The 60,948-nt window shown below is 39.5% G+C and overlaps 1 protein-coding gene across 1 annotated transcript; it reads right to left on the reverse strand.

The window, feature by feature from the left end:
• Positions 1-27,678: 27,678 nt before the first annotated feature.
• SLC30A4 (solute carrier family 30 member 4) lies at positions 27,679-56,774 on the reverse strand. The gene is made up of 8 exons (XM_082845276.1): positions 56,643-56,774; positions 56,028-56,532; positions 47,932-48,078; positions 35,234-35,387; positions 33,565-33,766; positions 32,744-32,849; positions 31,825-31,959; positions 27,679-31,208 (listed from the first exon to the last, which is right to left on the reverse strand). Exons 2-8 carry the CDS (start codon positions 56,416-56,418, stop codon positions 31,054-31,056), a joined length of 1,290 nt encoding a protein of 429 aa, XP_082701402.1. The 5' UTR covers positions 56,419-56,532; positions 56,643-56,774; the 3' UTR covers positions 27,679-31,053.
• Positions 56,775-60,948: the final 4,174 nt, after the last annotated feature.

A 60,948-nucleotide genomic window follows, 5' to 3' on the forward strand; every position in this document is an offset into this window, starting at 1 on the left:
GGTCTGGGAGGCAGGGTGAGGGAGGAGGAGGGGTGTAGGGTGATGGAGAGGCTCCTCTGAGCTGTGACAGTTGTTGGACCTATGAGGCCTTCTAGGTTTGGCATCTGCCTGAGATGGGAGCCCGTGGAGAGCAGCAGGTTTGGAGGACTAGGTGAAAAGTTGGGTGCCTGTGGGACATCCAGCTCCAGATTGGGGTGTCTCCAGCAATAGAAGATTCTGGAAGCCTTAGGGGTGAATGTATGGCAGGATATGGGGAGGAGGGCTGGGATGCCCTGGAGAGAAGAACTTTTAAGTAGGGGGCCTGAGGGCCGAGGACTGAGGGAGTCAGTAGGGATGGAGAAGCACTAGGGGCTCCTACCTCAGGACTGTGAGCCTGTGACTTCTCTGTTCCCTCCAGCCTTGTTCTTACCATCCCATTATAACAGCCCGGAACAGGCATCAGCACTGCAGAGCCTTCGGTGAAACCCAGCTCCACAGGGCTCAACTTCTGTGTGTTCTGGGCTCACCTCCCTGTTTTTTTTTTGTTTGTTTGTTTGTTTTTTGCGGTACGCGGGCCTCTCACTGCTGTGGCCTCTCCCGTTGCGGAGCACAGGCTCCGGACGCGCAGGCTCAGCGGCCATGGCTTACGGGCCCAGCCGCTCCGCGGCATGTGGGACCTTCCCGGACCGGGGCACGAACCCATGTGCCCTGCATCGGCAGGCGGACTCTCAACCACTGCGCCACCAGGGAAGCCCCTCCCCTCCCTTTTGTGGTCGCAAGAATGCTACATTCTGTGTTTCCCCTTTGTCTTCACAAGGCCCGCCTCCTGGACATTACACTTTCCTCCACTCAGTGGCTTATCTAATTTCTGCTTGTCACCCTCCTCGTGCTCTTGGCTTTCCTCCCCTGAGTTCCTCCAGATAGTCCTGCCCACCCCCCAGTGAGCCAGGCTCTCCACCGCTGTGTCCTGGGGGAACCAAGGGCGTTTTCCAGTTTCTATCTGCTTCCTCCCCTTCCCTCCTCCCTCACCTGCCTGAGAAAAGGTCCTGCACTGGCAGCAGTGGGTGGAAAACCCAGGGCCAGCTCCCCTCCGAGCCACTGCACATCCAGGTCCCCCAGCTGCAGCAGGGCTCTGGCCAACGTATTACAGGCACTGGGGGCGGAAAGCCCTGATAGGTCACATTTCCTGATTTCTGCAGTGTAAATATTCCCACCGTGACCGATTTCAAGCTACCAACAGGATGTCACTGAATACAGAATTGGGAAGAGATGGGCAGTAGTACACTGTCACATAATATTTCCAGCAAGCAAACACAATAGGCATAGACAGCCTCAAAAGCAAATATAATTACAAAATGCAGTAAAATAGGAAGTTTTGAGTATTTGCTGCTTCTTAAAAATATAACTTATTCTCTTGTAAGATTTGTAATTTAATTGTTAAAATAATGGCTGTTTTAACAACTGCTTTGCAAAATTCCTGGAAACTTAACAATTGGCTCTTGCAAGCAGTACAAACCAGCTCCAGCAAACCACTGAGTGCCACCTGGGCCAGGAGAAAAGAGGGGGATTCCAAGCCCCAAACTTCAGTGCACTCTCGCCTGGCATCCTCTCCCTGCCCAGGCCATGTGGGTGTCAGTGTGGGTGGCATGTGACAGGTACCAAGCCTCTGAATTCCCAGTTAAAGTCAGACCCAGGAGGAGCAGAGCTGGGCCCTGGGCACCTCTCCCACCCACAGATGTGTGCTTTCTGTGCCCGCCCAGGCCTCAGCCTCTGGACACCCACCCTGGCAGCCCCCAGAGCCAGGAAGTTCGAGTGGCCCAATTTCCTTCACCCTGAAAAGTGTGAAATCCTGTGAGGTTTGGAACTTCCATATTTCTCAGAAAGCAAGCTTGCCCAATCACCGGCAATGAAGAAAACGAAAGAAGACAAAGCCTCTCTTTCTGAGCCTCTCTTTATATCCATGGGCTGCAAGGCAGGTCATGCTGGGTCTGAACAGATGTGGGACAGAGAGAGCTTCGGGGGTGCAACTCAACCTTCGGGCATTTCTGAACAGTGAGAATGAAAACCACCAGAGACATGTTCTAAGTGGGCCAGTCTTTGTCCCCCTTTGTGGGGACATCAGACGTGGTGACCCACTGTGGTGGAAACCTTGTGTTGGCTACTGCAGGAAGTCAGCTGAATCTCTGGTTTGATGTTCCTGTGTTCTTGCCAATCACCATTGTGAAAGTTGGAGAAAAGGGATCACCTTCTCACCACACCCCAAATATGCCTCGGTCCTCGGTTTATGTCTTCCCGTAACTAAAGGTGCCTTCCCCTTGCTCATAATCACAGCCCACCACAAGCCAACCCATTGCACCCGCCCCCTCCAGCTCTTGGAGTTGCACCTCTATTTGTAGCGTTTCCACATTCTCCCTTGGGGTCTTCCTTTGAGTGTAGGTTTATGTGCTCTGATTTCTAAGCTCAGGAAAGCCAGGACCTTGTCATTCACTCACTCGTTCATTACTTCATTCAGTGGGGAGCGGGCATAGGGAGGAGGGAGGAGGACGGAAAGTCTGTCCACCTCTGAGTGGGGCGCAGCTCAGGGAAGCCTGCACCCTGAGTGGAGGCGGAAGGAGGGGCAGAGGTAGGCAGGAACTGAGACCAAACCCCTGTTCCCCTCTCAGACCTTGTGCTAGTGGGTACCTGCCTTTTGTAAACAGTAAAACAGTGTCTAAATGCTAGGCGTGGCAGTTATTCGCTTTCTTCCGCCTGCAGGCTGCTCTCAGAAGGTGTTTCCATGGATTCCACTTGGTGCCCCACCCATCACCGGACAGCCTCGCCAGTCTTTCCTGCCTTGTGGTAAAGACCTTTTTATTCCTTTATTCAGAACAAAAAACATTAATGTGTTGTTCCCACCAAAAGACCCAGTTCCAGCTGTATTCCATCTAGCTGTATGATGGTTTAAAGTTTGATTTCTCATTCTTTAATACTTGCTAAATTTTGGGAAATTTAGTTGAAAGTCAGGCATAGCCGGTGGAAGGCTCAGGAGCAAGGCTAGGGCGCCATCTACTGGTAACTTCTAAGTATGACAAAATGGAACTTGCATTGAGCCTCTTGCACAGGTGAAAATGAGTTATTTTTTATTTTATTTTTTAAATTGAAGTATAGTTGATTTACAATGTTGTGTTGGAAATGAGTTGATTTAAAGGTTTAAAACGGAAAAGGTGTGTGCAACAACACATGCAAATAACAAAGAGTTTGTGCCAGAATCTGTAAATAACTCTTACAAGTTAATATAAAAAAACCTCAATAGAAAAATGAGCATAAGACTTAACGGGGCAATTTATAAAAGAGGATATCCAGTGCACGATGAATTTATGAAAGATGGTCGACTTTTCATTCTTGGAGACTCTTGGAAGAGGAAGAGAGGTGAAGGAGGGCCTAGATATAGGGGAAGCCTGAATACTTAGACCAAAAAAACCCCAACTTCCCAGGTAATTCAGATTTCAACCACGAGGGGGCGTACTTTCACTTTAATTTGCATCAGGGAAATGCAAATTGAAACCACAATGAGGTATCATCACCATTTACCCTCCAGAATGGCGAAAATTAAAAGACTAACAACGCCAAGCTGACAAAAATGTGGGGCAATGGGTATTCTCATACACTGCTATGGGGAGTGCAAACGGATACAATTTTGAAAAATTGTTCTGCATTATCTAAAAAAGTTGAACAATGGCTTACTCTGTAACCTAGCAACCTGACTCCTTGGTATACACCACAAAAAATGTGTGCCCATGTACACCAAGAGGCATACAGGATTGTTAACAGCATAACTGGTAATAGCCAAGAACTGGAAACAGTGCAAATGTCCATGAAAATAGGCTGGATAAATAAATCGTAGTATATTAATGCAATGGAATATCTAACAGCAAAACAAACAAAAGCAAATAAAAAACTGCAGCTACACACAGTAACAACATAAATGAATTTTACAAACATTATGTTGAGTAAAAGAAGTTAGAGATAAAACAATGCCTACTATGTGATAATGATTATATAAAAGTCAAACAGGCAAATCATTTTATAGTGTTAGGTGTCAGGATGATGGTGTGTGGAGGATGCAGGCAGAAGCTGCCTGCACCACTTGACCTGGTGGTTATATGGGTGTGTTCACATTGTGATCATTTATCTTTGATTTGAGCACTTAAAAAATACACTTAACACTTCAGTTATAAAAATAAAAAAGTGAAAGGTGGAAGGGTAGAGTGGGATTCCTAACCAGGAGAATATAGGCAAGAGTAGGGAAGGAAGGTATAAGAAACTCAGGAAAGGGGAAAAGCAGGTGCTGACTACAAAAAATCTCCAGGTAATTCAGATTCTTCCCACTGGGGGTCTGCCTCTCTGTCTTCCCCCCTGAGAATTCTTGCCCTATGCAAACATTTTGTTTGGGCTTTTTTTTTTCCTCTTGAATTATTTCCAGAGGGAAAATTTCCACGAGTAGAATAATTTGGTCAAAGGGTACAGCTATTTTAATGTTCTATAAACTTTGCCAGTTTGTCCTCCAGAAAGACAATACCAACCCATAGCAACTCAAGAATGCTTCAAAGTGTGTGTTTTCTAAAACAGAGTTTTAAGAGCTTCTTGATTTAACATTTGCAAAATGGTATGGGGGCTTCCCTGGTGGCACAGTGATTAAGAATCCGCCTGCCAATGCAGGGGACACGGGGTTCAAGCCCTGGTCCGGGAAGATCCCACATGCCACAGAGCAACTAAGCCCATGCACCACAACTACTGAGCCTGCGCTCTAGAGCCCGTGAGCCACAACTACTGAAGCCCCTGTGCCACAACTACTGAAGCCCACGTGCCACAACTACTGAAGCCCGTGGTCCTAGAGCCTGTGCTCTGAAACAAAGAGAAGCCTCCACGATGAGAAGCCCCTGCCCGTAACCAAGAGTAGCCCCCACTCGCCACAACTAGAGAAAGCCTGCGCTTAGCAATGAAGACCCAACACAGCCAAAGATAAATAAATAAATAAATAAATTTAAAAAAAAGGTACGGAAGTGGACTAATTTACATTTCCTTAATTATTAGCGAAACTAAGCATTTTCCTTTAAAATGCTGACAATAATTCCCTCTTATACACACTGCCTGGTCAGTGTGTTCTCTGCCTATTTAGGAGTTTGTATTCTTTATGGGTCTGTATTTAATCTTTTTTATGTTTTATTAGCAAATTTTTATCTGTCATAGTTGTCACAATTTCTCCAATTCTAATGGTTACTCTTAAACAAAAGAAAATGATAAAAATTTACTTGAATTCTTCTGTGGTTACACCTGTCCATTTTTTCCTCAAATTTTTTTTTATTACCTCAATAGTAAGTAATACATATGTCACCAGTGGAAGGGCGATTTCCTCGGTTCTTGCCCTCTCAAGGGAAAGAATTCAGTTGAGAGACATAGAGGAGCTTTAAGGAGTTTTAAGAGTTTTATTCAGCAAAAGTGAAAGTATACTCTTGAGAAAGGATGAGAGTGTGCTGTCTGGAAACCAGAAGCAGCACTGCAATGGGGTAGGGTTGGGTTTTTTAGATTGGTGGTCCCTCCCCGTGTCCTGCATCATTTGACTGACAAGTTGATTGACAGCTTTAGGTTATATAACTTTTCTCCCGGTGTGCAGGTGCTTACCCATAAGCACCCACTTGAAACCCATGGGGGGTGGAGGGGCAAAAACCGAAATGCTAATTTATTACAAATACGGCATAATGAACCCCTGGTTACCTTGAGGCACCTTTTAGGTCTTGGTGCGCCTGCACCAACCTGTGCTGGCAGTTTGTATCTTGTTTGGTCCTGATATAACTGGAAACCTAGCAGTGGTCCTTGGCGACAAGAGGGAGGATCTCTGGGTGTGTTCTGATACCAGTGTCCAGGTGGGGGAGGGAAAGATGACCCCTTCCAGGATGGGGTGTGGACCTGCTCATGTCTGACTAACTACCTAACATATATATATTTCTTCCTAAATTAAGATAAATTTCTTCTAAGCAGTGTTTCCCACGCCAGTTTCCTCTCTCTTTTTTTTTTTCTTTTTTTTTTTTTTGGCGGTACACAGGCCTCTCACTGTTGTGGCCTCTCCCATTGCGGAGCACAGGCTCCGGACGTGCAGGCTCAGCAGCCATGGCTCACGGGCCCAGCCGCTCCGTGGGATGTGGGATCTTCCCGGACCGGGGCACGAACCCGTGTCCCCTGCATTGGCAGGCGGACTCTCAACCACTGCGCCACCAGGGAAGCCCACCAGCTTCCTATCTCTTTGGGTGTTAATGCATTTTCTCAAGGGGTTCTATAGTCAAATAATATTGGAAAATAATGAATTAGACAAAAACTAAACAGCTCCGTTATTATAGTACTTATCAGATCATAAATATGGTACTTTATTCATTGAGCAAAATGTTTGTTGAGCACCTATTATGAGGCACTCTAGAGGCTGGGAATACAGCAGTGAACAACGAGACAAATGTATGTTGTGTATTTCCAGGAGAAGGACACAGTAGACGGATTTTCTCCAATGCATTTGAGCAACACTCTTTCTTACATCACCTATTAATCTTTTACATGATTCCACGGACTGTCCTGATCTAGAATTTTTGTGGCATGAAATGAAAGACGTGAATCAACTTTCATTTTTCCTAAGAGATTCATCCACATTACTTAGCAGAATTTGTTAAATGTGGTTCTTCTTTGTGTGGTTTTACTGTCCACTCACTGATTATAAATTTCCCATAATTTGGGGATTGTGGCATAATTATTTTGTTTCATTGGTTCATATTTCTGAACTGTGTATTTATGGTGAAGGAAATAACTGTATCCCAAAGAGGAGAAGAACTGTCACTTTTCCCACCTTTAATTGTTGCTAAGATGAAGTGGTGCCCTTGAGCCTCAGTTTCCCCAGGCATCTGCCAGCAAGAGCCTGGCATCTCTCAGCAGAAGCATGAGAGAAGAGGGTTATAAAGTCCCTGGAGCCTCCCCAGCCCATCTGTCCGCCAGGATGGAGGAGTATTTGGGGGTTGGAGGGGGTGAGGAGTGGGGGAGAAATTGATAGTTATTGAGTGCTTACTATGTGCCAGTCACATTGCATTTAAGGAATATTTAAGGAGGAGGTGAGGAAGCCAGAGGAAGCATCAGAGAGGTGAAAGGAGAAAGAAAGGGAATAAAGTTTTGGACAGAGAAGTTAATTATAGGGACTGTCCTGGCATGGACAAAAATTTTAAAAATGAAGTTAATCATAAACTCAGCCAGGGGGCTCAGTTACTTTGTTTCACACCCTGCCCAGGGGCTAAGGATGGTGCAGCATGACGCTGGTGTGCATGTGAGGCCACAGGGGCAGTCCAGGATTTTTGGAGCAAAGTTATGCTTTGGTGGAGAGTTGTGCAGATGCCTTCTGAGGCCCTTGAAAATCTGGTTTTTCTTATTCTAGAGCAGCACTGTGCAATAGCCTTTCTACCATGATGGAAAAGTTCTGTATCTTTGCTGTCCAATATGATAGCCAGCAGCCACATGAAGCTACTGAGTGCTTGCAATATGGTCAGAATGACTTAGGAACTGAATTTTAAATTTCACTGAATTTTTTTACTCTTGCTTTTTTTTGTTTTTTAAATTTTTGAATTTTATTTATTTTTTTATACAGCAGGTTCTTATTAGTCATCAATTTTATACACATCAGTGCATAAATCGCCCAATTCATCACCACCACCACCACCCGCCCCCTGCCGCTTTCCCCACTTGGTGTCCATACGTTTGTTCTCTACATCTGTGTCTCAATTTCTGCCCTGCAAACCAGTTCATCTGTACCATTTTTCTAGGTTCCACATATATGCGTTAATATATGATATTTGTTTTTCTCTTTCTGACATCCTTCACTCTGTATGACTGTCTCTAGATCCATCCACGTCTCCACAAATGACCCAATTTCGTTCCTTTTTATGGTTGAGTAATATTCCATTGTATGTATGTACCACATCTTCTTTATCCATTCGTCTGTTGATGGGCATTTAGGTTGCTTCCATGATCTGGCTATTGTAAATAGTGCTGCAATGAACATTGGAGTGCATGTGTCTTTCTGAATTATGGTTTTCTCTGGGTATATGGCCAGTAGTGGGATTGCTGGGTCATATGGTAGTTTTTTAAGGAACCTCCATACTGTTCTCCATAGTGGCTGTATCAATTTACATTCCCACCAACAGTGCAAGAGGGTTCCCTTTTCTCCACACCCTCTCCATCATTTGTTGTTTGTAGATTTTCTGATGATGCCCATTCTAACTGGTGTGAGGGGACACCTCATTGTAGTTTTGATTTGCATTTCTCTAATAATTAGTGATGTTGAGCAGCTTTTCATGTGCTTCTTGGCCATCTGTATGTCTTCTTTGGAGAAATGTCTATTTAGGTCCTGTGCCCATTTTTGGATTGGGTTGTTTTTTTTTTTAATATTGAGCTGCATGAGCTGATAATATATTTTGGAGATTAATCCTTTGTCAGTTGCTTCGTTTGCAAATATTTTCTCCCATTCTGAGGGTTGTCTTTTCTTCTTGTTTACGGTTTCCTTTGTTATGCAAAAGCTTTGAAGTTTCATTAGGTCCCATTTATTTATTTTTGTTTTTATTTCCATTACTCTAGGAGGTGGATTAAAAAAGATCTTGCTGTGATTTATGTCAAAGAGTGTTCTTCCTATGTTTTCCTCTAAGAGTTTTATAGTGTCCGGTCTTACATTTAGGTCTCTAATCCATTTTGAGTTTATTTTTGTGTATGGTGTTAGGAGTGTTCTAATTTCATTCTTTTACATGTAGCTGTCCAGTTTTCCCAGCACCACTTATTGAACAGGCTGTCTTTTCTCCATTGTATATCCTTGCCCCCTTTGTCATAGATTAGTTGACCATAGGTGCGTGGGTTTATCTCTGGGCTTTCTATCTTGTTCCACTGATCTATGTTTCTGTTTTTGTGCCAGTACCACATTGTCTTGATTACTATAGCTTTGTAGTATAGTCTGAAGTCAGGGAGTCTGATTCCTCCAACTCCATTTTTTTCCCTCAAGACTACTTTAGTTATTCGGGTCTTTTGAGTCTCCATCTAAATTTTAAGGTTTTTTGTTCTAGTTCCGTAAAAAATGCCATTGGTAATTTTATAGGGATTGCATTGAATCTGTAGATTGCTTTGGGTAGTAGAGTCATTTTCACAGTATTGATTTTTCCAATCCAAGAACATGGTATATCTCTCCATCTGTTGGTATCATCTTTAATTTCTTTCATCAGTGTCTTATAGTTTCCTGCATACAGGTCTTTTGTCTCCCTTTGTAGGTTTATTCCTAGGTATTTTATTCATTTTCTTGCAATGGTAAGTGGGAGTGTTTCCTTAATTTCTCTTTCAGATTTTTCATCATTAGTGTATAGGAATTCAAGAGATTTCTGTGCATTAATTTTGTATCCTGCTACTTTACCAAATTCATTGATTAGCTCTAGTAGTTTTCTGGTGGCATCCTTAGGATTCTCTATGTATAGTATCATGTCATCTGCAAACAGTGACACTTTTACTTCTTCTTTTCCAATTTGTATTCCTTTTATTTCTGTTTCTTCTCTGATTGCCCTGGCTAGGACTCCCAAAACTATGTTGAATAATAGTGGTGAGAGTGGACATCCTTGTATTGTTTCTGATCTTAGAGGAAATGCTTTCAGTTTTTCACCATTGAGAATGATGTTTGCTGTAGGTTTGTCATATATGGCCTTTATTATGTTGAGGTAAGTTCCCTCTATGCCCTTTATGGAGAGTTTTTATCATAAACGAGTGTTGAATTTTGTCAAAAGCTTTTTCTGCATCTCTTGAGATGATCATATGGTTTTTATTCTTCAATTTGTTAATATACTGTATCACATTGATTGATTTGCATATATTGAAGAATCCTTGCATCCCTGGGATAAATTCCACTTGATCATGGTGTATGATCCTTTTAATGTGTTGTTGGATTCCGTTTGCTAGTATTTTGTTGAGGATTTTTGCATCTATATTCATCAGTGATATTAGTCTATAATTTTCTTTTTTGTAGTATCTTTGTCTGCTTTTGGTATCAGGGTGATGGTGGCCTCATAGAATGAGTTTGGGAATGTTCCTTTCTCCGCAAGTTTTTGGAAGAGTTTGAGAAGGATGGGTGTTAGCTCTTCTCTAAATGTTTGATAGAATTCACCTGTGAAGCCAGCTGGTCCTGGACTTATGTTTGTTAGAAGATTTTTAATCACAGTTTCAATTTCATTACTTGTGATTGGTCTGTTCATATTTTCTATCCCTTCCTGGTTCAGTCTTGGAAGGCTATACCTTTCTAAGAATTTGTCCATTTCTTCCAGTTTGTCCATTTTATTAACATAGAGTTGCTTGTAGTAGTCTCTTAGGATGCTTTGTATTTCTGCAGTGTCTGTTGTAACTTCTCCTTTTTCATTTCTAATTTTATTGATTTGAGTCCCCTCTCTCTTTTTCTTGATGAGTCTGTCTAGTGGTTTATCAATTTTGTTTATCTTCTCAAAGAACCACCTTTTAGTTTTATTGATCTTTGCTATCATTTCTTTGTTTCTATTGCATTTATTTTTGCTCTGATCTTTATGATTTCTTTCCTTCTGCTGACTTTGGGTTTTGTTTGTTCTTCTTTCTCTAGTTCCTTTAGGTGTAAGGTTAGATTGTTTATTTGAGACGTTTCTTGAGGTAGGCTTGTATAGCTATAAACTTCCCTCTTAGAACTGCTTTTGCTGCATCCCATAGGTTTTGGATCGTCGTGTTATCATTGTCATTTGTCTCTAGGTATTTTTTGATTTCCTCTTTGATTTCTTCAGTGATCTCTTGGTTATTTAGTAGAGTATTGTTTAGCCTCCATGTGTTTGTGTTTTTCTACGTTTTTTCCCCTGTAATTCATTTCTAATCTCATAGCGTTGTGGTCAGAAAAGATGCTTGATATGATTTCAATCTTCTTAAATTTACTGAGGCTTGATTTGTGACCCAAGATGTGATCTATCGTGGAGAATGTTCTGTGCGCACTGGAGAAGAAAGTGTAATCTGCTGTTTTTGGATGGAATGTCCTATAAATATCATTTAAATCTATCTGGTCTATTGTGTCATTTAAAGCTTGTGTTTCCTTATTTATTTTCATTTTAGATGATCTGTCCATTGGTGTAAGTGAGATGTTAAAGTCCCCCGCTATTATTGTGTTGCTGTTGATTTCCTCTTTTATAGCTGTTAGTAGTTGCCTTATGTTGAGGTACTCCTATGTTGGGTGCATATATATTTATAATTGTTATATCTTCTTCTTGGATCGATCTCCTGATCGTTATGTAGTGTTCTTCCTTGTCTCTTGTAACATTCTTTATTTTAAAGTCTATTTTATCTGATATGAGTATTGCTACTCCAGCTTTCTTTTGATTTCCATTTGCATGGAATATCTTTTTCCATCCCCTCACTTTCAGTCTGTATGTGTCCCTAGGTCTGAAGTGGGTGTCTTGTAGACAGCATATAGATGGGTCTTGTTTTTGTATCCATTCAGCAAGCCTGTGTCTTTTGGTTGGAGCATTTAATTCATTCATGTTTAAGGTAATTATCGATATGTGTGTTCCTATGACCATTTTCTTAATTGTTTTGGGTTTGTTTTTGTAGGTCCTTTTCTTCTCTTGTGCTTTCCACTTAGAGAAGTTCCTTTAGCGTTTGTTGTAGAGCTGGTTTGGTGGTGCTAAATTCTCTTAGCTTTTGCTTGTCTGTAAAGCTTTTGATTTCTCCATCGAATCTGAATGAGATCCTTGCAGGGTAGAGTAATCTTGGTTGTAGCTTCTTCCCTTTCATCACTTTAAGTATATCATTCCACACCCTTCTGGCTTGTAGAGTTTCTGCTGAGAAATCAGCTGTTAACCTTATGGGAGTTCCCTGTATGTCATTTTTCTCTTGCTGCTTTCAATAATTTTTCTTTGTCTTTGATCTTTTGCAATTTGATTACTATGTGTGTTGGTGTGTTTCTCCTTGGGTTTATCCTGTATGGGACTTGCTGTTCTTCCTGGACTTGGGTGGCTATTTCCTTTGCCATGTTAGAGAAGTTTTCGACTATAATCTCTTCAAATATTTTCTCGGTTCCTTTCTCTCTCTCTTCTCCATCTGGGACCCTTATAATGCGAATGTTGTTGCGTTTAATGTTGTCCCAGAAGTCTCTTAGGCTGTCTTCATTTCTTTTCATTCTTTTTTCTTTATTCTGTTCTGCAGCAGTGAATTCCACCATTCTGTCTTCCAGGTCACTTATCCGTTCTTCTGCCTCAGTTATTCTGCTATTGATTCCTTCTAGTGTAGTTTTCATTTCAGTTATTGTATTGTTCATCTCTGTTTGTTTGTTCTTGTTTCTTCTAAGTCTTTGTTAAATATTTCTTGCATCTTCTCGATCTTTGCCTCCATTCTTTTCCCAAGGTCTTGGATCATCTTCACTATCATTATTCCGAATTGTTTTACTGGAAGGTTGCTCTTTGCCTCCATTCTTTTTCGGAGGTCCTGGATCATCTTCACTATCATTATTCTGAATTCTTTTTCTGGAAGGTTGTCTATCTCTACTTCATTTAGTTGTTTTTCTGGGATTTTATCTTGTTTCTTCAACTGGTACATAGCCCTCTGCCTTTTCATCTTGTCTATCTTTCTGTGAATGTGTTTTTTGTTCCACAGGCTGCAGGATCGTAGTTCTTGCTTCTGCTGTCTGCCCTCTGGTGGGTGAGGCTATCTAAGAGGTTTGTGCAAATTTCCTGATGGGAGGGACTGGTGGTGTGTAGAGCTGACTGTTGCTCTGGTGGGCAGAGCTCAGTAAAACTTTAATCCGTTTGACTGCTGATGGGTAGGGCCAGGTACCCTCCCTGTTGGTTGTTTGGCCTGAGGCAACCCAACACTGGAGCCTACCTGGGCTCTTTGGTGGAGCTAATGGCAGACTCTGGGAGGGCTCACACCAAGGAGTACCTCCCAGAACTTCTGCTGCCAGTATCCTTGTCCCCACGGTGAGCCACAGCCACCCCCGCCTCTGCAGGAGACCCTCCAACACTAGCAGGTAGGTTTGGTTCAGTCTCTCCTAGGGTTACTGCTCCTTCCCCTGGGTCCCAATGCACACACTACTTTGTGTGTGCCCTCCAAGTGTGGAGTCTCTGTTTCCCCCAGTCCTGTCGAAATGCTGCAGTCAAATCCCACTAGCCTTCAAAGTCTGATTCTCTAGGAATTCCTCCTCCTGTTGCTGGACCCTCAGGTTGGGAAGCCTGATGTGGGGCTCAGAACCTTCACTCCGGTGAGTGGACTTCTGTGGTATAAGTGTTCTCCAGTTTGTGAGTCACCCACCCAGCATTTATGAGATTTGATTTTACTGTGATTGCGCCCCTCCTACTGTCTCATTGTGGCTTCTCCTTTGTCTTTGGATGTGGGGTATCTTTTTTGGTGAGTTCCATTGTCGTCCTGTTGATGATTGTCCAGCAGCTAGTTGTGATTCTGGTGTTCTCACAAGAGGGAGTGAGAGGACGTCCTTGTACTCTGCCATCTTGGTTCAGGGCCTTTACTCTTGTTTTTGATAGAGATACAATTGACATACAATACCCTGCACATATTTAAAGGGTATAATTTAATAATATTTGTATATGTATATGCCTGTGAAACAGTCACCACCATCAAGATGGTAAACATATCCATCACCCCTAAAAGTTACCTTGTGTGCCTTTGTAATCCCTCCCCTTCATGCTTCCCTGTCCCCACCCATCCCCAGGCAACCACTGACCTACTTTCTGTCAGTATAGATTAGTTCAACTTTTATATAAATGGAATTATACAATATTTATTTTTGTCCACTTCTTTTGCTCAGCATAATTATTTTGAGACTCATCCACGTTGTTGTGTGTATGAATAGTTGATATACTTCTTGACTGCTCCTCCTTTGTTTCTGCGTCTCCTCCCTTCCCTGATTAGCAACTGTTTGAATTTTCCCTTTGGAACTCAGGGAAGATCAAGGAGGCTGAATGAAGCCTATTTCCTATAAACAAGAAACAGGGGACACAGAAAGGACCTGTACCCATGAGGGCCCCACAGGGTCCTGCTTGGTTTCAAGACTTCTGCTCCTTCTCTAAAATCTGAATTTAATTATTCATCATTTATTCAGCAAAGATCTTTTGAGATCGACTTTGTGCCACTCATCGTGCTGGACACTAAGGATGGGATGGGGCAAGATAGATGTGGACCCTGTCCTCAAGGCACTCACAGTCTAGTGGACTCAATTTGGTTGGGCTATGGGTGTATTCAACATTGAAGTCCACTGAGGAAGGGGAGGAAGAATCCAATGTGATGATCAAGTAGAGTAGTTCAGGTCTGTTTAGATGCTCTTAACTTGGCCCCAGGAAGGGTGTGGGGCTAGGGTGAGGGATGGAGGCCCTCCCTGTCTTACTGATGAAATAAGTCCTACTGTCCTACTATGAAAATAAGAACAAGAGACAGGGACAGTTGGTATGTTTGGAGGATGGGGGTATAGTTGCGAACTTGATGTTTCAGGTAGGGGGATGTGTTGTTGGGGGGAGAGATGAGGACACATGCTGTCCTAGTACTAATTGCGCTTGTCCGAGGGACATGGTGGGGCACAGTAGGGGGACTCCCCATAATCTGAGCTCTCATTCTGTCACTAGGACATGATATACACACATCTCTACTTGGGTCTCCCTCTAGAGAAAAACTATTTTTGGTCCATGAGTTAGAAGGTGTGTGTTTGTTGAACCAAGAGGCTTCCTAAAAACTTTTACATCCTTGTGTTCATGGCTTATCAGAGTCTGCTGTGGATACTTCCCCCAGAAGCAGCCCTAAGCACAGGATTTTTGTGGAAGGAAGAGGAAGGGGCTGAGATATGTCATCCTTGACCTGACGGTGTGATCTGTGCTGGGATGGTTATGAGTGACTTCCTTGTGAAGCAGATCCTGCACCTTAATTGCATATTTAAGTCTGTGACTTTGAACCTGTTTTTAGGGTGTCAGGAAAGCTTCTGTGGGGCCAAGGAAGATCGGGAAACCAAAATAGGAATAATGACAGCTGCAGCCTCCACTGAGTGAGCACGAAGCATTTGCATGCATCATCTCATTTAATTCTCACAACAGTCCTATGAGGTCAGGTAATATTATGACCACCACTTTACCAATGAAAAAACTGAGCCTGAAGAGGTCAAATAATTTACCTAAGGTCTCACTGAGTGAACCTGGATATAAAGTCAGGGTCAGTTTTGCCCCAGTTAGGAGAAGCTGGTATGTATGAAATGACCTGACATAAAACCTCTGATAACCGTTAGTTTCTTTCCATCTTTACATTGGTCCCTTGATGAGAGAATCTGCCTGAGTTAGACTAAGTTGATTATATGTGTCCAGCAGGGACACTTGCAACTTCTCAACCCCGGAGTTGGGAGTGGAAGAAAGAGATGGCATTTTAACTGAGCATCAAGCACCATGTAGACATTTTATGTACAGTGCTTTAGTTCATCCCTAAAGCAAGCCTGTGAGGCCCAGGGTGTTATCCTCTTGCACAGCTGAGACTTTTAGGCCCTTGCTAAGATCACATAGCTATTAAGTTCACAGAGCTGAATTTGAACTGACTGCAGGCTGGATCCAAACCCTCTCCTTTCCACTGCACCATGCTGTCTCTCCTTAGTGTCTCACCAACAAAGTATACAAGAGAAGAGGCAGTAAGAGCATAGCCCCTGGGGGTCTTTATTTGCAAAACGTGTTAGAAAGCCTCAGGCAATCCTGGGAGACATGGGGGCAGAGTTAAGGTAACCTGTCCATCCAGTTGGACAATCACTGAATGAAGCAGGTACGTTCCTGCTGTGCCCCTCTTCACCCACATCCATCCCACCCACACAGCTGCCCACAGAGGCAGGTTCTTGCTGTGGCCCAGGGCAGCCACCCGGGGCCCTCAGAGAGCATAGCACAATACTGTACTAGATAACCCATGAGGCCAGTCACAGCTCTAATCACATAAAGGGTAACAGCATGGACACTGGAGCCTGACCACCTGGATTTGAATCCCAGCTCAAGGTTACTAGTCAACCTTAGGCGAATTTCTTAACCTCTCTCTGCCTCAGCTTCCTCACCTGTAAAACTGGGGTTATGATAACTCATAGGACTATTTGGTAGGATTCTCAAAAACCTGAAAAGCTTTTAGAACTGTTAATTACTCCAAATGAAAAATCTTTTAGAACAATGCCTGGTGTGTACAGCGCTAAGCACTCAATCAATGTTTAAAAAATAATAAGTATTATTATTAAGTATAATATAATAATTATTATTAATAATAATAAGTATTATTAAGTATTAATAAGTATTGTTATTATTGGCTATGCCACGTGGCATGTGGGTCTTAGTTCCCCAGCCAGGGATCAAACCCCCGTCCCCTGCAGTGGAAGTACGGAGTGCCAGCCACTGGACCACCAGAGAAGTCCCCATTATTATTATTATTATTATTATTTAGAGAGCCAGACTGAGGCCCAGAAAAACAGAGTAACTTGTCCGATGAGACACACATAGCAAAGCTGGGATCAGAACCCACTCTCTGGCCTCTTAATCCAGAGCAGTTGTGTATACTTGGCTACACGCTTTAACGCTAAGATTATTGATTTAAAATCCATTGATATTTTGAAAGTAGCCTGAACTGTTCCCCCATGTTGAAAATAATCACTTTATTCATTCATCTTTCAAAAAGAAAGGGTCTTTTATAAAAACAAAGAAGCTGTCATCAAGAAGACTAGAACTGATAGGAACCCGCTCAGTCCTACCACTGGGCTCCAAGAGAAATCATCAGGCCCTGTAAGTGATAAAAACTGCAGGCTGTTAACACCAATTTAGTTGCAGTTAATTGCATACTTGTCTTGGGTGTTTCAGAAAAGTGTCTAACTTCTGTTGCAATCTTAAAAAGATAAAGAAAACCATAAATACTTGCATGGCTGCAGTATAATTACACATATCATAAGTAGAAAAAACCAATTTGTCATTGGGAGATGGCCAATCTGGAACATTTTTCCAGAAGAGTAATTTTACAATAGGGTTTCAGTTACATTACAGGGAAGAGGTTAGAGCATTGACAATGGGGGTTCTTAGGGCTCCTTAAAAATTTTCTGTGTATAAATAGATATTTAATGACTGTATAGTTTCCAACCATGGGAACATTCACCCAGCCCTCCTGTGTCTCTAACATTGGAAATTCAAAGAGCAGACCTAGGTTCCACCCCAGGGGGCTTGTGCGTTATCAGACAGTGGTGGCTCTCCAGGGTGACAGAGACAGAATTAGGGAAGTGAGCACAGAGGAGGGGCTCCTAATTCACTTAGGGAGGGCAAGGAAGGCTTCTTGGAGGAGGTGATGCCTGAGGAGAGTCTTTAAGGATGAGTTGGTTTCTGTGAGGTAAAGAAGTTGGGGAAAAGATCTTTCAGGTAAAGAAGGGGGCAAGAAAGCAGAGGATAAGAAAGTTTGTCTTGTTCTGGGAGCTGCAAGACTGGCAGTGCTCAATTAGTGTTTTTAAAAAAATAAAAGCACACTTGTGAAGAAATTAACTTGTAGATGATAGTTGACATTTGAGCTTTGTGTATTCTTAATACTTTATGTGGTTCATTTAATCCTCGTAAAAGTCACATTAGGTAGAGACAATTATTATCCCCATTTTGCAAATGGAGAAACTGAGGCATAGAGAAGTTTAGTAACTTTCCGCAGTTCTTAGGGTGAGAGAGCCAGGATGGAAATCTAGGCTGCCTGCCAGAGTCCCTGCCTCTGTGTGAGCTCACAATGAAAGCATCTATTTGGTTTGGAGCTACCTAGTAACTAACCCAGATATCAACTAGATTTTGTGCACTCCCAACCAAGATGAGATCAACTTTAACCCATAATTCCATGACTTGTGGGAAGTTCATTGTCTTCCTGGAAATTTCTATGAATTACCAGAGGCTTGTGTTTTCATTTGTTTTGTTTCCTGTGGGTTCACATTCTCTATGCAGCATTTCTGAGCTGTTTGTCTCTGTCCTGTCTTGGTGATGGCTGACTGGTGGGCACAGCCCCTTCTTAATTTAGCCTTCCTTCCCTCCCCCCAAACCATGCATGAATTGACTTAAGATTTGGGGGGCTGCTGTGACCAGTGGGTACCATGGTATGTTGACTGTAACATGGACTGCCCCCACCCCCCTCACAAACAAGACCAGGTGTGGACTGGGAAATGCAGTGTCCTGGCCTTAGAGGAGTGGCTGGCTACAGAGGGAAGGCCAGGAGGAGTCCAAGCCCTGTGGCTTGGATCCCAACCCTTCCCAGTCATGGCTGTGAGGGCTGAGGAATAAGGACAGGAAGGGCCAATGAAGGGAACATGCTGGGACCCTATTAAGTGCCATTCTCGTACCTCAAAAAACAAGAACTCAAGAAACAGAGTAAACTTTTGGCTACTTTTTTGCCAATCATGCATGAACTTATATAAGGTTGAATGTTCCTAAACTATTATACTTCTATTACTTTTATACATCTATTATTAAAACTTGGTTGTGATTGTAACTACATTAGTCTACATTGCATCCCTTTTGTACTACATGTTTACTAGTTACAACTATATTAAAGAGTTGTCTGTGGCTTCTATTCCTGCATTACTGCTCCACCTATAGGACTTCAGGCAAGTCACTTAACCTTTTCTGATCTCAGTTCCTTCATTTGCAAAATGAATATTATAATATTCTTCAAAGTACCATCACGAGGGTTAAATAATACATAAAAAGTGCACAGCGCAGTGTCTGAAGGGCAGTAAGGCAGTGTCTGAAGGGCAGTGTCTGAAGGGCTCAATACATGTTAGCAATTATTTCCCCCATTAACCAAAAGTTGACTGTGGTTTGGTATGGCTGATGCATGGGAAGTAGGATGGCAGTCATGGAGAGGATGGAACTGTGGGTGGAGAAGTCAGCAGTCACCAATTAGAAGGATTTTGTGTGTTTTTACCAAGAGGATGGGCTTTATCCTTCAGGCCAGTTTCTCAAGCCATCCCTAATGGGAGCGTGATCTATCTATAGGGGTGACCGTATGGCTCAACGTGCTCTCCAAAAACATAATATTGTTTAATTTCCTGTTTAATTTTAAAAATACGTAGGAGTTTCGTGTGCTATTCCGTAACATGTTCAGTGGTAGGGAGGTGACCTTCAAAGAGCAATTCTTAGTTGAATGCTTATAAAATCAGCATCTGGAAATAGTCTCAATCTACTCTAGAAAAAAAAAAATTTCCAACCAGTTGAACCAACTTTTTGAGATGTCCCGATTTCAATATCATTGTATCTTAAAGATGAGAATGCTTCTAAAACCAAATATATATCAATGGTTAAAACACTATAAATTCTGTAATACTTTGTCTCAGGGGATTTAAAAATATTCTGGGCTTTGGAAAATATTCTTATACAAAAAAGCAAAGAGAGGATGGAATAGGCTCATGTTCTAATAATACTGAAACTCTGGTCAAGCTGTAGCTGATTTAAAACCTGTTGGAACTAGGATTTGCCTTGTAGCCTTCACAGTTGAATATGATAATTAGTGAATGGAAGTCCAGGAAACTCTTATCTTCATCCCAGTTCTGAAGTTTGAGGCCAAACATTCAATGCAATCACTGTTCAGAGGTAAATATCGCTGTTACCTTTATGCTGTTAGCAAGTTTCTTCTGGAAAGGAAGTAGGGGAAAGGTGATAGAAGAAGGTGGGGACAGAGCCTCAATCCTAGGAAAGTCAAGGGAACAGAGGTGGTCTGTCTTGCTCTAGGGCTAGCCTTGTTTCATGAGGTCTCTAAAAGTTTCCTATTTAAAAAAATCCTACTCTCTTAACAAGAAATACCTCAATATATTTTGGAGAAAAACCTACCCATACTGTCAGCATTTTGTTAAAGTGAAAAAAAGTGTTAAAAAAAAAAAAATTGGTCCTGCGTGCTGTCTGCCACACACAGTGGGGTGTTTCTCCAGGACCTTGCTTCAGACAGGGTGAGATGACACCGACCTTGGAGCCAGGTTTGCTGGGTTTGTATCCCCGCCCCAACATTTAAGAGCTCTGTGGCTTTGGGCAACTCAGGTAGCATGAATCTCATCAGCACAGAGAGAAAGCTTCACTGAAAACTCATTGCAGAGCGGCAGGGGAAGCCGGATTCCACGACGGCAGCAGCAGGGTTCGTGGCAAGAATCACGGCTTTCAGGCCGCCCCCGGCTGTCTCGTCTTCCTGCAGCTTGTAGATCCTCAGGCTTAGGAGCTGTTTCAAGCACACAACCTTGAGAGAGTAAGGTGTTCTTGAGACCTTCTGTACCGAATCCGTGACTGAACCCAGTGAAGACCTCTATATAAACGTTTAAGATTCTGGCCGCACATGCTGAGACCTACGCTTTTAGCCACCAGCTGCTGGAGACAACCTCGTAGACAAAGTGCTACCAAGTCAGCCTGTTCTAGCTGAACAGCTATTGTAGACCCTCGTAATCTGACTTCATAATGGAGACCGCCACATTCACTGCTGTGTGGCTGACAAGGTCTTGGTGCTCCGGCGGGGTGTCAGGCCTGAGCCTCTGAGGTGGGAGAGCCAAGTTCAGGACACTGGACCAACAGAGACCTCCTGGCCCCATGTAATATCAATTGGAGAAAGCTCTCCCAGATATCTCCGTCTCAACGCTAAGACCCAGCTCCACTCCACAACCAGCAAGCTACAGTGCTGGACACCCCATGCCAAACAACTAGCAAGACAGGAACACAACCCCAACTCATTAGCAGAGAGGCTGCCTAAAACCATACTAAGTTCACAGACACCCCAAAACACACCACCAGACGTGGTCCTACCCACCAGAAAGACAAGATCCAGCCTCATCTGCCAGAACACAGGCAGCGGTCCCCTCCACCAGGAAGCCTACACTGAATCAACCTTACCCACTGGGGAATTGTAAATATTTATGCACCCAACATAGGAGCACCTCAATACATAAGGCAAATGCTAACAGCCATAAAAGGGGAAATCGAAAATAACACAATCATAGTAGGGGACTTTAACACCCCACTTTCACCAATGGACAGATCATCCAAAATGAAAATAAATAAGGAAACACAAGCTTTGAATGAAACAAGATGGACTTAATTGATATTTATAGGACATTCCATCCAAAAACGACAGAATACACTATCTTCTCAAGTGCTCACGGAACATTCTCCAGGACAGAGCATATCTTGGGTCACAAATCAAGCCTTGGTAAATTAAAGAAAATTGAAATCGTATCAAGTATCTTTTCCGACTACAACGCTATGAGACTAGATATCAATTACAGGAAAAAAAATCTGTAAAAAATACAAACACAGGGAGGCTAAACAATACACTAATAAATAATCAAGAGATCACTGAAGAAATCAAAGACAAAATCAAAAAATTCATAGAAACAAATGACAATGAAAATACGATGACCCCAAACCTATGGGATGCAGCAAAAGCAGCTCTACGAGGGAAGTTCATAGCAATACAATCCTACCTCAAGAAACAAGAAACATCTCAAATAAACAACCTAAACTTACACCTAAAGCAATCAGAGAAAGAACAAAAAAACCCCAAAGTTAGCAGAAGGAAAGAAATCATAAAGATCAGATCAGAAAGAAATGAAAAAGAAATGAAGGAAACAATAGCAAAGAACAATAAAACTAAAAGCTGGTTCTTTGAGAAGATAAACAAAATTGATAAACCATCAGCCAGACTCATCAAGAAGAAAAGGCAGAAGACTCAAATCCACAGAATTAGAAATGAAAAAGAAGTAACAACTGACACTGCATAAATACAAATGATCATGAGAGATTACTACGAGCACCTATATGCCAATAAAATGGACAACCTGGGAGAAATGGACAAATTCTTAGAAAATCACAAACTTCCGAGACTGAACCAGGAAGAAATAGAAAATATAAACAGACCAATCATAAGCACTGAAATTGAGACTGTGATTAAAAATCTTCCAGTAAACAAAAGCCCAGGACCAGATGGCTTCACAGGCGAATTCTATCAAGCATTTAGAGAAGAGCCAACACCTATCATTCTCAAACTCTTACAAAATACAGCAGAGGGAGGAACACTCCCAAACTCATTCTATGAGGCTACCATCACCCTGATACCAAAACCAGACAATGATGTTACAAAAAAAGAAAACTATAGGCCAATATCACTGATGAACATAGATGCAAGAATCCTCAACAAAATACTAGCAAACAGAATCCAGCAGCACATTAAAAGGATCATACATCATGATTAAGTGGGGTTTATCCCAGGAATGCAAGGATTCTTCAATATACACAAATAAATGAATGTCATACTCCGTATTAACAAACTGAAGGATAAAAACCATATGATAATCTCAATAGATGCAGAAAAATCTTTTGACAAAATTCAACACCCATTTATGAAAAAACTCTCCAGAGGGCAGGCATAGAGGGAACTTACCTTAACATAGTAAAGGCCATATATGACAAACCCACAGCAAACATCGTTCTCAATGGGAAATATTGAAACCATTTCCACTAAGATCAGGAACAAGACAAGGTTGCCTACTCTCACCACTATTATTCAACACAGTTTTGGAGGCTTTAGCCATAGCAATCAGAGACGAAAAAGAAATAAAAGGAATACACATCGGAAAAGAAGAAGTAAAACTGTCAGTTTGCAGACGACATGATACTCTACATAGAGAATCCTAAGGATGCCACCAGAAAACTACTAGAGCTAATCAATGAATTTGGTAAAGTTGCAGGATACAAAATTAATGCACAGAAATCTCTTGCATTCCTATACACTAATGATGAAAAATCTGAAAGAGAAATGAAGGAAACACTCCCACTTACCATTGCAACAAAATGAATAAAATACCTAGGAATAAACCTACCTATGGAGACAAAAGACCTGTATGCAGAAAACTATAAGACACTGATGAAAGAAATTAAAGATGATACAAACAGATGGAGAGATGTTCTTGGACTGGAAGAATCAACATTGTGAAAATGACTCTACTACCCAAAGCAATCTACAGATTCAGTGCAATCCCTATCAAACTAACAATGGCATTTTTCACAGAATTAGAACAAAAATATCACAATTTGTATGGAAACACAAAACCCCGAATAGCCAAAGCAATCTTGAGAAAGAAAAATGGAGCTGGCGGAATCAGAGATAAACTCATGCACATATGGTCACCTTAAATTTGATAAAGGAGCGAAGAATATACAATGGAGAAAAGACAGCATCTTGAATAAGTGGTGCTGGGAAAACGGGACAGCTACATGTAAAAGAATGAAATTAGAACACTCCCTAACACTGTACACAAAAATAAACTCATAATGGAATAAAGACCTAAATGTAAGGTCAGACACTATCAAACTCTTAGAGGAAAACATAGGCAGAGCACTCTATGACATAAATCACAGCAAGATCCTTTTTGACCCACCTCCTAGAGAAATGGAAATAAAAACAAAAATAAACAAATGGGACCTAATGAAACGTAAAAGCTTTTGCACAGTAAAGGAAACAATAAACAAGACAAATAGACAACCCTCAGAATGGGAGAAAATATTTGCAAACGAAGCAATTGACAAAGGATTAATCTCCAAAATATACAAGCAGCTCATGCAGCTCAATATCAAAACAACAAGCTACCCAATCCAAAACTGGGCAGAAGACCTAAATAGACATTTTTCCAAAGAAGATATACAGATTGCCAACAAACACATGAAAAGATGCTCAACATCACTAATCATTAGAGAAATGCAAATCAAAAGTACAATGAGGTATCACCTCACACTGGTCCGAATGGCCATCATCAAAAATCTACAAACAGTAAATGCTGGAGAGGGTGTGGAGAAAAGGGAACCTTCTTGCACTGCTGGTGGGAATATAAATTGATACAGCCACTATGGAGAACAGTATGGAGGTTCCTTAAAAAACTAAAAATAGAACTACCACATGACCCAGCAATCCCACTCCTGGGCATATACCCTGAGAAAACCATAATTCAAAAAGAGTCATGTACCAAAATGTTCATTGCAGCACTATTTACAATAGCCAGGACATGGAAGCAACCTAAGTGTCCATCGACAGATGATTGGATAAAGAAGATGTGACACATATATAGAATAGAATATTACTCAGCCATAAAAATAAATAAATTGAGTTATTTGTAGTGAGGTGAATGGACCTAGAGACTGTCATACAGAGTAAAGTAAGGCAGAAAGAGAAAAACAAATAATGTATGCTAACACATATATATGGAATCTAAAAATAAAATAATGGTTCTGAAGAACCTAGGGGCAGGACAGGAATAAAGACGTAGACATAGAGAGTGGACCTGAGGACACGGGGAGGGGGCAGGGTAAGCTGAGACGAAGTGAGAGAGTGGCATGGATATATATATATATATATATATATACACTACCAAATGTGAAATAGATAGCTAGTGGGAAGCAGCTGCATAGAACAGGGAGATTAGCTCGGTGCTTTGTGACCACCTAGAAGGGTGGGATAGGGAGGGAGGGAGGAAGACACAAGAGGTAGGGGATATGGGGATATGTGTATACGTATAGCTGATTCACTTTGTTATACAGCAGCAACAATGTAAAGCAATTATACTCCAATAAAGATGTTAAAAAATAATAAAAAATTAAAAAAGAAAAAACAAAAACAACCCACAACAACAACCCACAAACCAATGTGCAGAAACGGGCAAGTGAAACACAGACAATAGGAATTTAAAATCAAACCAGAATAAGTCTTTGAAAAGTCCAGGACAGGAGACATCGAAGCTATTTGGTAACTTACAAAGTATCATCTTCATGTTTATTGGATAATACCCACTGGCCAAACTTTACAGTTTACATTCTGTAAAAGTTACATGAGAGCCTTAAACCAGAGTGCTGCTTGAAAATGACATCTTTGGTTATATTTCACTGAACCTTATAATCTTAGGAGGTTTAAACATCTTAATCTTAAACACGATTCACATAGAGATGTCCTAAGGCTTCGTAATCCCTATTTATGCTTAGTTTATTTCACAGCTTATAGCAATTATAATAGATCATAGTTGGAACTGAATTATAATAAAAATGTTATTCTAATATATTAAATAAAGCTGAAAGGTTAGCATAAATGAGAGTTTGTATGGCTGGTAGCCCAGATTAGGATTTGTTTTAGCATCTGACATGGACCCCAAAATATAACACATCAAAAACAAATAGAGCTAGGTATATAATCACAAAGAATATGTAACATATCAGTATTTACTGGTATAACTTATCTAAAACTGTCTTTATTACTGTTTTCAAAAATAGTTGTCTTTTACTAGCTAGGTAACTGGAAAACTCTAAAGAACATACTCTTTTAAAAGACTGACAGCCAATTTTCAATTTACTTAGCAGATAAAATGTTTTTTGTTTGTGAACTCCCAGTTGGCACCAACTACATAAGGTATTCAACATATATACATGTTTATTTCCTTCATTTTTTTGTCATAACTTAAGTGAGAAATTTAAAAATTCAGGTGAATAAGCTTTACGTCGAAAAATAGTTTTTTAAGAAATACTTTACTTATTTATTTAGGCTGCGTGGGGTCTTAGTTGCGGCATGCATGTGGGATCTAATTTCCCGACCAGGGATCGAACCTGGGCCCCGTGCATTGGGAGCTCCGAGTCTTACCCACTGGACCACCGGGGAAGTCCCAAAGAATATTCTTAAATGATGCTGGTGATCATGGTGCTCTGGGTATAAAATGGCTTTGCTGCTGAACATTACATAGAACATATGGTACGTAGGTAATATTTGAAATCTTGCTACTCTTTCCCTATATTTCGGCCCCAAACTCCAAGGCGGATAAAGAAAAGAAAAAAGGTAAAGGGAGGAGAAGACCTTTTGGTGACTTGGGTAGCCGTCAGATCAACCAGTCACAGAAACTTCCAAGGGGGCTCTACAAGAGCTTGCTGCATCCATTTATGCTGTTATGGCCCTAAAATGGTACGATAGGGTACACCAGAGGCCAGCAAACTTTTTCTATAAAGGGACAGATAGTAAATATCTTATATTTGTCACAACTACTCAATTTTGCCACTGCAGCATGAGAGAGCAGCCATGGTTGAATGCGTGTGGATGGGTTCAGTGAGTTTATTTACAGACACTGAAATTTAAAGTTTACGTAATTTTCACCTCATGAAATATTATTATTCTGATTTTTTAACCATTAAAAAAATGAGAAAACCACCCTCAGCTCTTTGGGCCATACAAACAGGCTGGCAGACGGGCCTGTGAGGCGTGCCGCCGACCCCTGGTCTGCACCGTTGGAGGCTCCTCAGGTCGCAACGCTCACACTTCCCGATGGTCCTCACCAAACTCACTCCCGCTAGGGCCTCTTTCTTTCCTGTCTGCCACTGTTGCTGGGGCTGCAGGGACATTAAAAGTGATTGATATAAAAAGTAAAGGTTCTTCTAATCTCTCTTTTATCCTATCTGGAAGATGTTATTTCGTAAACATCTAAAAGGCATTACAATCAGAGATTATGCAACTAGATAGGGGGACTTCCCTGGTGGCGCAGTGGTTAAGAATCCGCCTGCCAAGGTAGGGGACACGGGATCGACCCCTGGTCTGGGAAGATCCCACATGCCGCGGAGCCACTAAGCCCGTGCGCCACAACTACTGAGCCTGCGAGCCACAGCTACTGAGCCCGCGTGCCAGAACTACTGAAGCCCGCATGCCTAGAGCCCATGCTCTGCAACAGAAGAAGCCACCACAATGAGAAGCCCGTGCACCAAAACAAAGAGTAGCCCCTACTCGCCCCAACTAGAGAAAGCCCACGTGCAGCAATGAAGACCCAACGCAGCCAAAAAATAAATTAATTAAAAATAAATAAATAAAACTAGATAGGTTAAAATCTATTTTCCAATGCTTTTCTTTCTAAGAAGATTATCTTTTAAGGCCTATTATGATTATTTATTCAATTTAAAAAGCCTAGAAATTTAAGGCAATGTACACTTTCATTTTTTAATAAACCACATGGCAAAACAATACTTTATTTAATAAATGTATAGGAAATTACAATTTGCAAATTGCAAATACAGTACATATACATATACTGTACTTCGATCTTAAATTACATGGACAAACTCCAGCTTCAAAATCTTTCTAAAATCAATCATTATGCAAAATACCTAGTTTCTGAAGGTGTATATGGAAAAGTATATACAATTTCTTAAACTGTGATATGGCTTACTTATTAACATACATTTATTTAGAGAAGCATAAGCTTTCCAAATATACATTATTTTTCAGGCGCAAAGCTGACATACTGGCACATTTCAATTTTGTGTTGCAGTTATTTCGTAATATACTTAATTGCAATATTTAAATTGACACTGTCACAGGTTTACCTGGGAAAGTCTCCATAATGTTTTCCAATCTTACCAAAACTCAGAAAATGTTTGTTGGTCCTCACCACATGACTGGAAGAACGGGTTAAACCTTTTGTAAGCAAGAATTCAATGACAGGCTGGCCCGAATGTGTAACCCAGTTGCACACACACAATTCAACACCGAGGAACTCTCACAATAATTCTTCTCTCCAATTTGCGTGCTCCTATCAACATCACAATATCCCTGGCTAGCGATCTGTTAACATAAATCTGAAGCCCTGTAAGAACGCCTTATTCATTACGGTGAACCAATTAATATAAACACATAAGAAGAAAATAAATTTAGCTAATTGTGCTTGTTTCAGAAGTGAATTCTTCTCTCTTCTAAAGTAGTAAGAGTGGTGGTTTGAGAAACACAACCCCGAGTCTTATCAGCAGTGATCTTGGCGTGCTGTTTGTTGTATAGTGCATCCACTTCTACCACACTTACTCTATAGAGCTCAGCATGCAGAGAAATCTGGATCAGGAACAACCAGCTGTTTAAAACAAGGTTCTTCCCTACCCAGAAACACATTTATAAGTGGTGCTTTGTCTCTGAAAGATGGTTTTTCCTCACATTAAAATGAAAGGGAAGCTCAAGTATCTGATCCTGCCTGAGTCTATTCTGGGAAAATTCTACTAAAGACAAACACTGTCGGTGAGGACACCTGGGTTCAAGAGACAGAACCAGAACATTGAGACTCCTAAGAGCAGAAAACTAGTTTTAGAAAAATGGGAACAAAGCACCCAAACTTGAAAACAGTAAAATAAGAAATCCAGTGATTTGGCAAATAATACTGATGGGAGCTGCAAGTTGTGAAAATCTGGGCTCACATTATACAAGAAATAGCTAATGGAAAATGTATGGAGGAATTACAAGCACTACTGGTTCTGCATTTCAAAGCCTTCTGAAATATGCCTTACTCAACTGCATTCCCACATTATATTTCTAAAGCAGCATGGTCATTAATGAAACAATAGGTTTTTTTTCCTAAAATAAATCAAAATGCTGCATCTGGCCAGAGCTGTGAAACACAGGTTATATACACAAGTAACTCTGATTATTTGCAAATGTTAACTGAAATACATTGCAATGAAGAACTGCCCAGTTTTTGTGTTGTGATGTTTTCCGTGCAATATTAACAATGCTTGGTATTTATCCAAACAGCCACTGCCTTTCCCAGGACAATGGAAAGCCCTTTCTGAGGGCTGGCTGAGGAGTGTAACTTAGTGCTGTAACTAAGCAGGTGAAGGACAGACCAGCTGTGCAGTTCCTGGTCGTATCTGCTAAGTTCACATCCCTCTCTGTGGGTCTTGTGAAGTTACAAAAAGTTAAATCTATCAATCCTCAAATCTTACAGACCCAGTGGAGTACAAGTACAAAGTCTATAGTCTTTGCTACAAAAAGCAAAGCACAGGAAACTTCATGTGTACCTCACTTTAAGGAGAACACTATAATTAAAATCTACAAAAGTTTTCAGTGTTTCTGCATTTTACAAGAGGATCCTTTCAATCCTCAAATGGATTTTAGACTGTTTCATCAAATAACTTTCCAAGGAATGGGTCATCATGAAAAGTCATATATAGCTATTTAAGATAAAGGAAAGTTTACAAGAAACAAGCTCCAAAGATATGAGGAACAATTAGCAAATATGGGGAAATTCATTAGCATAATTAGCATATATAACGCATATTCTTTTCGTTTCTCTTGCTAGGTACTCAAAGTCCATAAATACCCAGATGTCCACTGAAATGCCTCTCATTTATTCTTACTTGCCCTCTGTATTTTAATTTTATATTTATTTTGATTTAAACAGTTTATATGCTACTGAAATTTTTGAAAAATTCAAAGCATTATTTTAAATAGATTCACAGTAAGAATCCCATAAAGTGAATTTTCAATTCAATTCAACAGACACTGGGTTTTATTAGGAGCCATTAATCCTCATCAACCCTTTTATTGGATACCATCAACTCAATAAATTTTTAGGTAAATCTAGGTTTTATCTTAGGTTTATCACATAGTGAGTTTCTTGGTAGGAAGATGAAATCTGCTTCCTATTCTTCATTTATATCAGCAGTCAACTGCATGCCCACCTGGGATTTCAGTTCACAACTTGTCTAGTACACTCTACTCTGATTCTGAGGAGTCAAAGAACCATATCCATTCTTGGGGTAAGAAACTGTTCCTCTTGAAAATGGATTTCTAATGTGCATAAAGATAATCTCAAAACCAACAGTTGCAAAATGAAACATGAATATTCACAGCTGCCTCTTTAACACAACTGTTACCAATTAGTTGCATTTGCTCTGAAAACTTTTATGCTTAGCCTCCCTACAACACAGATTTCATGTCCATCCCCATTCCCCTGCTTTAAAAAACACACACACAAGGTCAAAAACCCTTGAAAATTTTGTTTTCTCAGAGTAATATCTTGCCCCAATCCCTCTGGGAGTTTCTGTTAAGGTATTATTATTGGAAAAACTTCAAAATTACATCCTAGGGTTTCTGGATTCCATGGAGAATCCCTAATTCATATCATCCAGCCAAAATTCTCTGGAGGAATGTGGTTAATCTACACATGAGAGGTGAAGGGCACACTGAACCTTAGCTTCCCAGAGTTTTACCCTGAAAGGGCTCACACAGATTAACTGGTATGGAAGCAGGAAGGAAGCAAGGTACCAAGCAAACTTTCTGTACAAAAGGTAAAGCAGTTCTTAAAAGGACAGAGGATCATTGTTTACCTTTTGCAGTCTCTTGCTGTTCTTAAAATAATTCCATGAACAACAGGTGATTTCGGGAAGACTTAAATCTGAAACTCCACACCCCATCCTCACTCCCATATTTTGTTTTAAATTATCATATAGTAATTTGAGTTTATGATTAACTTCTGCTATTCAGAATAATATTGAAAATATTTCCTAAACAATTTAATGACAGTGACCACAATATGTAAAGATTTGGTTCTGATAAGGTTACAAATAACCAAAAATGCTAACTTTGAGATTCAAAACCCTGTAACGTCTGGAAAAAATTGATTACAAATTGTTAACAGTAAGATTAAGACTTATTTGTGAAATCAAACATTTCTGAAACTCTAGGAATACATGCTTATTCCACTCTCTGGATAATTAGTAGTACTTTCTGAAATCTGCTGAGAAATAATTTTGGTAAAAAGAGAGCTGGGTGTCAAATTCCAGAAGCTGGGTTCAAGATTACATAATAAAAAAATTCAGTTTTCCAGCACTGGCTTGATATAAAATGGCCTTTAAAAAGGATTTTTAAATGCAAATACTGAATTCTTGATGCTTCCTTTAAGACATGTACTGTCATAATTAATGAAGTACGGTCTCGGATTGTCTTCTATGAGGTATCTGTAGAGTCATGTCTCATTCTGTAAACAGTGTTTTAGAAACATCTTCATCTGAAAATCATGGTGAAGTCTCATTTTGCCATTAAACAGAAAGTAGCACTGTCAGGCTAGAGTGACTGTTTTGAGAGACCGGTGCTTGATACTGACACAGCTGTCAGGGATTCCATTTCTCATTTAGGTGTGCATTTATTGCTCTTACATCTGTGACTGCAGGATAAATAAGGCGGTAGTCTCCAAAATGTATACAGTTAGGGACTGGAACTCTGACACTTTGCACAAGTTCTGTCCACTTCTTGCCTATAACTCTGAAGCTGAATAGTACATTTATACATGCCAAACGTGTTCAATAGTAAATGCTTTGCTTTGGACTGTACTTCCTCCCATTTAGATGAACTTCCAGGAACTGCAAGGTCAAGAAAATATCATTACTATTCATTGTATACAGTTACACATTAGTGAACAAGACAAAGGGCAAAAACAATCTTATTATACTGTGAACAGATTTTTATTAGTTTGATTTCTACCCTCTTGAAGCTATTCTGTTAGAGAAGTATTTCAGTTTACAAAGGCAGAATGACTTCTCATTATTCCAATCTCTCTATTCCACTCTTGGGTAGAGAAAAAATACTAGACATCAATTACAAGTCTTTCATCTTTTGTAGTTTTTAAAATAAACCATATACATGTATTATTTTGATAAAAAAATAAAAAGCTGTGAAATGATTTAAAGAAATAAAAACATAGAGTTTAGCTTTCCTTATATAGAAAAAACATGGTAAATATACTTTGTGCCTTTTATCTGAAGGGAAAAAATCAATTTGTAATATCTCATCAAAGAGATAGAAAATTATTGCTCTGCCAACAATAAATTGACCTGCAACTCACGTTCTGAAGAGCCTCACCCTTCCCTTAAAACATATCTTTCCATCAGAAAAGTCTTCCTATTTAATCATAAGCACAGATGTTTGATTCCAAAGATAGAAGTCCACCAACCCCAGCATTCACCGTCAGCAACATACTTAGCTGTATATGTACTGTGGCAGTAGGTTTTCCTGAAGTGAGAGACCAGATATTTAAATCTTCCACTGAATATACATCTTCTATTTTCATCAAAGCTTCTTTGATATAGTCTACATTCAAATGGCTTGGTACACCTATTCAGAATGTATCATTTATAAATAAAGGTTATTTTGAGAAAACATTTATATATTACTAATAGGACATTTTTTTTTAAAAAAGAAACCAAATGGCTTTACCAAATTCAGTTTAAATGAACACTTTAAAATATATTAAAACTTTAAGATAAACTATGCACACATATAGCAGGATATATACAAGAGGTTAATAAATACTTAGAAAATGTTCATTCTCACTAAAAAGAAATGTCACTCAAACCAGATGACTTCATCTAATAAACAAGCTAGGATAGACAAAAAAGAAAAACGAACATACACTAAAGATAAACCTACTTCTGAGAACTTATAGTTAAATGCTTATACTTAATATCAGTAAGGCAGGGATGCTGGAAATAGAATAGCAAGTTAAATGGGAATTACAGACTTAATAAATAAATTATTAAACATAACTGTATTAAGAATCATGAGCTGCATTCTTGTCCTAGGTCCACAGTTTATTAGCAGCATGACCTTAATGAAGTTATGTTACCTCGCTGAGCCTCAATTTTCTTGTTGGTAAATGGGAATAATAATGTCTGCCTTGCCTACTTTTCTTGGCTATTATAAGGATCAAATGGGTAATAGATGGGAGAGTGCATTGACTCTCACATGTTTTTTACATGTAAGGTGGTATTATAGACTAATAAGTATCAGTAAAGAGAAAGACATGGCTCCTACCCTGGAGTATTCCTGCCCCTCACCAACAGCCCCAATCTGATTTAGGGAAATAATAAACCCACAGTGGGGATACTAGAAATCTTACCTTCTAGTATTATAACTACTGTGTCCCATACGATTCGAAAGGTTGTAAAAGCCACAAGTAATGAAAACACATATGTACAGATGGGATCAGCAATCTTGTATTCTGGCTGAAAAATGACAGATCAAAATTGCGTGATTAAATACAGACAGTCATAAAACAGTCTGTAAAGCAAAGTAAGGCATACTCTGTCCCCTGTTCTTTAGCAGGACTGGAGCACATCTTTAAAACTTGGATAATGCCAATTGAGAAACGTCTTCACTCTTTCCTAGACTGTTTAAATGCCTTTCTTTGTGAAACCTATTGTATTTCCAGAAGTTTAGTCATTTGTTCCACTGTTTTCCTCTGTGCTTTCTCTAAATCTTCCACCCAGAACCATAGACTATCAGAGCTGGAAGGAGTTTTAGCAGCCATCCATCTGGTCTAAGCCCCTCATATTAAAGAGGAGGGAACTCAAGTTTAGAGTTGAGGGACCTGCTCAAGGTCAAAGCATTAAAGGCAGAGCCAAGACTAGAACTCAGATCTCTGGATTTCCAGAGCACTCCAGTGCACATTCCAGTACCTAGCAGTTGAGTGACAAGGCTTAGAATTGAGTTCTTCAGTGAAGGCACCACCAAAGCCAACAGATAAGTTACCCCGTGAGGTTGATACTATTGTGTTTGGTGCTAATAAAAGAGATATACTGATAGTTCAAGTATGCTTGCATAATGCAAAATGAATAGGACTGGCACAGGTGTCTAGTATACTGATAAGACAGTCACCTTTAGTTTTAATGTTGAAATTAAATATATATTTTAAAATAAAAATACTAGCAATCATGTTACCTTGAATCGTATGATGTATGCAGCTATTAGCACACCAACACTCTGTACCAGATCCCCCAAGGCATGTACAAATGCAGCTCTCACTGCCAAGCTATCCTGCCCATGGTTCTCTCCACATCTAGAACCTGTGGTAGGAGAATTTGAAGGCAGGGAGTGGGAATGGGCATGATGGTGACCAGATTGGTTCAATAGCAACCCCATTCTGTTAAAAATAAAAGAAAAGATTATTATTCTTCCTAATATTATTGACAGAAATATTTGTTACTAATCAGACACTAATGAGGCAACATGGAACTCATTCATTTAATAAATATTTGAGCACCTATTATGTATCAGGTACTGTTCTAGGTGTTGGGATCAAAACAGTGCTAAGTCAGACATATCCCTATCCCTATGGAACTTATGTTCTAGTAGAGAGGGCAGAGAATTAACAAATAAATACATAATGTACTGGTGGGCAACGCGAATGCTTTGAAGAAAAGTAAAGCATTGCAAGGAGGTGGAGAGTGATGGGGAGTGATCAGAAAAGGCCTCACTAAGATTCTGAGTAGAGACTCGAATGAAGTCCGGAAGCAAATGGTGGTGGAAGAGTGTTCTAGGCAGAAGGAACACCAGGGCGAAGGCCCTAAGATGAAAATGTGCTGTATGTGTATGTGCTTAAAAAAGCAAGACAGCCATGGTGGCTAGAATAAAGTGAGCAAGAGTGTTGGGAGATGAGTTGGAGGGGTGGCTATGGTAAAAACTTTTGATTTTATTCTAAGTATTAATGGAGGCCACTAGCACAGGGATTGGCAAACCATGGTCTGTAGACCATAGTTGGCTCACTGCCTGTTTTTATAAGTTTTTTTTTTTTTGTAAATAAAGTATTATTGGAACACAGCCATGCTCATTTGTTTACATACTGAATGTGGGTGCTTTTGTTCTGTAGCCGCAAAGTTAAGTAGCTGCCAAAGAGGCTGTATGGCTCTCAAAGCCTAAAATATTTATAATCTGACCCTTTACATAAAAAGTTTACTGACCCCTGGTCCAAATGATTAGGTATGTAACTTAAAGATTTTGTAGTTTTTAGGAAAAAAAGTTGGTAGTTACAAAAAAATCTTATTAAAATAAAAATATTATAAAAGTTAAAAAAAACTTTGTCCTACTTAAATTCCTGATTGTTAGGCAAACTTCAGTATACCTGAGCAAACCCATGAGAAATTTGTAATTTCAATAGTGTTTTATTAACATTTAGAAGAAAAATTAATGTACTACATAACTTTAAAATACATTAAAATATCACTGCAGGCTACTGAATGCATACATAATAGTCTCTAAGTTCACAGTACTTGAAAATATTAATGTGAAAAAAATATAGAGTATATGATACTATAATGGTGGATACATGTCATTATAAATTTGTCCAAACTCATAGAATGAGTTTAACACCAAGAGAGAACCTTCAAGTGAACTACGGACTCTGTGCTATAATGATGTGTCAGTGTAGGCTCATGGTTTGTAACAACTGTACCACTCTGGTGGGGGATATGATAACCGGGGAGGCTATGCATGTGGGGGGCGGGCAGGGTATATATGGGAAAGCTCTGTGCCTTCCGCACAAGTTTGCTTTGAATCTAAAACTGCTTTAAAAAATAAAGTCTATTAAAATTTTTTAAAAAATAGAGCTTACATCATATTAACTGCAACTCCAACAGCTGCGGTAATGAGCATTATATCTCCATTTATTTCATATTTCATATGGATAGTTCTTTGGACAGCTTCATATAGGAGGAATCCCATAAGTATATACACCAACAGCACACTAATCATAGCTGACAATACCTCTGGAGGGAAAAATATAAAAAATAAATACATTTGCAGAATGGTCATTATACTTTATATATACGAAATACTGTACAATCTCTTACTTATATCTTCTTTCCTCTAAGGAGATAAAAGCACTACATTATTTTTGTCATATTATTCTTCCTACTTAAAAAGTGATTAGTAGTTTGCTTTGCATCCTCCACTAATTCACTCCCACCACTCCCCGCCTTCTCCTCATCTCTTTAGGGTCAAATTATGTATATTTACAGACTATACACATGATAAAAAAAATGAAAAAACTGAGAATAAAATTTGTAACATACTTGACCACAGGCTAATTTCCCCATAGACGAGTATACTTACAAATCAATAAAAAAGTGAACAACCCATAAGAAAAATGGGTAAAGGACACAAATAGTAATACACAGAAAATAAACAGAAATGGCTAATTTATCAAAATCAATCATAATACAAGAAATTCAAGTAAGAATTCCTTTTTGCCCCTTACTAAATTGGCAAAGATTAAAAAGTTTGATAACAGCCATAGTTAGCAAAGATATACTGGTGGAAGTATAAAACAGAACTATCTTTTTGGAGGGCAGTTAGTAAAACTAATAAAATTTTAAAATGCATATATTCCTTATATTCTAAAAATCTATCCAGTAGAAACACATCCAAATGTATGCAAAGGTATCTACAAGGTTTTTTACTGTAGCTTTGTCTGTAGTATAAAAAAAGATCTGGAGACATCTTAAATGCCCACCAATGAGGAACTTAATGGATAAATTATGGTATATACATATAATGGGATACCATAGAGTCATATATATAAATATGTATTTTTAAAAAATTAAAGTATAGTTGATTTACAATATCATGTTAGTTTCAGGTGTACAGTAGAGTGATATATATATATTCCTCTTCAGATTCTCTTCCCTTATAGGCTATTATAAAATATTGAGTATAGTTCCCTGTGCTATACAGTAGGTCCTTGTTGGTTCATTTATATTTAAAAAAAAGAAAAAAAATCAGGCAAATTGATAATCACAAGAAAGACGAGAAAATGTTATACCTGAGAAGTGAGACTAAGAGTTTGGGGAATTTATTTTTCACTTTATTCCTTTTGGTAACGCTTGAAAAGTTTTAAGTTTTTACTATAAACACATTTACCTTTAGACTAAAGAAAAACAAACCCATATTTTAAGGCATGTATGAATGCACTTTGACTCAGGATTTCCTTTTCCAGGAGTGATATACACACTCTTGCCAACTGAGCTGCACATGTGCAAAATGAGGTATGTTATGAAGCTATTTATCAAACATTGTATATAATAGCAAACAAGTGAAAACAATTAAAAAAAGTGATTAGTAGGGGCCTTGTAACATGGAATACTATGCAGCTTGGAGAAAAACATTAGGCTGTTTATGTTCTGGTAAGGAGTCATCTTCAAAATAACAGTGTTATGTGAAAAAAGAAAAGTATACAACAGTATGGTATGTTAGCATTTGTGCAAAAAGAAGAAAGAGAATATATAAATAATGATCTGTACATGCAAACTCTGGAAGAATATACAAAATACTGATAAAAACTGATTATGAGGAAAATGGGTGGCTAGGAGACAGGGATGACTTTGCACTATATATGCTTTTATACCATGTGAGTTTTCTACCATGTGAGTATGAAGTAGAAATAATTTTATATCTTTTCAAAATAATAAAAATAGGGCAATGTACATTTTAAAATAATTATTATATAAAACTAGTGTTGACACTCAAAACAATAATAGCAAGAAAATACACAAATTTTTTTTCTTTAAAGAAACCAGATATTAAACTTTTAAGTGTTAAAAGTTAAAACAATCTGGAAAATTGTTATCTGGGTCAACTCATTGCTCAAAGGTTAAAGGCAGTTCAAGTATATTGGACTATGATCATTTTTATTCCACCTCATAAATTACAACACAGAAGAACTATCTAGCAGTAGAAAGTTTTTTCCCAAAGACATTTCATTAATGTAGCCAAAACCCTAATAAAATGCTGTGCATCAACAGGCACTGGAATAAGACAAAAAACATACAACTCCTATTCAAAACCATGATTCATGTATTCCTGATATACTAATTATCATACTTCATAGGAGACACAGGCTTGAAGAAGGCAGAGAAAAAAAACCCCAACTGAAATATACAAAGCTGTGGAGAGACTACCATATCAAGTCTAGACTCTAAGCCCCTAAGGATATAACCAAGTTACATTCCACATCACATTTACTGTAGCATTCAGCAGAAAGGCTGGCATGTAACATGTACTCATATATTTGTGGATGGATCTGTAGACTAAAGTTAGTTAGGCTGAGCAAGGGAAGAGAAAGGGGTATATATACAATTCAGAAGGTAAAGCTAAATATGAACAATAATTATTTACTAAATCCCCCAAAACAAGAATAGGTTAAAAGAAAAGAATTAAACCAAATAGGGACTTCCCTGGTGGTGCAGTGGTTAAGAATCCGCCTGCCAATGCAGGAGACACGGGTTGGAGCCCTGGTCGGGGAAGATCCCAAATGCCGCGGAGCGACTAAGCCCATGTGCCACAACTGCTGAGCCTGTGCTCTAGAGCCCGTGAACCACAACTACTGAGCCCACGTGCCACAACTACTGAGTCTGTGCGCCTAGAGCCTGTGCTCTGCAACAAAGAGAAACCACAGCAATGAGAAACCGGCACACCGCAACAAAGAGTAGCCCTCGCCTGCGGCAAATAGAGAAAGCCCGTGTGCAGTAACGAAGACACAACGCAGCCAAAAAAAACACATAAATAAATTAAAAAGAAAAAGAAGCCAAATATAAGACTGAAAACACATGGAATTTCTTGTCTTAAGTTATAACTGCTGATGGCAACATATACATATATAAATAATATAAAGAAAAGAAATAATTTAAAAATTTTGAACTATAAAATCTCATGTACTAACGGTAGGCTCCTCATTTTACTCATGAAGAAAGAGAACTTTAATTCTCTTTAATATTGGTATGTAAAAAATATCAATCCTTCTCAAACTCTTCTGAAAAAAAAAAAGAAGAGAACTCTAACCCTGTGTCAAGCTTGAAGCTAGCTAGCAGTTAGGACACCAAAGTTTTAAAGGTGCCTTAATCAAATTTTTAATATGAAATTATAAAGCAATATACTTCATAAAGATTAACAGCTATACAAGTTAATGACAGAGATGTGATTGCTTATGAAAATCTAAAACCAATAATTAAAAATTTCAAAACCCCTTGTAATTAGGTTGGCCATACTTTCCAGTTTTCCCAGATAGTTCCAAGTTATGCCTGTTGTCCTGGCATAATTGTTAAAAGTGTCCCATTTAACTCTCAAAAGTGTCCTAGTTTGGATGATAAGATATATTGTTACCCTAGTAGGTCTGCCAGATAACATAGCGGATGCCCAGTTAAATCTTCATTTCAGATAAACAACTAATTTTTTCTATATAAGTATGTCCCCTGCAATATTTCAGACATACTGTCATCCTGAGAGAGAGAGAGAGAGAGAGAGCAAGCTAAATCTGGCAACACCCACATCCCAGTGATAGTTTTCCTAAACACTGAAAATGATCTTTTTGTGAACCCTCAGATAAGGCAAAACCACATTCAAAATAAAGTAAAATGAAAGTCAAACTAAAGCATAAACAAAGCTCTTGACAAGGAGGATTCCCACCCTTTGAAGGCCCTAGGTCCCTGCAGCTGAAAACTCAGTTTTCCACCACACAGTTTTCACCCATGTAAGTAGCACAAAGGATCCTAATGCCTGCCCCTAGTTAAGAGTAATGGAATTCAACTGATTCCTAGAAATTCCCAAAATGACATATTAGGATATTGTTATTAAAGATATGCCTTATTCAGCAATTAATAGGAATATGCCTCATATCTAGTTTCCCTGGTGAAAAGCAAAGACATTCATCTGTTATTTTTTTATTCTAATGACCTGTCAAAATGTCTTCTAAACAGAATACTGATAAATGCAAAAGCAAAAAAAACTCAAAATTTTAAGTAGATTTTTAGGGCTGAGATTTATAATTGAGAAGTATAAGGCACAGTAATACCATATAGCTAAAATTCCTAATAGTAGTTGTGTGATCATTCTGATAAAATGAACAAAAAGCTCTTTCACTGTGAATAAATTAAACTTTGGTGAAATATCATGAGTAGAACTAATTAGTGTTTGAATTTTTTTCATAGTATTTTAAATATGATGGAATGCAGATAAATATAGGCAGGATTTTTTTTCTCCCACAACATTTAAGAGAGAAGGAAGCTTTCAATCAACAACCAAATTATAACTTGCTCCAGTCTTCTCATTCTTGCCCTGTTGCCCTGGGCTGGTATCTGGTCACACAACATACAGTAAAATTTTTCAAGATGAAAGGAGTGCACAACAGGTGGATTTTTCATTTTCTAAAGGAGACCCAGGAACTTTCATAAATGAAACACTGGATTTCTGTGAAAGTTACTACCCTATTCATTTTGGACAAACTTGACTAAATGGAAATTTAGCATAAATGAAAAACTCTTGAAATAGATTTTTATGGAAATTCTAGAAACCTATTATTATAGTAGTTCTAACATATTTTGCTATTTTATTCTACACACAAATAATTATATCACTCCACCTGGCTAAACTGTAGCATTGGAGGATGGAGTAAGATGAATGAATATGTGTTTTTTGTTATAACATCACTTGGGTTTTTTTTTTCAGCTGAAATCTAAACAAATGTTTATAGTCAATGATATAATAAAGACCAAAATATACCGTGAATTTCGCATACAGAGAATAAACAGTTTTGATTTGAATGGCTAATAAATAGTAAGAGCAAAAATTAAATGGGAGAAAACACAGATGATTATCAAGTTTTGATAGGATAAAATATGAAAAATGTTTATTGCACATTTTAACACATCTATAAATTGCCAAAACTAGAGGTTTTCAAGGTTCACATGAAGAATATTGAGTCCTTCTCTGACATCCTGTTATTCTCCATCATAGTACCTTATTCTTTCTCTTCACAGCATTTAATACAATTTATGATTATGTTGTGCTTATGTACATATTTACTGCCTGTCTCCCCACCTTATAACATTACTCATTCATTCAACAGGTAACTTTTGAGCACCTACTCAGTGTATGAGTAACAATCTGCTTCAACTATGTAAACCACACTCAACTCAAGCATATTTGCTTTTTAACGAGTGCTGCCTAGATGTACTGGCCTATCATAACTGTTATCTTTGCTAATGCTATGATGCCAATAATGTGTATTTCCCTTAAACTATATTACACTTGTCTTTCTGTTGCCTCATAGTGAACATCTAAAGTTCAGGTTTCAGAGGTCTATAAAAATGAATAGGGAAGGAAAGTGGAGACATAGTCTCTCTTCTACTTTCTTTTTGCTATTTCTCTTTTCTACATTCTTCTAAAAGCAGATAGGAAGGAGAAAAGAAGGAAATCAGTGGGCTGTACTGGATTTGCCTAGGACCTCCAAACTATTGATAGTATTTTAATTTCACCTCATCCACAGATGAGGATGCACTCAGGATAAAGACATCATGTAGGATTTCAGGGGCCCACTGTTGCCACCAGAATGCTAAGCTAAACTGCAAAGTTTGTCTTTGGATCCTCTCACCTCCTACTCTGAATCACCTCCTGTTTCCTGCCTTCATACCATTCCCTATAGCCCACACCCAAGGTGCCCAGTGTGCTTAAGTTGACTTTTGGCCATCCAGTGTTGACCACCTCACTCATGTCTTACTCCTGCCTCAGTAAAAATTCCCATTTCTAGCATGTACCTATTCTTTTCCTATAGATATTCATGTGATATGAAATAACTCTAAGATGTGACTATAACTAATAGGAATAACTCTTGTCAGGGGTGGGAGGAAGTTGTTAAAATGAATCACTAGGGAGAAGCATTGTGGGGCTTTTTTTTGCTGCATGTATGGGGGAAGAGATTTTTTAGCTGAATACTTTCTGTTCCTTTAGTAAGTATCAGGAGAAAAATAACAAACTACGTAGAACTAGCATTATAACCATATACCTACCTCAGGACAACCATCATCTAGTCAGATCTGCCAAGGTCTTTGTTCAGTAGAATGACACACTGCTACTAAAGATCCCTGCACTGCCACTTCATTATTAACCTAGGCTGATGATCTTATTACCAAAGTAAATCTTGCTTTTTATTTCAAATACAGACAACTCTGCTTACTACGGTCCTTTCACATGGTCACTATCTTTATCTAATCCATGTAGTCTCTTCAGCCCAAGAACTGGAATAGTCATATAAATAAAGTCAATTACACTCATAATCCACAGAGAAAGATAAAAGTAGAAAGCAAGCAAGGGATTGGGCTGTTCTCTTTAGAATAGCATGTCCCCTGAGACATAGGCTATTCTTCCTAAGGATTTGTGGGATTTCTCCTACAGTGTGGCTTCAAGAAGTTCTAAGTTTTAGTAGCTTCCAGAATAAGAAGACATACCCAAAGTCAAATAAATCCAGGCATTTAAAAATAACTCACATGTAGTTCCTACCCTGCTCTCCCTCTTCCCACAAAAGAGCTGCCATTGTAGCTCAGTGTAGTGTGATAAAGAAAGAAGAAAAAGAAAAACCTTGAATGATTTTACACAATCTCTGAGTTCACATGAAGGAAAGAAAGTACCAACAGAATGGACCTGACTCCTGGGACAGTGAGTTTGGCTTACCCCTCAAATCTAAAACTACCTTTCTCTCACCTTGACTGAATGATTTTTGCTAAAATAAATTTTGTTATATTGTCCCAAATGTTACCAAAGACCTGAGTTAAAAAGCACATCTTTAAAAATTGTTATTTAATCATCAGGGTGAATCATCTTATTCTCCTCCTACCTAGCTGAGACAGTTTTGCTAAGAGGATAAGAATTCCGATTAGGGGGAGGGGGGAAGGCAGGTAGTTTTGGAGCATGGAGCATTTTGAGAGATATAAAAAGTCTGGGTAAGATGATAAACCGGCAGGTAGAAGAGGGAAGGAAAAGAAGACTGGAACTAACTTTTACTGAGAATTTACTCTGTGCCAGGTACCATGTTAGGAACTTATACATTATCATCCGTATTTTACAGTAAAAACCCATACTTAGATTAAATCATTCTTCCAAAGGTCATACAGCTAGTAAAAGTGCAGATCTCAGATGTGAACCAAAGACAATTTAACCACAAAACTCTAAAAGAGGTTAAGTACCAAAACAAATAGGATCAGCCCCTGACTGAGATAAGGAAGAAGAAATTCCCTTCTGACTAGTTTCTTAATTGGTCCAAAGGACCTATAAGCCAGGCTATATAACCCAGCTATGTTACAGATCAAATAATTTTTTATAGTTTGTGAGCATAAACAGATTCAGAATTACAGATAAATGTTTTCAAGTCCCAAATATTTTTGTCCCAAAATTTCAAAAATACTCCTACTCCCAGTTTAGAAATTGGTTTAATTTAACCCAAACACAAATGATTTGTGGATCATGAGCTATACTAGATTATCTGTTTCAGTTTTCATAACCATATTTAATCAGCTTGAATACGCAACAATTTGATTAATGATATCTTATACAGCACTTATTAGTGCCAGACCCATGGAGTTTAATATTTTCTGTTCCTGTCCCTACTTAATTCATGGTCTAGAAGGAGACATTGTTTCAGAAAAATATCTATAAAAATGTGATAAATGCTATTAGGCATGTATAAAGTGTTATGAGAAAACAAAAAGAAAATTTAGGGTATGGTGCTACTATTATCTGACTCTCATTCACAGACACACACCTCCAGGATGCTGCCTTTGCATAAGAAAGTGTGGCAGGGAGCGGGATATGAACATATATATGTATTTCCTTATACTTTCAAAAGGAAATGCTGGAAGGACAGGCCAGAAACTAATTAAAATGATTGCTAATTAGGAGTGGGGCAGGAGGATGGGTTGGAGGGGACAGAATGAAAGCGAGGCTTCTCTGAGTAAATCTTTTCTTTTAAAAAATAATTTTTGACTTTTGTGACATGTTTTACAGATTTACAAAATAAATCAACAAAGAAAAAACCAACTCCTGTCCTACCACCCATGCCATTAAAACAAAGCAAATTCAACAACACAGTAATAAACCAGATGTTTCTTAGGGGGGATTCCTTCTGCAGTGTTCTTTAAGACCTGAATTCCCAAGTCTTGGTAGTAGAGGTCATAAGAGGCACACTATCTAAATGTGTCCAATGTAAACAAACCTTTCCCTACAGAACTTAGAGAGATTACTCGTGAGGTGGTGGAATTTTACAGCACACACGGACAGCCACTGCTTTGGTTTATAGCTTTATTCAATTCTACATACCTTTGTTGTCTTTTTAATCCTCCCCACATCATAAGTTTTTCTTCCATTACTTCAAAGAGCAGGATAAGTGAAATAAGTCTTATCTAGATATATCCTTATAAGCTTTTGTAATACAAAGAAGAAAAAGAAGATCCCAAAAAGGCCCTGCTAGTGTGAGGATGTGATTCCCTCCCTAGCTGTGGAAAATACCTGTCTATATCTTAACAATTCTCTTCCTTTTATTTTTTAGATGACTTAAAAAATTTTAGATAAAATTCAAATAACAAAATTCACCACTTTAACAATTTTGAAGTGGACAAATTCAGTGGCTTTTAGTATACGCACAGGCTGTGCAACAATTACCACTATCTAATTCCAGAACACACTCATCACCCCCAAAAAGAAACCCTGTACCCCTTAAGCAGTCACTCCCTTTTATTTTGTAAGTCTCTTTTTCTGAGATTCTAAATAATACAACTTTGGACCTCCCAGATTATTCTTTTATAGTTTTAAATTTTTTCTTCCTGTTTTTATTTTTTTGTTCTGTATTCTGGGAGACCTTTTTTTTTTAACTATTTAAAAAAATTTATTGAAGTATAGTTGATTTACAATGTTGTGTTAATTTCTTCTGTAGAGCAAAGTGACTCAGTTATACATATTTATATGTTCTTTTTCATATTCTTTTCCATTATGGTTTGTCAGGATATTGAACATAGTATAGAGTAGGACCTTGTTTATCCATCCTATATATAATAGTTTGCCTCTGCTAATCCCAAACTCCCATTCCATCGCTCCCCTACCCCTCCTCCCCCTTGGCAACCACAACTCTGTTCTCTATATCTGTAGGTGTGTTTTTGTTTCATGGATATGTTGATTTGTATCGTATTTTAGATTCCACATATAAGTGATATCATATGGTATTTGTCTTTCTGGGAGACTTTCTTTTTTTTAAAATAAATTTATTTATTTATTTATTTATGGCTGCGTTGGGTCTTTGTTGCTGTGGGTGGGCTTTCTCTAATTGCGTTGAGCAGGGGCTACTCTTCATTGTGGTGCGCGGGCTTCTTATTGCGGTGGCTTCTCTTGTTATGGAACACAGGCTCTAGGTGCATGGGCTTCAGTAGTTGTGGCTCATGGGCTCAGTAGTTGTGGCTCACGGGCTCTAGAGCACAGGCTCAGTAGTTGTGGCGTACGGGCTTAGTTGCTCCGTGGAACGTGGGATCTTCCTGGACCAGGGCTCGAGCCCGTGTCCCCTGCTGGCAGGTGAATTCTTAACCACTGTGCCATCAGGGAAGTCCGAGACTTTCTTGATTATATTTTCTAGTCCTTCTATTGAAAAAAACTTTCAAAAAATTTTAGTAATATTTCAATTTCAAAGAGCTTTTTCTGTATGTTTCTTTTTCAAAACATTTTACTGTTTTATTATTCTGGGTATATTAATAAGATAATTGAAAACATTTTCTTCTGTTTCCTAAGTCACCTCTCTTTCCTGTATGACAAATTTTTGTTTGTCTGTTTGTTTTTTTTTTAACTTTCTTTCATGCTGCTGGTTTTTCCCATTTTCTGAAAGATCCTTGGGTGTCCGTTCACATTTAGGGTAATAGGATAGGGAAACTGTCCTTTGCAAAAGGGAAATGCTGGAAGGATAAGCCATAACTATTTAAAATGGTTACTAATAAGGGGTGTAGAGCAGGGAAGACTAAGACAAGTGTATTACTTTAGTGTGGGGAGCCAAACTATAAGGCTGGAGAACCCTGAATTCTAGTATGAAAACGAATTATTTTGGAGCATCAACATTCACACTAAAAGCCTCAGCTTTCTCCAAACATTTGATTCAATTTCCTTCTGGAAGAACTATGTGGTGTTTACATGGGGGAAAATGCGGACCGCCTGAGTGGAGGTGGCGGTGGGAGGAAGGTAGGGACACAGTGGACTAGTGGGAGCAGTCTCTCATTTGCAGTCATTCAATTAGTCTTGTTTTCAGCCCCAATTCTCACTTCTGCCATCTCTGTCCCTGAGTCTTCTTTGGAGTTCTGTTGGGCTGGTCCAGTTCTACCCTAGTGTTCTCTAGGCTGTCGCTTCTTGGCTTGTTTCTTTCTTCAACCCACTCCCATCTACTTTCCAACTTCCAGAAATTTCTGAAAATGTCTTGTTGATTGGTGACTCAACCATTTGCTTCTCTGTGTTGATTTGGTACCTTTTATTTCAATGGACTCTCAAATGCTGACCTCTAGTCCACCATCTTGAAGTAGTACTTTTAAGGAAAGGGAAAAATTTGACTTTCTATAGAAATGTACAGAAATACAATAGGACCAGTCAGTTCTATTTTCTTTCATCTTTTCATAGTACTTGTTATCTATGACTATCTAGATAAACACTAAGTACTTCTCTGATATTTAATAGAATTTTCATGATTATGGGTTCTTAACTTATCATTTGTAGAACTTTCTATGTTCTGGTATTGCATGTTTCTGGGGGAGAATTCCACTGTTTTCATTAGAATTCCAAGGGGTCTATAACCTAAAATGAATGCACTCTCTCAAACAGTGTTAGAACGTAAAAATCCCCATTCCACGATGCTAGTTTGAGTTTTGCTCTTAAATTTTGCAGGTGTTTAAATCACACAAAAATATTAAAGTTTAAGAATAATTTTGAAGTTTTTTAAAAACCCCAAGGCAATCAGTAAACAAATGGATGTATAATGTGTCAGCTAGAAGTGGGAGTTTTTTTTAGGAACACATCCAAATGCATTATGTGTTATTCAGTTGCTTAACAAATAACGGAAAGGCCTCACTCAGGGCTTTACTGCTCTTGTACAGCAGCTGAGGGTGCTGAGAAATGGGGATGCCAGATAAGTTCCCAAACTTACGACTTGGATAGCTACTTGGAATACAGCCATTCAGGTAAAATGTCAAGATTACCTAGAAGATCCAGCTACTAAATTATAGGAGACCTAGATGTTAAGATTAGGCTAAAAAGTAACAAAGAAGGGGAGGAACTGAATGAAATATTAGCCAAGAGTGTCATTGTCTACACAAAATAAAACTACAAGATGTTAATTCTGGTTCTTTAAGACAGGTTTTGCTGAAGATGCCTAAATCAATTTTTGGGTTCTAAGCAAAAAATTAGTCATATGGCACTTCATATACTAATTCAGGTAATTGTTTTATATGTATTTTGACAATAAGTAAAAATTAAAAAAAAACACTAACATGGCAAGAAGAGTTGTGTGGATAACAATGTATGATTTTAACCTCTCTTAATTAAATATTAATATCTGTTCAAAATAGGAAAATATAAATATGTGTGCATTGTGAAAGAAAAAAAATTCAATGACACTTATTAAAACATGGTAAAGAAGACTTTAATACAGTTGGGGGGAAGCTATCAAGATTGGTATAGGGAAGCCTTGTTGAAAACAGGCCAGGGTGATGAGACATCACCTGGGAATAACCCATCAAATATTGAGAGTGGAGGTTCTGTTAAATTGGTTTGGCAGGGTTCTTCCTAAAACTAGATTTAACGAGGAAGTACAGAGATGGGCTTGGGAGACAGCTCAGGAGACTGACAAACGTTTGGTCAAGCAAAGAATCTTTGTTAGCATTTACAGTTAATGGCCACAATGAAGGTCAGCCATACAGTATGTTATACATATTACAGTAGTGCCTAAAACCTGGGTTATAAGTCGCTTTGGTTGGAATACCTTAAGAGAAAGAAAAGCTAATGCTCATTGATGAATTAAATCCATGTGGTTTTGCTTGGTTCGATAAACTGAAGGTAAACTTTTTTTCTGTTAACACCTTCAGGACACAAGGAACAACATTTAAAGATTAATGATTACCACATAATTTTTTTTTTTTTTGGCCGCGCTATGCGGCATGTGGGTTGTGAGGTCTTAGTTCCCCAACCAGGGATCGAACCCATGACTCCTGCAATGGAAGTGTGGAGTCTTAACTGCTGGATTGCCAGGAAAGTCCCTGATTACCGTATAATTTTACATGTGTAAACTATTTAGCTGACTGAACTGCATGTATCCTGGAAGATATATATCTGAATGAATCTTATTTGTCTATTTTCATTTGCTTTGTTCAAACAGACTATCATCAGAAAGATTTCAGTTAATCAAAGGTTATAGTTCATTGTGGTTTTACTATAAAATTTTATAAACCAAAGAAACGCCCAATTACCTACCTAAGCGATGAAATCCAAAGGTGAATCTTTTGGTTGGTGATTTTGAAGACAGCCACAAAGCAAGCAGGGTCAGTATGATGGCACTTAGGTCAGTTAACATATGAAGTGCATCTGTCATGATTGCTAGGCTATTTGCAATGTATCCACCTTAGAGTAAGGGTGACAGGAAAGAAGGGATAAGTTAATTAAAATAATAAACATAAGCAATCAAACCAAAAATATGCAGCATCCTACAAAACATGAACTTCTAACTAAAGTTAACTAAATACTTATCCTATTGCAATTAAGTCAAGGTATCCTGAAATTTTATGCAAAACATTAACTATGCATATTTTTCTAATGGTGAAGATGTCCATTTCCAGGAACAGATTCTCTGAGGAGTAAATGACCTTAAAAAATTTAAGAGCCATTAAATGGGGGCTGACACAAAGAGAAGTTTTGTGTGTTTAGCAATACAGTTTTTACTCAACCTACTAATTCTACTATTAGACAGTGAAATTAATAACCACCATATCTAAATATTACAATAAAGCTGAATAAAAGGTAGGTATTCACTTGTTTGGGAGGGTTTGAACATAAACTGAAGAAATTCACAAAATGTTCATTAGTTCAAAACAAAAGATAAAAATTAACTGATTCTCTTCGGTATAAACAGCAATGTCTCCTAATAGAGGGATAAAAGATGGTATTTAGAATACAATTTTTATATTAGTTTTCCAGTATTATGTATTATTATACATAATAATAATGTGCATATTTAATATATGTGGGTGTGTATATGTATTTTATATATGTATGTATATATGTGTGTATATATATACATAATAATATATATATAATATGTGTACATATATACATATATATGTACTTATTTATGACCATTATGGCCAACCAATTTTCCTAGCACCATAGAATAAGTTTTTATAGTATAATACAGGGTATTCAAACTTTTATGTATATCAGAATCACCTGGAAGTTTTGTTAAACTATAGACTTCTTGACCCCACTCCCAGAATTTCTAATTCAGTAGGTCTGGATGGGGCCTGAGAATTTACATTTCTAACATGTTCCCAGGTGATGCTGATGCTTCTGGTCTTGTAACCACACTGAGAAATACTGTTATAATGTATAGCAGAACTTCATGATCAGGACGTTGTGACACATAAGTGTGCTGAGATGTTGATTCCCCTATTCCTGGGATGTGTATGCAGAGTCAAGAGCAGCAGGAGAACTGGGGCTGGTGATCTTGTAGTCACATCCATTTACTCCAGCCAGTGTGCTCTATAGAAATATCATTTTTTATGTATTCCCTTACATGAAAAAGCTGGAATCACTGACAGAAAATACAGCTTGGCAGTTAATAACATGGGGCTTTGAAATCTCAGAGACTGAGCAAGTTACTTACCATTTTTGAGGTTCAGTTTACTCATCTATAAAATAAGGATAATACCCTAAAGCCACACTGTGCAATAAAACTGAGATGATGGAAATGTTCTATCTGCGCTGGCCAATGGAGCAGCAACTAGTCACAGGTGGCTTTTGAGAATTTGAAATACGGCTCGTGCAACTAAGGAATTGAATTTATTTAATTTTTGTTAACCTAAAGAGCCACATGTGATGATCACCAGCAAAAACAGCAGAGTAAGGACCTATGAAAATCATCTCCTCCATAAAAGCCATAAGAACATGGGCAAAAATTGTCCAAATCAGCATTCTGAAAACTATGGAAATTAAACAAAGGCTGATACAGGTAGCATTTATTCAAGGAAAAAGGCTGAATCTTGGTAAGAAGCTCACTAGCTCTGTGGCACTTTAACTTGCCTTATACCCAATCTCCCCCTCTTCAGTTCTATGGTAGCCTTGAAAACTAACAAGCAGCAACCACAGTGAAAACCTCAGCCTGGCAGCCACTGCAAGGAATAGGATGGCATTAGAGCTCCTTAAAAGCTCCATTGCGGGCTTCCCTGGTGGTGCAGTGGTTGAGAGTCTGCCTGCCGATGCAGGGGACATGGGTTTGTGCCCTGGTCCGGGAAGATCCCACATGCCGCGGAGCGGCTGGGCCCGTGAGCCATGGCCACTGAGCCTGCACGTCCAGAGCCTGTGCTCTGCAACGGGAGAGGCCACATGAGAGGCCCGTGTACAGCGAAAAAAAAATAAAATAAAATAAAAAAAAAACTCCATTGCCAGGAAATTGTCTTTATTTGACCTGTCTGGTGGTTCCCTGGGAGACTATACTTGCAAGGCTCTTTTTATTTGACTTGACTTGGAGCTTGGCCCTGGTGCAAACCTCGGTCAGTGTTTGTCAAAAACAATCAGAGGCAATTGTTTAACACAGCAGCTGCCTGAAGCAATAGTAAGTGTGTATCATGTGTTCTGAAATTTTACAATGATGTACCTGGTGTGGGATTATTTTCATCCAATTTGGGCTTTTATTGACTCTTTTTTTAAAATTTATTTATTTATTTTTTGGCCACGTTGGGTCTGCGTTGCTGTGCACGGGCTTTCTCTAGATGCAGAGTGGGGGCTACGCTTCGTTGTAGTGCACAGGCTTCTCATTGAGGTGGCTTCTCTTGATGCAGAGCACAGGCTCTAGGTGTGCGGGCTTCAGTTGTGGTGAACAGGCTCAGTAGTTGTGGCTTGTGGGCTCTAGAGCACAGGCTCAAGAGTTTTGGTGCATGGGTTTAGTTGCTCTGTGGCATGTGGGATCTTCCCAGACCAGGGCTCAAACCTGTGTCCCTGGCATTGGCAGGTGGATTCTTAACCACTGCGCCACCAGGGAAGCCCTATTGACTCTTTCTATCTGGAATTGTATACCCTTCAGTTCTGGGGAAATTTCTTTTTCTGTTTTTTTGGAAAGGATTCTCCTTTTTTTTTTTTTGCGTAAGGATTCTTCTTTTTTTTAAAAAAAATACTTGGTTATGCTAGGTCTTAGTTGCGGCAGGCGGACTCCTTAGTTGCGGCATGTGGGCTTCTTAGTTGTGGCATGCGAACTCTTAGTTGCAACATGCATGTGGGATCTAGTTCCCTGACCAGGGATCAAACCTGGGGCCCTGCATTGGGAGCGTGGAGTCTTAACCACTGTGCCACCAGGGAAGTCCCTGGGGAAATTTCTTAAACTGTGTTGTTGATAACTTCTTTCCTTCTGCTTTCTCTATTCTCCAGACTCCTATTATTTGGAATTTGAACTAATATACTAATTTTCTTGCCTTTTTTCTCCCATTATCTTCTCTTTTTGCTATATTCTGTGAGAGGTGACCTTAATTCACCTTCTAATTTGTTTGGAGTTAAAATTTTAAATGTTTGTATTAGGGCTTCCCTGGTGGCTCAGTGGTTGAGAGTCCACCTGCTAATGCAGGGGACACGGGTTCGTGCCCCAGTCCGGGAAGATCCCACACGCCGCAGAGCGGCTGGGCCCGTGAGCCATGGCCACTGAGCCTGTGCGTCCGGAGCCTGTGCTCCGCAACGGGAGAGACCACAACAGTGAGAGGCCCGCATACTGCAAAAAAAAAAAAAAAAAAAGTTTGTATTATTCAAAATCTCTATTTTCTACTCTGAATTTCTTTTAAAAAGTAGCCTAGTTTCATGGATTCATGATCTTATTTTATCTCTGTGGATACTTATTGTATTATTATACTATTATATCTGACTGGCTCTTAAACAGGTTTTAATGAACTTTCCTTATTTTAGCCTTCCTCTTTAACCACACTTATAGGGGTACCTGGTACAACCAATTCTGGGCCTGCTTAGGATTCTCTAGTGTAGTTCTCAAGTGTAGTCCTCAGGGTCAGCAGTATCAGCATCTCCTGGGAACTTGTTAGAAAATCCTCAGGCCCTACCCTACCCCAGACCTACTTAATTAGAAACTCTGGTCCAGCAATTTGTTTTTTAATAAGTTGTCTAGGTGTTTCTGATGCATTAGTGTAAACTAGATTGGTTCTTGGCTTTCCCCACTGCTTGTTTAGGAGTTGGCTTTCTTGGGTCAAGTCTTTTACCTGATTCCTTTCTAGTTTGTGTTGCTAGAGTCTCCTCTCAGGTTTTCCCCACCTGTGTGGAGATAGATATATATATATATATATTCCATATATATATGTGTATATGTATGTGTGTGTGTATATGTGTGTGTGTGTGTGTGTGTGTATTTTAAATCCTTTTACTGTAGTTTAAGAGAGTACAACTAGATGCATGAGTTCATTTGCCATCTTTACCTGGAAGTCTATTTGCATTCATTCTTTAAGTTTTTTCATTCCCAATAAAATGCAGCTGTTAAAACAATCAATAACTGTTACTAAATCCAGAGGATATTTTAGTTCTCATCTTATCAGGCCTCTCAGCAGCTTATTCCATTTTGAAATACTCTTTTCTTCAGTTCTGGGATACCCATTTGCCTTCTGCCTGACTTCTAAAGTTGTAGTTCCTCAAAACTGGGGCTCTCTAGATAATTTTTTCTATTGCTATGGCATTACATACTGTTTCTCTCTCTGCCTTGACCTCCCTTCTGAATGACAGACTTATATATAACAGCTCACTAGACATCTTTGTCTATTTCACATACATATGATACTTAACATGCCTAAAACAACCCTTGAGCCCATGCTTAAATCCTGCTCTGTATTTTCTCCCTGGTTCATAACTGACATACATTCCCATATGCTCAGCTGCTTAGGTAAGAAATTTCAGAATCATTCCTGATACTGCTCTCCCATCAACTCTCACATTCAAACCATTAGCCATTTTGCCATTGTTACCTCTAGAATGTTTCTCAATCAGAACATTTTTCTCCATCCACTCCAGTTCAAGCCATAATCATTTCTTGTCTGGACCTCTGCAAAAGTATACTTGCTTCCACTCTTGTACCCTCCAATCCACTCTCCATATGAGTCAGAGTAATCTTTTAAAAAGATAAATCCCATCAGGTCAATCTCCACTCCAAAGCAGTCACTGGCTCCCCGTTGTACTTAGAATTAAAGACTAAACTCATTTAATATGGTCTCTCATGACCTCCCTGGTCTGGTCCCCCTGTCTCTTTCCCTCTTACTTACTACATTCTGGCCAAACTGGTCTTCTTTTTAGATCCTCTTAAAGAATTGAAGGTTTTAGGAGTTTTGAACTTGCTGTTCTCTTTGGTCGAAAACATCTTCCTCCATTCCCTTTGCTCAAATTACTCCTAATATTCTTTTTTTTGGTTTAACTGTATGTGGCTCATACATAAACCATGTCCTGCTGGACATGTCTAAACTATGTCTTATAGTATCTTGTTCTTTTTCTTCACAGTACTTAAGGCCATTTGAATTTTAAATTTATTTGTGTGTTTATTAATACCTGTGTCCTCCACTACAGGAAGATATAATGTCCTCCAAACATTAGATTAAGTGTTTTAGATAGTAGGGAGCATAAGTTTTGTTCTCCATTGTATATAGCAAGTACTTAAAAAGTACTTGCTGAATGGAAAGAATTGATCTTGCCTAAGGTCTCAGAGCAAATCCAAGATTCAAAATCAAGTTTCCCCTTTCAGATCTTTAAAATACTTCATTTTAAAATTACTCCATACTTCCTACATAAGATGCTTTATTTCTAAGTGCTTTCAACACACTTTAATAAATGCTCTACTGTATACAATTTAATTCTATGTAACATTCTGAATAATACTGTTAATGTCTATTCTAAGTACTAGCATCTCTACAGTGTTTAACAAAAGATTTTCATATTTGAAAATAAAGTTAGTATTTGAAAGGAAGTACTTATTGTAGCTTTCACAAAACATCATTTACCAAGTAAGAGATTTAAATAATGCTAAGTCAGGACAATTATATCTTAGTAATTTTTATAGGTGTAAACTCTAATTTTAAGGGGGAAATTGTGATTAATGTGATTTTAACTTCAAATATTAACTTCAAGAATCACTAAGTCTGAATGACTCAATATTCTAACTGGGAATTTGGGCAAGTCATTGACTCTTTTTTTTTAAAAAATAGATTTATTTATTTATTTTTGGCTGCATTGGGTCTTCGTTGCTCCACGCGGGCTTTCTCTAGTTGTGGCGAGCGGGCTTCTCATTGCGGTGGCTTCTCTTGTTGCGGAGCACAGGCCCTAGGTGTAGGGGCTTCAGTAGTTGTGGCTCACGGGCTCTAGAGCACAGGCTCAGTAGTCATGGCGCACGGGCTTAGCTGCTCCGCAGCATGTGGGATCTTCCCGGACCAGGGCTTGAACCCATGTTCCCTGCATTGTCAGGCGGATTCCCAACCACTGAGCCACCAGAAAGCCCCAAGTCATTGACTCTTAATCTGCTGACCATGCCTTATCTGATCTGTTTCACTTCTGTCTTTAATTTCTTCATAGCTTAAACATTTATAATTCTCTAACAGCAATTATTAATTAATTAAACAAAATTTTATTGAGTGTTTACTCTGTGCTAGTCATTGTGCTAGGTGCTGGTAATTCAGCTTATATTTCAATGGACACTGATATTAAACAAGTGAATATACAAACAAGATAATCTCAGGTGCTGAGGGCTTTTAAAGCTGAGGAAGGAACAGGGGAGAAGAGAGGTTGACTTTAGGCAGTTGGAAAGGTCTCTAAGAGGTATCTTTTGTGATGAGACACGAATGACAAGAAGGCAGCCAAGAGAAGATTTGGGAAAAGGCAGTCCATATAAAGCAGTGCTTTTCAAATTGCAGGCTGTGACCCACTTGTAGACCATGAAATTAATTAAGTGGGCTGGGACCATAATTGAAAAAACAGTAGAACACAGCACATGAAGTAAAATTTTTGTTTTAGTTATTCATATATTTATACAAATGTATATGTGTGTGTACATACATACATACGTATGCATGCATGCCTACACGGGTCACAATGTTAAGTGTATTTCTTACTATAGTGAACTCAAAAAAGTTTGAAAGCCAGAGGTAGAAAGACCACTCAGTCTGAAGGTCTTATGGGCAGGAAAACAGCTTTGTGAGTCATAGGGAGAAAGAAGGCCAGCATGGCTGAAGTGAGCACTGGCGAGAAGTGGTATGAAAAGAGGTAGGAAATGTATATAATTTTCCTGCACATAACCTCCAGCCAGCATCTTAAATCTGGACTGCCACCTTTGTTCTTGTCATGGTTCATCATTAAGAGAACACAGGAGGGAATTCCCTGGCGGTCCAGTGGTTAGGACTCCGCATTTTCACTGCTGAGGGGCAGGGTTCAGTCCCTGATCCGGGAACTAGGATCCCAGAAGCCACACGGTGTGGCCAATAGAAAAAAAAAAAAAAAAGAACACAAGAGAATAATCTCCCTGCTTTAATGTCACTTTATCAATTGTCACTAAAAGAAGTTAGCAGTTACACTAATGTGACTCTGAAATTAATATCTAAACTGAGCATGTATTTTATAGTAAGACTGCATTACTTGAATAATTAAAAATGAAAAATAAAACCAAGTTCTATAAAACCCAGGGGAGCCTTCTGGCCTTCAGATCCTCCTTATAATGAAAAATGGTGAGGTCAGTTAGCATTATTTAGCTTTGCAAATTTCTTGAATATAAATACAAAAGGAAATAGTAAGAGACCACTTAATTCAAATGTAGAGGGAAAAAAATCAAGACAACGGGACTGTAGATGTAGCTTTTCAATTACCCACTTAAGTGTCCTCATAATTTATTAATATTTAACCTCTGGGTCCTCTGATCTCTTAAAAAAGAAAAAGGTGGAGCAGGTGTTCAGTAAGGTCCCTTCATACTGTAAAATTTTATGATTCTAAATAATTGTAGAATCATTTACTATTTAAAAGGTTGCAAAAATTAACCTGGTGTTTTATCAGATTTTTTTTTTAAAGAGGAAGTTACAGGATATATAATGAAGATAATGTCCTTAACTTTACAGTAGATGACACAGTGTTTGGAGAATCAGAAGAAGAGGTCAGAGTTATCTTTGGAAGTTTGTTGTACCTAGGTTGATCTGCACTTTGGAACCGTGAGGCCTTTTCACATCAGTATATTGATAAATAACAAGCTTCCTAAAAAGAAAGTTTAAACGCCAAGTTATGTGTAACTACAGCTTGACAAAGACTCTCCAGGCAAGGTAAATGGAAAGTGAGTTGGCAACACAACTCACCTACAAGTTCTCCAATCATGAAAAGCAAGTAAAGAACGGCAGCAATGGTCAATCTGGTTTTCACCTTTCTCTGCGTCAGCAACTCTCTCTGTTTGCTGCAGTTGTCACAGGGGTCCACCTTCAAACTCAGCTGACTGTTGCTCAAAGGTAAGTCCTGGTCCAGCAAGGAATCATCGTCGGCCTGGAGGGCCGGGTGCGCCCCGTTAACAGGCCTTTCCGGGGTTTCAGAACCATCGTCGGCCACCACAACTCGAAGTTTGTTAAATCGAGAAAGCCCCTCATCCCCCACCTCGTCCGAGAAGTCAAAGGCGCTGGTGTCATTTAAAAACAGCGGCGCATCGTCCTTCCTCAGCAGAGATTTGAGGCGCTTCCACACGCCGGATCCGGCCATGGCAGAGGCTGTGCGGCCGCGGCGCCGAACGGCTCGGTGCAGGCGGACGGCCGGCGGCTCCTACTTCACCCGAGTGCCAGTTCCCGATGGCACTGCCGCGCGTCCCTCCCCATCCTGTAGAAAACGAAACTCATTATAAATTAAAAGCGCCCCAACAAAGCCCACAAGTTCCGAAGCCCGGGGCAGCGGGGGAGCCGGGGCTCCGAAAGGGGGGAGCGCTCTACCTGGGGCGCCGCCGCGGTGCCGCAGCTCATCTCTCCGCCCCCGGCCGGCTCGGCGGGGCCGGCACGCACAGCTCGGCCCGGGGCTGCGGGGCAGCGGGGCCGTCCTCGCGCCTGCGGCGCCCACAACTCCAGGCCGGCTCCCGGGTCTGGTCTGACAGGTTCGAGGTCGGGCGCCCGCGGCCGCCGCCCCTCCCCGCCCTGCGCGAGGCCGCGCGCGTGCGCCGGAGCAGCCGCGGGCGAGGCGCGCGAGGGAGGAGTCGGCACGAGGACACGCAGGCCCTGCGCGCTGAGCAGGGGCGCCCGCGAAGGACGGGACAGGGGCGCCCCTCGTCCCGCTCCTGGATGCGGATCCCGCGGGCCCGCCTCTGCCCTGGGGACACTCACAGGCGAAGCCCCAGTCTCCCGCGCGGCCCTTCCACTTCCCGAGGCTGAGAGGTATGAGCGGATGGAGCTGGACTCCGCGGGTTAAGTGGGTAGATTCGAGCGGTCCCGCCCACCCGGGGCTGGGCGTTGCTGCCGGGAGTTCGCTCCACCGAAGGAGGGCCTAGAGAATCCTGTGCTGGGATTTGGGTTTCTGATGCTCGACAGAAAACGAATTTAGCGTTTGCTTTTAAGTGGGTTGCTGAGCCGCTTTTGTCTCCTCGAATTGCTGCCTCTCTGGCAAATTGGCAAAATTTGCTGCACAGTGAGGTCAGCTTGGAGAGGGCAAGGCTTGTGGTCGTCAGCAGTTCTGTGTCCTGCGTTATATTTACTGTTTTTTTCAGCAAATGTGTGTTGTCCTCTGTGTGCTCACCGCCAGGTTCCTTTTGCCTCCAAGGTATTTACAGTATGGACTAAACCCCAGCACAGAAAATCTAGTAGAGGTATCTGTACTGGCCGTTGGTTTTGTTTAACAACGAGATTTAAAAAGAATTAAGTTTTTAGTAGTAGCTTCTAATTTAGATCTACATTTTAAGGACAAAATGAAGTGACAATAAGCCCCGCCTCCCGCTTCTCCAGCGATTCCCTGGATGGGTTTTAGGGGATTCGGAGGCCTTAAAATTTTGTGGGTATATGTATTTTCTTGAGTAAGTCCCTTAGCTTTCATCATATTCTCAAATGGGCACTCAAGATTTAAAACAACAACACTGTTAGAAGAACTCATAGATCAAGCCTCTAGCTTCTACTTGGAGTTGAATTACAGTGCAAACTCCCATTTATCCAATGTTTAGAAATGTATTTTGACAACAGTCTACATGAATTACCAAATTTCAAGTTACAAAAAATACAATAGAAAGTCATATGAAACATCATTTTCCTCTGAAGATCCCGATGATACTTTAGAATCTTGCATGTCTCTGGTGCAAGAGCAGCAACTGTTTTTGGAATCCAGGGCAGTCCATCACTTTTGAATGCCCACAATGTTCCTGCAGAGCTGCAGCCATGGGGGTCAGGTCTAGGGAACTGGGGGTCAGAGATTCCCTAGTTCCCTAGACCCAGAATACTCAATAACCAGGGGACCCAGGTCATTATCGACAGAAGGGAGAAAGTTTCCTGAAGGTTGCTTTCTTAATTCCAAATATCTTAATCCACCCAGATTGGGAGTAGTTTCTTTGTTGTTTTTACTTTTAGTTTGTTATATTCCCTGACATTCTACTACTGAGAGATACAAATGAATAGAGCAAGTATTTCAGGAATGTGATCACTCTTTAGTATATATTTTGCAAATGAGATTCCATTTAAGGAATGGGGATAGATGTTTTTATTTTATTTTATTTTTTTTTTTTTTGGGATAGATGTTTTTAAAGCAAGATGAGGCAAGAGCATGGATTTAGGGGGGTATTTACAGTAAACTTTGTTGGGAAGGGCTGAAGCTCTGCACCCCAGTTTATTTTTCCTATTTTGTGTACTGAGTACCTAGAGAGAGTAATGGGAGGACAACAAAAACTATAGGGTATTTTAAGGTATGTCCACAAATTCTGTGACATACTTCTCATCAATAGGTAGAGCTTAATTCCCCTTCCCACTGAGTGTGGGCTGCTCTTAATGTATAACTTGTGTCTCATTATGAACAGAATATGGGTGAAGTGACAGTGTGTGGCTTATAAGACTAGGTCATAAAAGGCATTGCAGCTACCTTCTTGTTCTCACTCTTGGATCACTTGTACCTAGGGAAGCCAGAGCTATCATGTCATGAGGAACTCAAGCAGCCCTGTGGAAAGGCTCACATGATGAGGAACTGAGGCCTCCTGCCAACAGCCATATGAGTGAGCCATATTGGAAGTGGATCCTGCAGCCCCAGTAAAGCCTTCAGGTCACTGTAGCTTGGGTGATGCTGACTGAAACCTCATGAGAGATCCTGAGCAGAATCACCCAGATAAGCCACTCTCAGATGACCCACAGAGACTATGAGATGATAAATGTTTATTGTTTTAATATGGTAAGTTTTGGAGTAGTTCGTTACACAACAATAGATGACTAATATAGTCTATATCAACTTTCCTCTGTAACAGGAAAGATACCTTTCTTAGTCTTTTATCACACATGGGCTCTTGTTCCTAGGCCTGCCTTGGGCTAGTGGCATGGTTTCTATCATTGAACTTTAAAATGGGCTAAATAAATAGACTTCTGTGAATAGTCTTGGAATGTAACCACCATTTTCAAACTTATGTCTATGTATTCAGTTTATAACAGTAGACAAACCAACTTTTGAAACAACCCATTTATAAGCTGAATACTGCCTGCAATTCTGCTAGCTCTTGTTCAGTATGCCATTCTTTTATAAGAGACTTAATACTTCTTTTTAGTATGAAGAGCTTTTCTGCATGGGCAAATGGAAAAAGTTGTCAATGATTTAGGCTATCTCTTAACCAGGTAACCCATAATACACAGATTGTTTAGTTAACAACAGAGGCCTGTCATTTTAACTGCAGGACGCATATCTTGGGGCAGTTAACTGGAATAGATGCAAAATACCCTATATCAAAACCTGTTTTCTGGCCTAGATATCTCTTAGAACAAATGACAATGCTGAAAATAATACTACAGCTAACGTTTACTTAAGGCTTGTTTATGTGCCAGGCACTATGCAGGGGACCTGATTTACCTGAGCTCATTTAATCCTTACAACATCACTATGAAGAAGGTATTGATTCAAAGCATGGGTCTTGGAGTCAGACTGCTTGTGTTAGAATCCTGGCTTTACATCTTAGGATCCTATAATTTCTGGCAAACTATTTAACCTCTTCGTGCTTCAATTTTCTTACTTATGAAGTGGGGATGATGATGGTACCTGCTTCACAGGGTCGTGATGAGGGTTAATGGATGTAAAGCATGTAAAACTTAGCATACCTAGTTCCTAGCACATAGTAAGTGCTCAATCAATGCCAGCTATTACTATTTTTTTAAGTAGGTGGAGACATGGAACCTCAGGGAGATTAAGTAACTTGGCCACAGTCGTGAAGCTAGCAAACAGAGCAGGAACTCAGTTCCCCGTCAGTTTGGTTTCAGAGCTCAAGCTCTTAACCATCACTCTACACTGTCCCTCTCGGTTTCTTTCTGCATAAAAATGGAATGATCTGCAAAAAAGGCATCTAGACTTCTTGTGGTATGTTAGGAGAGATCCCTGTTTCATATATGAAAGATTTGCCAGCACCTGGAGACCTCTGCATTGTCCGGTGAAATCCCTCTTGGGAATGGAGGGGGAGAAAAGTAAAAAGTTTTTTTAAAACTGAAATGTGGAAAAGGTGCTTCATCCACTTAGTTGACAGGTTCCAATGCTTCATATTCCCCATCATGAGAACTCCTTTCTCCATTGGAGTATGTGGCGATAGGAGGTTCCCATAGGATGTTTTTGGAATGTGTTCCCTTATCTTTTTCAGGAGGGGATGAAAGCTGTTGGGTGGGCATGAACAAGGGTTAGTGATGTGATACACCACTACGGAGAACAGTGAACGTAATCATTTCTTCTTTCTGTGGGTTACTCTAGTAACAGAGAGGCTGGAGATTCAGTTTAACCCCTCCTCCAAGGAAGAAGAAGAAATACCAGAAATAGATTGCCTGAGGACAGGCAGTTGCCTTCTTGGACGGGGAGGAGATAAATGAGAAGATCTCTGGCCCTTGAGACCATCTACCCTGTCACCAACCTGTGAGCCAAAACCTAACAACACCACGCTTAGTCAAGTTCATTGTTTCCATATCTTTGTTTTTGTCTTTGCTTATTGCTTAAATTAAACTTTCCTATGGATTTCTCTAACCATGTCTGGCTGAAATGAGAGGGAATAACGAGGTCCCAGCTGGGACGGTAATTTGAGAACTACGCACGCCA

The sequence above is a fragment of the Leucopleurus acutus genome (assembly GCF_964270905.1).
Source record: "Leucopleurus acutus genome assembly, chromosome: 1".
Lineage (NCBI taxonomy): Eukaryota > Metazoa > Chordata > Mammalia > Artiodactyla > Delphinidae > Leucopleurus > Leucopleurus acutus.

Excerpts from the sequence above, each read along its gene's own strand:
- SLC30A4 (XM_082845276.1), bottom strand. The coding sequence starts at position 56,418 with ATGGCCGGATCCGGCGTGTGGAAGCGCCTCAAATCTCTGCTGAGGAAG. Across the intron at positions 48,079-56,027 it reads CATGATTGGAGAACTTGTAG|GTGGATACATTGCAAATAGC; the intron begins GTGAGTTGTGTT and ends CCTTACTCTAAG. Across the intron at positions 35,388-47,931 it reads CTTTGGATTTCATCGCTTAG|AGGTATTGTCAGCTATGATT; the intron begins GTAGGTAATTGG and ends TTTTCCCTCCAG.